General features: G+C 43.3%; 2 protein-coding genes and 1 pseudogene across 2 annotated transcripts; 2 read left to right on the top strand and 1 right to left on the bottom strand.

Moving 5' to 3' along the window:
- Positions 1–8,933: 8,933 nt before the first annotated feature.
- On the top strand, positions 8,934–21,285 carry LOC121834856. Its single transcript, XM_042288751.1, has 5 exons — positions 8,934–8,957; positions 10,068–10,125; positions 12,362–12,430; positions 17,376–17,438; positions 20,919–21,285. The coding sequence occupies exons 2-5, from the start codon at positions 10,080–10,082 to the stop codon at positions 21,062–21,064; spliced, it is 324 nt and encodes a 107-aa protein (XP_042144685.1). The 5' UTR covers positions 8,934–8,957; positions 10,068–10,079; the 3' UTR covers positions 21,065–21,285.
- Positions 21,286–47,416: 26,131 nt separating this feature from the next.
- LOC120848111 lies at positions 47,417–51,714 on the top strand. The gene is made up of 3 exons (XM_040220047.1): positions 47,417–47,484; positions 48,843–48,944; positions 50,883–51,714. The coding sequence occupies exons 2-3, from the start codon at positions 48,863–48,865 to the stop codon at positions 51,428–51,430; spliced, it is 630 nt and encodes a 209-aa protein (XP_040075981.1). The 5' UTR covers positions 47,417–47,484; positions 48,843–48,862; the 3' UTR covers positions 51,431–51,714.
- A 15,078-nt stretch (positions 51,715–66,792) lies between these two features.
- LOC120840239 lies at positions 66,793–68,833 on the bottom strand (annotated as a pseudogene).
- Positions 68,834–72,089: the final 3,256 nt, after the last annotated feature.

The following is a 72,089-nucleotide window of genomic DNA, read 5'->3' as shown; positions in this document are numbered from 1 at the left end:
GTCGTTCAATAATGCATCTCGGCTGCGCGAACTCTCGATCAGCAGGAGCAACTGCCAAAAGATAAAGCAACGAGCTCAGGATCACAGCCTTAAAAAATGTCACCATTAAAAGACAAGCTTTTTTTTCAAGTTTTCTTATAAAAGTCGTCAGGAAAGCAAAACCTCCCAAATTAACTGATTGTTTATGTTTTGTTTTTTTACCGACGTTGAGCTTGGTTAATTAATGAGTGAATTGAGCAACGGGACAGTGTACTTTCTTTCTTGTTCTATTAAAAATGCCAGCACGTTGGCGGGGTAGTGCTACTGTAAATATTTTTATTACATCAGGTAAGGCTCGAAAGTAGTCATACAAACAAATCAAATCTATAGGTGTAACTGGCAAAACTGTGAGTTTACAAAAATCATAGAGCACGAGGTCTCTTATTTTTGAATATTTTGAAGTCACCCCGTCTTATGTTGACCCTCGACCTTTCCGGGGTCGACTATCTGACCCTCACGCTCGTCTGAGTTTTAGACCCCTGCGTATACAAGGATCGAATGCAGTTAGTAATAGACGCATGCGAAACTGCTGTGCGGTCTGGCACCACTTTATGCGGGGCTTCCATCCGCCACCTTGCCTGGTTTTATTTTTCTTTACGTTTCGTTGTCTTGGCGACGTCGTCGCATTATTTTCTCAAGTTCAGACATCTCAGCAATGGCGAAATTTGTAGTTTTTGTGCGTTTATTGTTGAGAAAACTTTTAATTGCCGCTTGTGACATGAAGAAGGTGTCATTGGTTAATTAAATAAAACTTCTGGTTTCCTACTGTTTTGTCATCGCTGCTGAAGTGTGGGACCCCCAGTTCTAAACATTTACATCCCTAATGCAGAAATTTTCGATCCACGAAAAAAATCTAAACTCCATTTACAAACTGTGCTCAGTATTACGAGGGCAATTCAAGTTGTAAGGTCTAATTGTTGTTTCTTCGGATGGTAAGATCGTAGAGAGGTAAAAGGCTTCTTAAAATGTTCAAAATTTCATTGGAGAGTGAGCACACAGCAAAGCAAAATTGTTATAAAGACATCAAAGGGTTGTGACGGAGCCTCACATTACTTATGTTTCAGAGTCTAGAAAGGGCGCAGTTCACGTTCGGACAGCAGCGTGCTATTATTTGTATTGTGCAAATCCGTTGAATCAGTGACGGCTGCATCCCGCAGACAAGTTATCGACACAAACATTTCTTTACGCATTCGAAAAAAATAAAAAAAGCAAGCGACTGGAAAGGCAGCAGTCGTTACCTTCAATCATGACATTGCTCCGGCTTATCGGGCGACACTTACTCAAACGTATTTTCACAAAAGCAACGTTAGGTAGATTCCACGAGCTTTCTGCTCTCCTGGCCTTGCACCCAGCGACGTTTGGTTGTTTTCGACTATGAAAGACACTCTTCTTTGCTGAGAGTTGTTGAGTCGGTTCGCTGTCGCATCGGCAACGCAGCCAGCACCGTTCACGACTCAAGTAAAAAAAGATGGCGGTCGGCTGGCCCACCGCCTCAGCAGAACGTTAGGCTTACGACAGTGGGAAGCGATTTGCCATCCTGTTACTCTGCTATGCTTGCGACGTTGAACCAATTCATTTCGAAGGCCGCTCACAACGGTGAGCGATCGTGAATGCTGTAAACTACGCAGGCTAGTCATTTGTTTGCGAGCTGCGGGCTCACTAGTTGCCGTGGCCACTGCGAGCAGAAGATATGTTTTGGTTCGACGGCACACAACGTGGACGATGACGGAGGCTTATTGCGGAGAAGGCGCCGTGTAACCGAGCGTTCGGTTGCACGTCAAAAGATCCCCAGGTGGTCGAAATTAATCCTCAGTCCTCCGCTGGGGCGTGCCAGATGCCCGTCGTGTGTTTGGCACGTAAAACCCCCAAATGTGACTTTTTTCACACAACGTGGACGATCGTTCAAGTTCAAGATGACGGAGACACACCACATACCTTTACGGTCGTTCAGATACTTTTTACTCTATTTAGCTTCGCCGACCTTCGAAATTCTGATCGGTAGATGTAACGTCAGCCGCCTTGTCTGAATCAGCCATACGCATGGAAACACTAGCCGCCACGGCTTTGCACGCTACAGAATGTTTCGTATGTTTATTAAAAGATGGCGCTGCCGTACAAACGCAATGATCATCATCACTTACACGGTTCCGCCAGTTTGATGATTCGCTAACATACGTTAAATTTCAAGTACGGTTTCGCGGAACAGATCAGAGGCACCGTTCACGATTTCGGAGCCGTGTGCTCCAAGAACGACTCCCTAAAACTCCGTATGATAGTGCACCCGACCGGCACGAATGCATGAGCCAGACTCCTGCGCAAGCTGGATTTATGCCCTACGTCTCCTGGTAGAGTTCCAAACTGACGACTCCCTGCGTAGTGCAAGGTGATGTTGTAGAGGATAGTGGTGCCTATGAATAATAATAATAATAGTAATAATAGTTTATTGTTTTCGTTTTACAAAGTTCAGGTCCGTCAAAGCCCATGAGGCTTGACGGAGCGATTATAATGAAGGATACATTGTTACCCTCGAAACGTCCCTTTAATATCTTTGGGACCAATTTAAATTGTTATTCGCAAACTTTAAAAAAAAGGAGCCTGCCTATTTTCTTTAACCTGTAACAGAATATTTAGTAAAAAAAAACATAACCACAAGGAATAAAAGGGGACAGAACAACGTTTGAATACAATATTTTAGACGTTATTATTTTCTCTCTTTTGCTTTCTTTACCAACTATGCATCAACAGCTTGCATGCGAACTAGCTCTCATTTTTATGTCAAGAAATCATTTTTATCGGAAAAAACTTGAGGTGGATTTGCTGTGTCGACTGATGTGAGCACTGCATTCACCAGGTACATTCATCTACATCTACATCCCTTCATATCTGTATCGCTTCACTCGGCGCACCATCTGTTTCAGTTGAAAAATCTAATAAGCGTTTGAGTTGCTATTTCATACAACTATATCGTGAAATCGACGCACATGTCTCTGCACACACTTTCCGCCGAGAAGTGAAAAAAAAACGATCCAATCTACCAAATGATTTTATTGCATTCTAAAGATAAAGTTTTGTGCGCTGTTCAGATATCTTAGCAATTAAAGAAACCGACAGAAATCCGTTCTTCGCTTTCAATGTTGGGGGAAAGTAATTGGGACTGCAATCTCAAAAAAGAATGTTTATAGTCTTACACCCCTTTCCCGTATAATATATTGCAAAATATCAATTCTACGCGCGGCGCACGGACGTAGGATCGACGGTACCAACTTTCACGAGCGGCTTGATAGCCGAGTTGTACAACTTATTAAAATAGATGACGTACATTTTAGTGAATACACAAAAGAAGCAATAATAATCGGGTGTTCTTAGCCCTACTGCAGAACCTGTGTGTTTTATTTTTTAGCAGCGTTCGAGACGTACCTTAGCTGTTTAATAAGTTATATCGCACCGTTATAAAGCGCCTTGTAAAAGTTGGGGCCGTCAGTTTGACGTCAATGCGCTGTACCTGGAACTGAAATTTTGGGATGAATTTGGGACAAAATACTGTAATACCACTCCCTTTTTTGGAGTGTATTTCGGCAACCGTACCTACGCAGAGACTCGGTAGTTCCGCTTTGGTTGAATAGGACGTTTCCGGCATTGTTTCAAGGGCTTTATCTTCAGAGCAAATCTGGAGGGTCTGAAAAACACTTTTGTGCGAAAGTCATAAATAAATGAGGCTTTAAATTGTCCTCGTAGAATTGAATAGAACGTAACAAAGTTCAGACACGCAAAATTGTAGAATTGTGCAGTCATACTAAAGTAAATCTTGTTTGTGTGTAGGACCAGGCAACCAGCAGTAACGGATATACACAAAATGATGGAGATTTATATTTTCCAGCAAGTCATGTGTAAAAAAAGAAAAGAAGAAAGCTAAACTGCAATAAACAACTTGGAAGACTATCACAGTAGCTTAGAAAATAAGGCAAGAACAACGACATTACACTGTAATGGTGGTGCAGCTAACTTCTGCATGGATGCACAGCAGGCACGTAGCCAGAGGGGAGGCCCATGGGGCCCAAGGCCTCCCCCCCCTCCAAAAAAAAACCATTTTGTGTGGGTTTTCCTCTCCCCCCCCCTCCCCCTCATATAGTTTTTTGTCATAGGTACCCCCCCCCCCCCCCCCCCCAAAACAAAATCCTGAGTATGTGCCTGATGTACAGGGTAATGCATTATCAATGGCCTGGTGCCGTTCAGGCCGGGGTCGGATTGGTTTTCACGTTAACTAAGATCAGTTTTATACTAAAAATTATACGTGTCGGCCGCAATACTAGATTACTTTCAATGTTCAGTGGTAAACAAAACATAGGAGCTTGCTACCATACTAAACATTTATTTCCCTGTGAATATTTCTTGTGCGGGCGCACATTTGGACCAACACGTAGACTGCCATTGTAGAGGCCGTGACAGTTCGTAAGTTTAGGCTCATTATACGTTTGCATCTCACTAAAGGTTTCCATGCTGTGACGTTTCCTGATATACAGGGCTGTTTTTTTTTTTTGCTTTTTTTTTAATCGAATACAGATTTTTTTTTTTTAAAAAAGCCGTGAAAGCTACACAAATGTGGTATACGGAAATGAGCTATATATGGCCAAGAGGACATTAGGATTAAGAGAGAGTGCAACTAATAAATGACTAATTTACAACAATGCAATAATTAGATTTATTTAAACGTTTTGTGGCACACTTTTATATTCAATAAATAACGAAAATTGTGTTTAAGGCCGGCCCTGTTGTTTTTTTTTTCCCCATTGAGCACGCAGTTTGAGTTATTCATTGTCAAATTTTGTTCTGGAAATCTGTCGATACGAAAACCAAACGCGCGATGCCTGCCGGAAGGACAAGCCTCGTTTAACGCCGGAGTGTCACGTGTTAATGACGAATGTTTCGTCACGGCGGCACCGGAGCTGATTGCAGTCAGTGTGCACTGTGGCAGGAAAACTAAAGCGTTAACTAATCTTAATAATGTCCTTCAACACCATAGGAATATTCACAACTATTGTTCTACAGCCGGTGGGTATTGCTTTTGAAGGACCACTCACTTATGGAGATATGCATTTAGACACCCCAGAAACTCCATGGGACGTAGGACCGTCCCCCTAGGTTGTGTAAAATTTAGTACTACTCCATGTAATTTGTGTTCAGATTTATTGGTTACTGACTCTATTTGAGGTACAACAAACCACTTTAGTTGGAAAATAAACGACACGTTTCATTGTTTTTCAGGAAATACCTTTGGTTTGTTCAATGTAAGAAAAGCCAAGCTCGATATATAGGAGCAAGTGGAACAAGTGTACGAATACAGATGAATCTACATAAAAGTAGCATTCGTTCACTTCTCCCCCAGACGAGTTTCTCGTCTACTTAGTCTTATACGTCATAATGAAGTTTATAAAATTTAGGTTTACTACACTTCAAGGTGGCTTTTGAACAACCATGAGACTGGAAATATAAGGAATCCCCCCTAAATTATAACATTTATAAACGTCGTTTTTCTTTGATATATGATATGTACCTTCTAACGGTGCCACACTGTTGTTCCTTATTTTTTTATTTCTTATTTTGATTGATTGTTTAATAGGACACGAGCAAGTCCTTTAACAATTAATCAACATATTATGCCACAAGGTATTGTTGGCTCCACGCCAACCAAATGCCCCAAAAACTACTTTGTATAATAATGCGTATTTTGCTTCTACTTCTATCGTTTCGAACAATTATGCGACATATTTATTTAGTAGGTATTTGTCCCGGTGTCAGTGTTTTTTTTTTTTTTTAGGTTTCTTCGCGTGACATTTTATACCGGTGAAAGAAAACAAAGTTATTGATGTTTTTCACTGGACTGAAGAAGAACATGCCTGGTTCCGAAACGTTTCTTTTGTGAATCTAGGAACGCCACAGAAGACCTAAACCATCAAGGATAATATTCTTTGATGCCCCATTCACATCTAAACTGAAACTCGGGTGGAAGCTACGTGCTCGTTGAAACAGCCATGCGTCCATGTTTTCTCTTGGGATAACCCGCAGAGAGCAAGGTCAGGTGACAGAATGGAAGTGGTTCATTGGTCAAGCAAACGCGTATCTCCCGCCGCGCTTTCAGCTATTAGAAATGAACGCGATATACGCCATACCCCATTTTTTTCAGCAGAGACAACATATACTTGTGTCTGCAGAATTCGGCGTAATCACGGATATTAAATCTCCAGCATAAGTTCGCCCCTCTTCGTCTCCACCGAGGATTCGGTGATTAAAGTTCGGCATTTGATTTCATATACATTTTACAACAAGTGTTTTATTAGCCGTTTCGTTATCTCTGGTAATAAAAAAAAAAAAAACGCCCCGGCGACACAAACTCATCATTTTATTTTTCACGGAAAGTGTTTCGTTAACAGTTTCGTTATATGAGGTAATGAAAAACGCTCCAATTAGACCAAACCAATTTTAGTTTCACCACTGTGTCAATTTTTCTTTCTTTTCTTGTATATTTACCGGCGTCCTTTATCGTGGCGCTTCCTGCAAGTATTACTTTTCCTTGAGATTATATCGATTAAGATGTAACTTATTACTTTTTTTTTTCGTTCCAACATGGCTGGCAAAAGCACGTCTGCCAAGGGTTCGTGGTTAGTAGAAATGACTCAGGCATTTCTGTTCACATCCACTCGTGCACTGCCGCTTACTCTCGTGAAGATTTGGTGAGTTCCATTCACATCAAAATTTCTGATTCTTGCTCAAGTGTCCGTCCCTTCTGCCATTTAACTGCTGTTGTTTTTGTTTTTCTATCCTGTTCTACATGTCCGTGCATTCTTTGCTACCTCAATCCATACGTGTGTTTCACATTTTCGGCATAAAATGTCAGTAAATAATCAACTGTTTCTTTGTTTTCAAAAGACGGTACGAAAAGTAATTACGCGAGAATGTGAGAGCTACGAAACCAGTTTTGAACATGTGTCTCAGGTTTATCAAACAGAAAAATAAAACGCTGACCTGCATAATTGCAAGACACATTCCGAGCTCTAGGAAACGAGGATTTTTGGGGCAATGTAAGTTGTGCTTTTCCTCGAACGTGGTTGAAAACTGCTATTTCTACTTTAATAATTACGCCCGCGAACTCAACCAGAAATATCAGGCTACCTACGGTATCTTGCATTCATTGTGCCGGCCTTTCTTCCTCAACTTATAATGTACCTTCGCAGAGTTGCATGGTATCATTTATTCAACATTGTGGGAGCTTCAGTGTGACATTTGTTTACCCTGAATTATTTTTTTAATTAGTATAACAAACGCTTTAGTAAAGAGCAACAGCAACAAAAGCAGCCAGATATATATATGTTCATCATTCTTGTCAGTGATCCAAGATAAAGTGTTGTATGTGCCCCGATGGCGATACCGTCGGCGGCCACCAGGGGGCTCGCCTGGTACACCCAGCGCCACGGAACGCCACGCCGGAAAAGGCATGATGAAACGCAACGAACAAGGGGGACGCTGTCCCGAATAAGAAAAGCCTCAGCCACAGACCACAGGACGGGGTTATATGCGCGGAGGCCCGCCATGAACAGCCACGGGCCAAGCAATTACATGTTACTAATAGTCCTTTGCACCTAACATTAAATGCAATTTCTTATATTCGAAGTGTTGTTTTTCCTGGTTAGGTATGAAGCAAGGCAACTTCCTCGCACGGTTAACTCAATACTCGTGTGCGTCACTGTCCTTTACAGATGACCTCAAAAATGCAAGTTTATGGAATTCGTTCCCTGTCCTTCCTGGCGCTAGTTGGTAAAGCTGAGTTTGTTGATTTTGTTATTTTGCTAAGCTGACCAATTACACTGCATTTATATTCGAGTTTCTATGAACGATCGAGGTCATCTGTATTTTTAACAATAATCTTTTTGTCTAAACAATTTTCAGAATTTTAATTTTTTACCTAGGCTGTGGAGAGAGTCAAAAACGTTACGTATAATTGAATACAGTTCGCTAAAAAGGTCCAGGAGCACGTCCTTCACACCAGATTGGTAATTTAAGTAGTCAGTTCAACTGAGACTTCGTCCGCTTGTTGCTATTGGGGCCCTAAAATAATATTATTTTACCCGCTAAATTTAGCGGTAAAATGTGCGTGTTGTGACCCCGACACCAATTCAGTTTTCCCGCTAATTTTTTCCGGGGCATATTGACGTCACGCGACCTATACAACTACTCAATTTCCCCGCTAAATTTAGCGGCAAAATGTAAAGCCACTAGGCACACTAGTTTTTTATAAGGCACTTGAGGCATTATAGGACTGTGAAGGTAAAAGTCGCTGCTAATTTTTTTAAACCCAGATTTTCTTCTATATACTTGTCGGTACATTTCGCAGAACAACGGATATGAGCAATGTCTCCGACCTAGAATTTCGAGCTTACGCAATTCCATTCGTGCTTTCGTGTCGGCCCCATCTGTTTTCGCAGAAACCGCAGGCATGTGTCGTAGTTGCTATATGCGACTTTATTTGAGCAGTTAAATCTCCGCTATACTCTCTGACTCATTCGTTTTCGGCGATAATTAAAAGATTAAAGATGGTTTTTTTTTCACAGTAAGTTTTTTTTTTTTATTCACTGCTCCGTCCTCCCAGATTTTGAAAAACGCTGTAGCGACGCCAATCCATTTTTTTTCACCCTTGCGCCGATATTTCTTTGTTTTATCGGTATCGCAGTTCAATCACCACGGCGCCCGCTGCATTTCTTTATTTGTTTCAACCACTTGTAACGCATATAATCACTCTTAACAATTGGCGCTTGACTGCAAATGAACATGTGCAAAACGTTCGTGAGCAGTATAAATGTTTAAATGTTTAATGCCTTTATGTTCAATTACACTCCTTTACTGTAGTCTACTCTAGAGAATATTAGGTGAGTTCAACTCGTATCAATATTTTTTTTATTGTTGAGTCATGTCTTGTTTAAATGACTGGCCACCAAACTTCTGTTGTTGTTTCCTATTTTCTGCTTTGTATCATGGTATTCTTCGCTAGCTTAAGCCATACATGTGTTCCAAGTTTACCAGAAGAAAGCATTAGTAAATATTAAACAACTTTTTTCAAGATTCATAAACGACAGCTAAGAAATGTTATTTTCAAAATAATGATTCCATTATTAAACCAATTTTGAGCGCGTATTCATTGTTAAACGAACAAACAAACTAATAAGACGCAGTACTTGCGCAGAGGCAAGGCCGCACTGGAGCTCCCCACAAATAATAACTGTTTTTAGTATGGTGTAAGTTGTAAAACCTGAAAATGGGTGGAAACTGCACAACTTATATTTGAAAAATTACGCTCCACTTTCTTAACCACAAATTTCACGCCACCTATTGGCGGCTTGTATTCATATTTCGTTCAGAAAAGCACTGCTGCAATGGAAATGACATGCGTGCCTTTGCTCAGCCAGCAAGCAAAACCTTTAGCTTTAGAAACGCCAAAACAAAACAGAAAAAGAGTGAAACTTTCCGGCTAACTTCTGGACTTCTGGAAAGTTTTGTGTTCTGCAACCCTAAAGCTTACTACACTGGTAAGGATTGTCCGGGACACTTGTTGGGTGGCATACCCATCTCACTTTCAGCCAATAAAATGCATTTATTGTCCTGCTGTTTACAGAAATGAATGACCAAATTCTTAAACACACTACTCTCTGTTGTAGGGTTTTCAGCAACATTTCAAGGACCACAGTATAAACCAATGTTCTGGCATCTTTTCAACGTAAAATGTGCCTGTTGTGAAGTGTAGAGTTGCATTCTGTAAACCTCGTACCTAGTTTATTATGACACCTTTTTGGCGTGAAATGTTTCACCATTTACAATCCAATTCATGCATTGACATATAGACGCATTGTCAGTTATGTCTAAACGAGCCACTCAACGATTCGCTCCATAGCTTGGCAAGCAGAATTTGTGTTCATTCTTGACAATGACCCAAGAAAAAGGTGAACGCAATCCTTGTGCGTGTGGTTCACTCTTCCTCGCAGCTGGCTGCAAAAATGCAAGTTCTTGGAATTTGTATCCCGTTGATCTTTATGCTAGTCGGTAAGTCTAAGTATAATACATGTTTTCAAAACAATGAACAGTTAATTACGTCCACTATATTGTTTTATACCATAAGCGTATCACAATGCGTTTGTCTGAATATTTTATCAATGATCGGAGCTACATGCTTTTAAATTAGTAGTCTAAAACTTCTGATTATCCACCAAATTGATTTTATACCTAGGCCATGGAATGCGTCTTAAACCTAGCGGGTAATAGAAATATAGTTCGCGACGTAAACGTCACCACGACACCTTTTCACATCACTTTGCCAATTTACAAAGTTAATTTAACTGAAATTTTGCTTTCTTCCTTCCATTTATGCATTAGGTTGATACTACGATTAGTTTTACCTTTATATTCAGATTTTAAAAGTTATGGTTTACATGTAGTTCACTTATTCAATATTTTATTACCAGATTTATACTATTTCTATTCGGGAACAGTAAATTCTGAAACATATGGCTCCTTAACTTAGCCGACGGCGTTACAGCCGTATAAAATCCACTTTTTTTTATAAAAAAGCAATTGATAACTGATTTTAAGACTAAAACACATGTTGCGATTTTTTATTGACTATATATTTCATTGAAATCATTTCAATCGTAAAGCTGTCATTGGGTCGCATCCGATTTTTGCTTAATATCCTGCGTCTCTAAAATAGACAAGATGTTCTTAATTTACTCTTATCCGCAACATAAAAGCGACTTTATACATATCCCATATTTGACAATTGACCCTTATATCTTTTTTCTTTAAATTCCAAATCAGTTAAAAAATTAATCATACGTTTTTCTAGTTCAAAAACTGCTAGTCTTAAATTAGACTTAAATATAAACCCTCCCCGCCCCCTCCTTTAAAAAAAGTGGGAATACATAAAATAAAATTTGGGCAAGCCATTCTGTTTTAGGATAAACTCTAAGCAGCGAAGTGCGCTATGTGCTTAGCAACATAGATTTCATTCTTTTTTGTAATCAATGTTTAAAAGTAATGAGTATATTCCAAAATACCTAGTCTTAAAACTTGAAAACAAAATCACTTTTTCCATTGTGTTCATTTTCCCCTCCAGTCTTCGTCTCACCATCATGACAAAGTTACATCAACCCGAATAGCACGAGAAGCATTTAATGAAGAACTATCATGGCATTTTCCCCGTTCAATTTAGTGGTGAATCTATATTGAGGTGGCGTCAGTTTTCCCGCTAAACATAGCGCAAAAATTCACGTTGCGTGACCACGTGTCGGGGCTTCGTCACGTGACCACATCATCTGAGCTCAAGTCACGTGATATCGATTTCTACGAGGTTGTTCAGTGAGGTAATCGTTTTCACTGTAATCGTTTTCACTCAGCACAATCTGTGCTATCGGTCTTCGTTGGCAGGAACAAGCTTGTGTATTTTCCCAGGTGTTTTCATAATAAGAGTAATTTTATCAGATATTAAAGTTAAAATTCTTTAACAAACAAGCTGCTTATGAATTTCTGAATTAGTACCATTCTGATAAATTAAAAGCTGTGCAAGGGTTCACTTTTGGAAACAATAGTGAATAAAAGCTTCCTTGCGCAGAATTAAAAAAGGGGATCTTTTAAACCGGCAGATCGGACGCGTACCGTGAGCATGAAAATAAGTTAAATTGGATCATGTTTAAAGACTCAAATATGTTTTGTCCAGATGCTAATTATATGGCTGCCAATTAGCATTTGGTTTCACAAATTTGACATAACCAACAGATTACGTAACCGTAAGCTAGTCTGCATTGTACTTTGCTCACAAGCATTCCATGGTAAGAAAAAAATATTACAGTAGTAACAATTTTAAAAGTTACTAGTTAGAAATTAGAAATTTTTATGTCTATTTACATCTTAAGGCTATGTTAATTTGTAGAACTTTACGACCCTATCAAATTTCTGATTTCGTTTTTCGCGAAACATTCCTTATCGTAACATAAAGTGCGTTTTTATTTCAAATATAGTTTTGTGAGAATACGATGGTTCAGTTTTAGAACATTTATTTTGTTTCTTTCTTGCTTCTGAGTATATAAGTAGCACTAATTACATATTAATTTCTATTTCAACTAGTTTAACTAGTTCAAGAGCTACTGCAGCAATCCATACTCTTGGCTCTTCGTGTCAAATGATGTCTGCTTTTCGTCCACCTGTGGTGCCGGAAAAAGAAAAACTTGCAAGCTCCTAAATAATGTGCCCTGCCTAAACTTGTGTTTTCATTTATTCTCGGCAGCTTTTGCGACAGCAGCACCAAAAACATATAACACTGATGCGATGGATGACAGAGTTGACAAAGAAGCACGTAAGCATGGCTCATTCCTAACAGCTAAATGCCTGATAATGTTTTGCTTATTAACTACACTGAAATTGATATGCAATATAGTTTCAGCGCATAGGTTCCATTGTAGTTTCTTATAATGTATGCCCAACATTTTACGGGCACCAATAGCTTAAGACGCGCGGGGTGTGGTTCATCATGTTTATGGTTCTTGGTTTATGATTTTTTATCGACTAATTTTATATTTTCGTTGCTTGTCGAGCAATAATAGGGTGCTAGAGACTCGCGAGCACCTCCCAGGCAGCTCGAACCATTGGGCCAACATTGACAATGTCTTGGAAAAAAAGGGCCATAAATGGTTCATTGTGTCCTCTCTGTAACCAACATTGGGAATGTCTAGGGCAAATGAGGCCACGATTGGCCCCGCTTATCCTCTCTAGCACCAATATTGGGAGTCCATTGGAATTCCATTGGACAAATTAGAAACCACTTCTAATCTGGTGCCAATGAGCTTCCGAAGTCGCCCAATATTGGAGGGTCATTGGCGCCCAGCGGAAAAATTGGATACATCTTTCGGTTAGGTGTCAATAGGCTTCCAATGTTTTCCAATATCGTGCAGTCATTGGCACACAATAAGATAAATTGGACACCATTTTCAATAAAGTGCCAATGGGAATCCAATTTTGTCAAATATTGGGCAGTCATTGGCACCCGATTGGATAAATTGGACACAACTTCCAATGAAGTGCAAATAGGTTTCCAATGTTTTTCAATATTGTGCTATCATTGGCACCCCCTTGGATAAATTGTATACACCTTTCAATGAAGTGCCAATGGACGTCCAATGTTTTTCAATATTGTTCTATCATTGGCACCAAATTGGACAAATTGCACACCATTTATAATAAAGTTCTGATGGTCGTCCAATGTTGTCAAATATTGAGCCGTCATTGGCACCCCATAAAATAAATTGGGAATCACTTCCAACGAAGTGCCTTTTGGTTTCCAATGTTGTCTAATATTGGTAAGTCAATGGCACGCCATTAGATAAATTGAATCTCATTTGAAATAAAGTGCCAAATTGCTTTCAATCTTGTCCAATATTGCTTAGTCATTGGCACCACATTCGATAAATTGAAGTGCCAATGGGCTTCCAAGGTTTCTAATTTACCACTTCCAATGAAGTGCTAACATGACTACAATGTTGTCATATAATGGGTAGTTATTGGCACCTTACTGGATAAAACGAATACTACTTCCAATGAAGTGCCAATGAGCATCCAATTCTGTCAAATATTGGGAAATCATTGGCATCCCTTCGGATTAATTGAATACCATGCCATTCCCATGGAGTGCTAACGTGCTTGGAATGTTGTCCAATAATGGGCAGCTGTTTGTACCCCACTGGATAAATTGGATACCAAGGTATATTAGGTTTTCAATGTTGGAAGATATTGCAAAGTCATTGGCATTCCTTGTAACAAATAGCATAACGTTTTCAACAAAGTTTGTATTGGGGCCTAATCTCTCTCGCGATTGGAGAGTCATTTGCATACAATTTTATGATCTAGATACCCTATTCAATAAGCTATCAAAGGATTTTTATAATTGTACAAGATAGGTAATTCACCGTATGCACTGAATCACTCTGTTCTAATTGCCTTAAAATGTTTAACTATACTCGAATTTTGTTGAGTAACTTAGATGAAATATTTAAATATACTTATAAGTTTGCACAGTAATACAAATTCACAAAACAACCGGGATCTCAGTGCCCTTGTGGCCGTTCGATATTTACGACATCAAAAATTTTGTGAAAAACTTCAGTTAAATACCGTGTCAATACCGGACCAATTTAATATGCTGCATCGACGTTCCCCCGAAACATGTTCGGATCTCTAGCTTAAGCGCCAACCCGTTTGCTCTAACCTATGACAAAACTAGGTAGGACGTTCTGTACGCCTTCATATTTTGTCGAAGACTTGTGGCCTAAACGCGAAGGTAGTTGCGCCATAAGTAAATCCGAAACCCCGCTCTTCACCGCAGCGCACACTCGAATGTCTCTCGCGAGTTCCAATGAATCTTTCGAAATTTACCCCAGCAGTGAAAGACTGGTCATTTTTCCAAACCGATGAGTGCGAGCTGCTTTTTTTTAAAGTATTTGATGCCCATATGAGTGCATTCTAATTACTTGGCGCAGAAACTTATATTTTAGGATGTTTAGAATACGTGTTCAACATTTCTCAAAATATACACGCCTTATCCTATGCATTTTTACCGATCGCGTTATAACTATTGTGAATTTCACGGTGAATATAGCTATAACTGCCACGATGAGACAAAAATCTGTAACCACCTCAGCAACGGCCTGCAAAATTGGTATCTCCGGTTTGCTTGTGTCGGCGTGATTGCGTTATGCGTAAGTTTCTTATAATTTTATGTAAAATGTGCGTGGCTCAAATAGCAAAGAAACCTCTGACATGGTAGTAGGAAGGGCTAGCTTAAACTTGGAAAACGTAAACGTGAAAAAAGAGACAGAAAAAGAGACAGATATACCGCGTGACTCCCATCTATGGTTTAATACATTTTCCATTCGTGAGCTTAAACTATCTGCTTCATATATCTTCTTCATTATGAAATCCACATGCAACCTCAGTTTGAAATGACCCGCACTTCTACGGGCCATTTTTACATTCCATATTTAATGTGCGGCCCTTAAAATAAAGGATAAGAAAACGAAACAGACAGTAACGACTCACGAGGAGGGAGAAGTATTAAACCATAGTTCGTAATCCAGAGGCATCTATGTCGTTTTTTTCTTAATATTTTTTTACGTTTTCTTCTCCTAAGTTTATGCTGACCCTACCTTAGTAACATGCACCAACAAGCTGTACTCAGGCCCGTTACTCAGCTGCTTTAACTTAAACCGGAAGCAATGATTCCTCTCCGTAGCGAGCACAAATGTTCGACATCTGTATTTCATGGGAGCATTTCACCTTTTATAATTTCAAGTCATAGCTCCGTGAATGTGAAGAAGCAGACTAGATCGCTTGAACTTCTCTCGACGGTCTCCGATGCACACAGTCGAGCCCCGCCGAAAGGTGTGTTTGGTGCTGATATAAAGATGTGGCGCAACATGTAACAATTGCGATATGTCATATCGGTGGAGGAAAATCAGAGATAATCGTCGCGTAATCTAACTTCTTTATTTCTTTATATGTGTTGCGGGTGTTATCTGCTGAGGGGCCGAGAAAAAGGCATCGTGCCTGACTGCTACCTTGCCCCCCCCCCCTCCCCCCCCCCAAAAAAAAAGTTTAAGAGCTCAAAATTACATACATAGTATAGATAGTAAAAAATAACAATACATCACTTGTCTCGTCACGTAGAAGGAGCATCAATAATTCAAAATGCACACGCTCTCAAATGCATGGCAGTATAATCATGATGTAATATTCCTCAAAAAAGTATATATGTATATAAACAGCCCAATCTTAAACTTGATGTGGTGACACTGCCGATACACGAGGGGAACACAGAAATAGACACCAGCTCCTTCAAAAAGAAAAATATTGAACAAAGGCTACACAGAGCATATAACAATAATAAATACATTTATATCATTAAATTATATTAAGATTACATCATTTAAAAAAAACTAAAATGCGATATCACTGCAAACAACGGATCGCCTAAAGTCCTGTTTTAAGCTAGGAAATTACAATGTACTTTTAAGTTAACGCCGGAACTCTAAGACACACAATGCCCAAAATGCAGGGAATCTGCCGGAAACGCGTCTCTTGCCTCTGCTTATCTGCTTTCAATGACTTGTGGCTCGCACCCTCGATAACAGCGACGACAGATTTGGTAGCGCAAATTGACCTTCAACATCAGTGTCCGTCGTAAAAATTTCAAGCAGGGTGTTGTCATTTTTTTTACGAGAACGGAAACAAAACTTCATATTTCAAAAGGTAGCGTGCACCACAAAAATACGGGTTTGATAAAAATCGGAATTTATAGAAGGAGGAGTCGTTTTTGCGCCTGATTTTATAACTAACCTCGTTACTTAAGCCACCATCTGTAATTGTATGCATACTCTATGCAGGGTGCTGGGTTTTAATTCAAACGGTCCTTAAAAAAAGAAAGGATTGAGATTAAGACTGGCGCCGTCTTCATCAAGTACTTATCAGGCTCGGTGAACATTAAATGAGGGGATAATCGTCATGGTACGTTGGCTAATTAACTAGTATCCGTTAATGAACTTTTTAAACATTGGGTTTAGCGGTCATGTTGCGATAGAACTACTGGCGGCCACTACTGATAGGGACCAAGCCAATTAAGAAAAACGAAAAAGTAATACATTTTTAGAAATTATGTTATCTGTTTTACATTCCTAGCCCGACTTCGAAATTGTACACAAATAGAGCTCCGCAAGCCCTGCCCACTATGGCGCTAAGAAGAGCGACGTTGTTGTTTCAGTCACGTAGTCACATGTGTCGTCGGCGCAACCACCAAGAACGCCCTACCGAGATAGTGACGACATGACTGAAACCACTACGTCCCTCTTGCACGCATTATTATGAACAAGGCTTGCGGGGCTTTTTTTTACGCACAAGTTTTAAATCGGGCTAAAAATTTTAAATGTATCAATTAATATATTAAATCTATTACATTTTGTATTGATCTGTGCTCTAATAGTAATTGCTTATAATACTGCAATTGCAACATGACCCCTAAAACAAATACTTAAAAAGATTACTACCGGATATTAGTTAACTGGCCAAATTACCATGCTGGTTATCCCCTCGTGTTATGTCCTCTGAGCATTATCAATACACTCAAGACAACACTAATCACACTCTCGGCTCCTTTTTTTTATTTTTTCCAATTAAAATTAGACCGCTTGTATGTATTATGTACCTTAATGGTCCGTTCTGTCCAGACAAATATATCCTTTTTTTTTTTTGAACAGCGTCTTTGGAAGCAGTACCCGGAACCTACACCGGTAATGGAGTAGAAGGCCGAGCTGGAGAGGGTAAGGAACCATCCAACTTTTGAATGCCTAATATAAAATTGGTCACAAAATAAACAAAATTTAATAAGTACATTAGTTTCAGTACCCGTTCAGGATTATTTTAATCACTGAAAAGGTATGCTCTAAACTTGAGAGCGCAATTCCTGTTGCCTTTTTTATCTACCGCGCCACATAACATTTTTGAACCTTCAGAAATATGTGAACCATTTCTATATAGAACTTTTGTTAAAAGGAAAGTGAAATACTTCTTTCAAAAATTAAAGTAGAGGTTGATTCTAGCGTGTTTCTATCTCGTGAATCTTAAATATTACCTTCAGTTTCCTCTAAGACGTAACAAAACGCGAGAAAATACAAAAAACCTCAGACCAGTCGTGACGGAATAAAAGAATCTTTCAGCCATCCAAGCGCTTGTCGTTCGAAGGCCGCGCTGGCAATTGCAAGCCTGCCAGGTATATTCACCCCCACTGGTACGGACGTTACGTCTTTTGCTGCCCTTTTCAAAATAGCAAGAGTTCACGTGCATAGCTTTGACAGGCGCTGAAAATGCGCGAGAGCAGAAATTTCGAAAACACCTTTCGTGACGTCACATTCCGTTAAGAAGGGCCTTCAACATTTCTTTTGAAAGGCGTTTTCTGCAGCATCCATGCACCAAATTAAAAAATAATTTGAATATTTGAGATCCTGGAGGTCAAATGAAAATGATATAAATGCGTGTCCTCAAATACAAAACCGCTCCAGCATTCCCTTTCAACTTGCGCATATTTTGCCGCTCGTGCCATACCTAAGGTGTCTCAGTAGGGATATAGTCGTTACCTATTATTATAAGTGATAAAGAAGTTCACGGAGCGTTTTAGGTCATGTAGCGCAAAGTTAAACGTCGATTTAATTTTGCATTTAGATGAGTTACATTCATCGACGTACTATTTCTATAGTTATATTTCTTAATAGTGGCAAGAATGTCTTAATCTCTCTATTATGCAGCGGATACAACTTACACTTTAAAGAAAGTTCGGTCTAATCAGAAAGAAAAAAATTTCCTTTCCACTAATACGGCTTACAACAATGCATCCCTACACTTGACCCATTAGAATATGCTTCTCGCAGCCATAGCAACAATTAGAAACACTGCTGGTTTTAGAACTACAATTACTAACTTGTTAAAATTTATTTCGTAGTGATTTTGCTTTTTTGACTTTTTCTTCTTTTTACTTTAATAACTATATTACTTTGCTTCACGCTTCTCTGTGTGTCTTCAGTCCTGAGAAAAATTAAGTGAGATCAAATTAAATAGAAAACGTACGGCCGAAGAGTATCCGTATTTACTGGAACAACATAAGTAACCATACACATTTTCAAAGAATTTGTGCCAATACAATTGAGCTCTGGGAATAACATTAGATTCATTAGTTTTCTAAAACACGTGACCTGACTTTTCCGAAAACAATATTTTCACTACACTGCTTACGTGATTCAAGGTGTATTTATTATCTAGGTCAGCTTTACGAAGTCTAACACGTTCAGAAATAAATTGTTACATAAGAACGGCTAGCACAAACGCTATGAATTGAACGCTTCTCACTCGTTTATTTTAAAATACTGGTTATCTCAGCATGTGAGAAACAAGACAAAAGAACGAACAAAGTTGGTACAGAAAACTTGGAAAAAGCATCCTTAGAATTAAATATGATTATTACAGAAAATGCTGCCTGTTACACGAATGCTTACAAAACACACTTATTTTTTGTCTAATTTGATGTTAAGATCTGTTTTTTAAATAAACCAAACAACTTTATTTTTCCTTGCATTTACTTTTGTTTCTTGTTTTATCGTAGCACAATTTGGCTTTGCCGGTGGCTGTGACATTATCATACACATGATCATGCATTTGCGTGCCTATAAGCAACCCATTTTTTATTCAAACATACTGCTGCCTTCGCTCAGAAACGAGGCAAGCGTGTGTTGTCACATGTCGTAGGAGAGGCGGAAAAACATGTTTCGATATACACTATACCTTAGTATGATACAACGCAAAGGACATTGCGGGATAGAATGAAATGATACCATATTACGGTCAAGCACGTATTGACATTTAACGTAGGAAGATAGAACAGAATGACAGCATCGAGAAGAAACAACATACCCGTAGCAAGTCGAGATTAAATGCTCTATAAAATTGAAACTCTTGCAAATTTTAGTGTTTTTATAAACTGCGGCCTCTTTCGGCAGGTGGTTTTGTGTTTCAATGGTAATAGGTTACAAAATATTATATTGTGTGACGTTTCTTCTTTTTAACGCGATAGCGTTGAGGAGCTCGTAATACGAGCTCCTCAACGCTATCGCGTTAAAAAGAAATCCGGAGTCGGCGTCGGCGGGACTAAAAATCCCATAGTGCAAAGACAAGTCAAATTTGGGGTATTTACGTGCAAAACCATAGACGTGCATCTGGCACACCCCAGTGGAGGACTGCGTATTAATTTGAACCACCTGGGGATCTTTTGACGTAAAACCAAAAGCTGGGTTATTCGGCGCCTTCTCCGCAATAAGCCTCCGTCAGATTGCGGGCACCTCGGCCCGCGATTCGAACCCGCCATATGGGGATCTGTAGGCCAATGCTCCCGCCTTAGAGCCACCGAGGCGGCTCCCATAATGCAACGCGCGCAGCCACGTGCGACGTCACGTGTTACGTGACACGTGACGTGTCGCGTGTGACGTCATATGTGGCTCCGCGCGCTGTAATATTGGATTTTCGCGCAAACTTTTGCGGAAAGTATTTACATCAAAATTCAGCGAAAACTGTTTCCGACATATTTAGCGGAGCTAACTTTCGCAGGTTGTTATGGTAATGACGAAACAGCCACGTGTGACGTGAAGCGTCACGTGACATTACGTCACACGGGATGTCATGTGACGCCACGTGACACGTGACGCTACCGACTAGACCACGCACACACGCTTGCATGACTTGAGAACGAGCACGGGTTTATGTGTGAAGGCTTTGCAAACGGGCCCGATAACGCTGTCGTGTTCCACTCTTAAAGGCCGACGACCAGACCCGAGATTCTGCAAGACAGAATATCCTCCTCACTATGGGGGAGGAGAAAACAAGCAACGGTGGACAGGATAGAAAGGGGAGAGGGGGAAGCGGGGGAAAAGTGGAAAGCGCGAACTGGTCGTCCGTCTTTAAAGGCGGTGCTTTAATTTCCCTACGTTTTTGTTTTTAATTCCTTCAAAATTCATTTAAAGCGCGCAGACTCTACCAATACATATATTAATAAAAGGAAACCTGAAAGTGTTTATTAAACTATGAAAAGCTAATGAAACATATATGAAATCGGGATCTTCCATTGAAAAATATATATTTCCGAATATTTAGAAACGTACATTCAAAACTATTCTCCATAACGTTTTGTGTTAGATGTTTGTTTAATGGCGGAGATTCTTACATTCTGATATATTTTCTCCTCTGTATTCTCTTGGCAGGGAGTATGGATGCAGAGGCCGTTGTCGAAAAAATATTCCAATGGGCGAAGAGCATGAGCTTGGTACCCATACAAGTTCCGAAGAATGTGTACAATTATATTATGGAAAATATTCCTATCCTTGGCCGTTTCATCAAATCTGCTTAGGAAAATATCCACCGTATATTCAAGTCATTCGTAATATTAGCTTTGTCCAAAGCTACGTTTTGTTTTTTTTTTTTTTTTTTTTTGCCTGGGTTTTGGGGGATATTGTAATAAAAGTGTTTAATGTGGACTTTCAACCAGCTGTTCCGAATCTGCATTTTATTAAGTTATCAGTTTGTATTTTTTGCAATATCAATAAACAATAATTTTTTTGCGGCCTGGCACCTCTGTCAAATGGTTTGAGCGTAAATTATTCATTTTACATATGGATAATGCTTTTCTTTTCACTGGCTGTATGGTGTTTTCACGTTTGTTGACCATCTAGATGCTATTATTCAGACTATGTACTACACTTATATAAGTCATTTAAATATCTAGTCACGGTGTTTTAATTACACAGACGTAAGTTGAGCCTGCACTTTTTGTTTCGTTAGACCCCCAATAAACACTTCCCAGTACAAATTACCAACGTCCAACATCCTCAGGTTCTCCTAGAAGATGTGGAAGTCCATGCACGAAGCTTTAGCGCTTCTTCATTTGGAAAACTGAGGGAGCCTTTATGGACAAATGTTCTGGATGAGAAACTATCGACATGAGGCTGCAAAGGAAAGGAGCCTTCCCAGTTTGAGGCTCCTCTCCATCGTCGGCGCTTCGCGATGACTGGTGCCTGAAATGCGTCTTCAGTGGTCTGCTTACCACGTCCTAAAACAAGGTCCTTCAATGCCCCCTTGTTGGAATCATGGAAGAGTCACGTTGTCGCCGGCGGTGACCCTGGCAGTGTCCCACCAGCGCTGGTGAAAATGGCCTCGCAGTTCACGGAAGCCTTGAGTGCTAGAAATTGGAACTTGGAGACGGTAGCGACACTCGCTTTAAGTCGTACTTTTCTTTTTCCGCAATATTTCGCACCAACTACCGGGATTGCGACATCCTACAACATGACACTCCAACTTTTGTCACTTGTGACATTATTATTTGCCACTTCGGAACCACTTCTGATGTATGGGGGGGGGATAGGAAGCAAAACACCCCAATCCAAGACGCGTTCCAGGCACGGTAGCTGTACATAAGCTCGAAAAACATACTGGTTTCAAAATAACTACAAGTAGCTTTGTATTTCACTTGTGTGAGGTACTTCCAAGGGACGTGCGTGTCACAACAAGGGAATTATATCCGATACTTAACAAATGTTTACCATAAGTTACAGATCCCAATCTATTACTATTTATTTGTGGCACTCCAAGTATATTTTTGTATGCTGTTGACATTTTACAGCGCAGCTCTTAGGGGCCCGTTTCCAGCCTGAGCGGCGTCGGCGTCGCCGTTGGCGTCGCCGTCGGCGTCGCCGTCGGCGTCGGCGTCGCCGTAACCGCGCCCCTCCCTCTCCTCCTCCTCCCCCTCCTCCTCCTCCCCTCATTGTCTGGTATGGTTCGGGGGGGTCACGTGACCTCGGGGGGAGAGGGTCACATGACTTCAGCGGGGGGTCACGTGGCCTCGGGAGGGTCGCGTGACTACCCCCTCCCCTCCCCCCCCCCCCCGAGATCACGTGGCCCCCGCGAGGGGAAGAGGAGAACGCAGGGGAGCAGGGAGGATGAGCAGGGAGGATGAGCATGAGTATATTGGAAACGCAGTTTCCAATATACACCACGGTTTTTCCCCAATCAATAAAATTTCAACCCTCCAAAATATTTGTCCTCACTCTATATTTCAGAGCACAGCTTTCACGCGACCCTTTCCGGCTTGAGCGGCAAGGAGGAAAGCAGTACGAAGGTGGAGGAGGGGGGAGGAGAGACGAGGAGGCGGAGGCGAGGGGAGGGGAGGAGCTTGAAGGACGAGGAGGTGGTAAAAGAGAGGGAGGGGGAGCAGGAGCGGAGGAGGACTAGCAGGCATGATCACGAGGGAGGAGGAGGAATATACCCTCCACTCCTCCTCCTCAAGAGCTGCGCTTCAATTCGGCGTTACAGGAAGTTGTAAACGGCTTTCACTTTTTTTTAAAGTACTAAAGCTGCTATAATAGTTCGCATTTTAAAGGTGTGTGTATTTCGGTTCGGCTTTCCTGTCGATTGACGGTGTTCAATCAAAAATTAGTACGTAATATTCATTTCCTTCCGTTCGACCAGATGTGAGAGGGGTAATGTTGAAGTGCCTCCCCTAGCACAATCAAAACCAATTACAAACGGCCAGACCGGTTTTCAATAACAATCAACGTACGCACTGTGCTTGTTTGAAACCGAAACCAGAGCAGCATTGCATGGTTTGACGTCGGTCTCAACTGCGACTTGTCCTATATGCCACCTTGCATCAAAGAGGTGTATGCTTTCGGGATTATTCGTTTTATAATTGTTTTATTTAGGAATATATGGTTATGAGTGACCTAATACCCGTGCCACACGGGCAACTCTAATGCCATTTACAACGAATGACATTTGAATGATCGGCCAATCAGCGCGACACTCCGAGCGTGGGGCGTTCCACGCGCGACAGATCGCGAGCCGATTCGTCGATCACACGAATCTCAATCGTTGTAAATGGTATTCGAGTTGCCCTGTAGCATGGGTTTTAGTTCAAGCAGTGACGTAACTGGTACCTTTATCGACCACACCTTTCGCATTGCGGCATAAATACTATTTTGCATGCATGAATAATAAACGTATTGGCGCAACCCTTAGCTCATATATTTCTGAAGTAGCACGCCTAAAGTTTGCGAAACCTAGGAAAATTCGGAGATCTATTTTTACTTCCCGACAATATTAGGCCCAACTGAGGAGTATAGTGAATGCCATTTCATTGATTAGGCTAAAAACTTAAGACAACATTGGTATTTCAAATCGGTTCACTTGCACTCCGTTCGTGTACGATGCAGCTGGATGAGTGCTGAAAATAAGCCTCCCATCATACTCATTTTATAAAATCTAAAATCTCGCTTTTTTTGCTGAGGTTAGTTACCTTGCGACTTATGAAACTAGTGACCAAAGAATATTACATCTCGTAAAATGTAAATATAATTGAAGGTATGTGTAACGTTGTTCATCTAAGCGAGTTATAGCGTATCTGCCAAGAGTTTTCTGGGACAAATAAAAAAATATTAACCATGATGATGAGGAGAATTTCACAACGCTTCGTTAGTCTCCTTCAGGAATCGACAAGTATTGCGGCAGCCAGAGAAGGAATCGACAAATATGAGTGGGTTCGGTAACTTACAGGGGAAAAGGGAAAGCAATAAAAACGACCGTCTGCGTCTTTTGGTCTTCTTCCTTTTTTGTCTTTCCTTTTAATTCCGAGAGGACATTCCTCGAGATACCAGCAAGGCAATTTGAATTTATTTAGGCGCAGAGAAGTGCCAGTATTTCCAAAGGCGTCCGAGAAGCTCAGCTGAATTTTATAGCAACGAGTGTGTTATATCCACGTGGATGGTCGTACTGTAAATCATTCCACCAGCTGAGACAAATCAAGCTTAAAATTAAGTTGTATATGGTGAGAGGGTGGGAAGAGAGACTGGCTCAAAAGCACATTAAGGACATGGTGGAGCCGTTTTGACAATGCATCAAATATCCTGATGTAAGCTAGACGATACACAACGTAATAAACAATAAACAAATTCGTTACTGTTGCGCACTGACGTTATAAAACATAACAAGAATAAGTACAGCGACTTGACAATCGTCAAAAAAAAGTTTTGCGGGGGGCATAATCAGTGCGTGCAAAGCTAATGCAAGCCAGATCATCGCATTTTGCAGTGCGCTTACTGATGATGCTGCATGGGAGTCGAAATGTCTCAAATAAGTTTAAGCATACAGTATATTATGTCAAGTCAGTGTACTTCGCTGCAGGATTTCTTGTCTTTAACGCAGTGGATGGGTATCAAGCTTCCCCCCCCCCTTTTTTTTTTCAAGGGCAGATTTAAAAAAAAATATATCGTGCAGTTTTTAAAGCGCCGATGAATAAAAGCTTGGAAGGTGTACCTCTCGATGTGCTCTAGTGGCTTACACAGGATTGGCATAGTGAAGAGTTAGTGCAGGAAGCGGATGTAATTCGTTGGAGATCACATTTGTTCTGAATGTTCTGTTAAAAAACAAGGAGGTAAGAACATTTACTGAGCGTAATGCGTCCTGCCCAACACATAGTGGATATTCCTTTGATGACCAGCCATTGTGCCAGTTCTGCGGTCTCGAGACGTTGACCATGAAGGACCAGAAGACCTTCTTAGTAATTAACGCCTGCGCACCCCCTCCGTGATATCGCAGTAGCTAGGCCAGCGAGTGGAAAAGCGAACGTCGGCTGGACGCTGGGTTTTGCGCTGCCGACACGCTGGTTGGACGTCCTGTAGCTTTGGTTGTAAATAACGGCTGAACGCTGCCCGTGGGTGACGGCAACCTAATTAATCGAATTACAACTTCTATATTTAAAAGTCCACATAATACTCTGACTTTTAGAGTTTATAATATTAAGCTACGACGACTGAAAATGATTATGACAAATAATAGCTAAAATATCTTTCCACAATTATTTAACTTGATCTCCTTTAAAAAACCAACGTGACGTTCTGCAATCACCATACCTTCTTTTGAAACACCTTTTCGACGTCCACGCTTACGTCTAGCGCCTGGCAGGTGGTTTCTGAAAGAGAAAATAAAAGCAACACTACGCTTTTGGCCTCTCACCACAGTTTGGACTGCCACTTCTGTATTGAAGAAAATGTTCGAGAATAGGTGGCGGTGCACTAACTGAGGGTTTATTTGCTTTATTCAAAAAAGTAACTTTTAAGACAACGAAACAAGTAAATTCGATATAAAATGTGATTGATCTACTACGTGTCAGAAGCATGCCTCAGCAAAACTCACTAAATAGTGAACTCATTCACCTCACTCACCCTCACCAATCATGCGTGAGGTGAGGCCTAAGCGAGTTCATAAGCCTCGAAAACTCGCGAATCTGAAGTTGAGTGAGCGGCGTGACTTCGGTGAGTTTATGAATTCGATGAGTTCATGAGTTTAGCGAGTTCATGAGTTTAGTAAGTTCATAGTTTCAGTGAGTTCATGAGTTCACGAGTTCGGTAAGGGGCGTGAGTTTATGAGGTCGGTGAACGCACACTCTAAAAAAAAAGGTGTCGATTTAACTCTTTTTGGAGTGTAACTGGCTTGTCACAGAATCCACTCTTTTAAAGAGTAACTATAACTCTTCGGAGGCAAGTGTATGTTTAACTCTTCCATACAAGTGTTCATTTAACTCTTCTATAGAGAGTCACGCCAATACCTTTGAGAGAGTCAGGGCTACTCTTTTGATGTGTAAGTGTAAGTGTTACCTTCACTCCTTTGTGTAGAGTAACTATAACTCCATGAGAAGTGGTGCCTAAACTCTTTGATGAGAGTAAATTTCACTTTTTTGTGTAGAGTGACTATAACTCTATCAGAAGTGTTGCCAAAACTCCTTGTTGACGAGTGAAGGATACTCTCCAGGAAGAGTTACCTCCATTCCTTCGTGTAGGGTAACTACAACTCTATTACAATGTTGCCTGAACTCTGTATTCAAGAGTTACGCGTACTCGCCAGGAAGAGCTACCCTCACTCCATCGTGTAGAGTAGCCACAACTCTATTAGAAGTGTTGCCTAAACTCTGTATGCAAGAGTTAAACATGCTCTCCGGGAAGAGTTGAATCCACTCGTTTGTGGAGAGTAATGACAACTCCATTAGAAGTGTTGCCTGAACTCTATATTTAAGAGTTAAGCACGGTCTCCAGGAAGGGTAGTTTTAGCGTTATTGTGGAGTAAATACAACTCCATTTGAATTGTACCTTGAGTCCGTATTAAAGAGTTAACTCTGCTCTCTACCAAGAGTTAATGTCACATAGCAGCACACTTGAGCAGTTTGTATGACCCCTCCTTAGATAGTATACTTAACTCTTTAATACAGAGTTTAGGCAACACTTGAATGGGACTGTAATTACTCTACAGAAATAATTGTGTGCAGTAAGTACAGACCCATCTGATGTGTTGCCTAAACTCTGTATAAAAGAATTAGCACTCTCTTCAGGAAACCCTAAAATCTAAAAGCAGCTATGTAAATGTTCACAAGGAGATGGGTGCAAAGGAAATGTGGAACTGCAGCGGAAAAATGACAAAATATAAAGCATGAGCCTGCACAGAGGCTATAGGTTCTCATAAAAAGTCAGCACTGAAATAAAACAGTAGAATAGAGTTTAATAAACCAAAATTTTAATTTCAGCACATGGCAAAAAAGGCAAAACCGGCACACAAATTTCCTATGGCTAACAAGTTTTTTTTAACTTCGTGATCAAGTCTAAAGCCAAGACGGACTTTATTTGTACTTCAAACTAATGAAGTGCCCTATCACTACGAGTGACTGGCTTGTTTTTTGACGGTAAGAAATGTCGTCGACTCCGTGCGATGCAAGAACGAGCGCTGCACCAGCCCGTCACCTCAAAGGAGTGGTCCTCCAACACCACAGTTATGGCACTTGAGTCCTCTTCGTCAATTCTCGTCACCGGACAGGTCGATCGGCCGTGTCCCTCCTCCTGTGAAGAATGGATGCTTAAATGCAGAGTCAGCAATATTAAAAGAGAGGAAACAGCTCGCGAAGTGCTTTTAGTTAATACCAGTGCACTCATTTGCGAGACAATAGACCATTTTCGAAAATCCCAGGAGCCATTCATAGGATGCGCTCCAATAATTGGCTGGGGCTCGCTTTCTTGCCGATTGAATAAGGGTCCCAACCAAACACTAAGGCAGCACTGATTGCTAGCTCGCTCAGTCGCAAAAATCCAAAACCGTTCGTATCCCCTGCTATGAACACATAAGAGAAAGATAACCACATCCCTCGCTCTCTCTCTCTATTTGTTTCCTTTGTATGCAACAGCAGCCATAAGCGGTTGCATTCATTTATGGTATCCTCAAGTTTGCACCGCATCAGAAAAAGGGGGCAAGGAGAGGGGGCAGTTCTCTCCCCCTTCTCCCTGACTTTTGGAACAATTATAACAGGCAATATGGGAGTGAGGGACAGAGTTTAGCTCCCTTGCACATCACCCCTCCACCTTCCAAACTGTATTTATTTATTTATTTATTTATTGAGGTTACCTGCATCGCCTTGGAGGCATTATTGCAGGGAGAGGTTTACAAAGAACAGTTCAGCTGAAAGCACAGATGGAAACACATTTCCGTTAAGCATGTTCCATTCTAATGCAGTTCGAACAAAATATGATTTACAACAAGAGCTAATGGTTGCAACCTTGTATTGGTGGTCCACTCTTTCCGACACGTAGAAAGGACATCGAATGTAATTTTCTTTACTGATGCAAGTTTTATCATTATAAAGACAGTAGAAAAATTTTAGTCTTAGATTTTTTCGTCTGTACGACAGCGGCTGCCAGTGTAACTGTTGCTTTATGGCCGTGACGCTCGCTTTGAACCTATAAATATTTGAGACAAATCTAGCACCGCGATTTTGCACTCGTTCTAATTCATCCGATAGATGTGTAGCAAATCAGCTGGCCTCTGCCCATAGCGGTGCAAGACATAGCTTTATTATATAGACACTAGACTGAGGGGTAGGACGAATGCAATTTCTTAACGTTTGCATTTGTCCAAGTGGCATACAATATGTTAGGAACATTTTTATAGATAAATTAGTGTAAACAACGTATTGCGTTTCAGTGCTGACTGCCATCATATTATAGTTTATTTCACAACTTCAGAAAGGAAGCTAACGAATGCAAGTAACATCTAAGTTTGGGGAGACCAATCATTACATATTGTAACTACAGCTCTACAAGGGGATAATTCGCCATAAAGTACCATTGAACCTTAATAAAAAAAAGTTGCACCTACTAAAATTCACGAATTCTAAACAAAACAAAACAAGAAGAAAAAGAAATTTAAAAGTAAGCCATACCAAGAACATACAAATTAAGATTGGCGAGTATTAAAATAACTGATAAATATGCTACATGTCAAAACAGAACATGCATCGCGGCGAGCTCAAGTTCTACCACAACCGACACTACAAGAAAGTCAGCGAGCTGCTCATGTGTGCCAATTCATCGTGCTGCTGCGCAATAGATGTGGGCTCAATGTTTTTTATTGCATGCGGATGAACTGGTTGCACCACTCTGAATGCAGGGGCAGGCACACGCATTGAAAGGTCGAATTTAGAGCTCTTTTTTTTTCCACATAGTAGAAAGGTTAATCTATAAGTTGCTTAGCCCTACTCTGGCAGCATCACAGCGTCTCTCAATCCTTCATCTAAACTTAAAACATGTTTATTGCAACCTCGACATTTAAGTTCACACCTATGTTTCTACGTTGATTTGAAAGAAAAAAATAAACAGCTTTAAGGAATTGCGGTGTTTGCGGCGCAGAAATATGTAGTTATAAATGTACGCATATTGGGGGGGGGGGGGGGGGGGGGGGGGGGAAGGGGGGCCCTCTATATTATTTATTTATTCATTTATTTATTTATTTATTCAAGTTCCCTTAAAGGCCCTCGTTGAGGGCATTACATAAGGGGGGGTACATAACACGAGAGTAGAAAACAGTAACAACGACATATGCGGATACATGGGGTGCTGCAAAACAACGTGGCATCGCCACGAGCAACGGCAATACACAAATTAGACTAGTTATAAATCAAATCGCTGGCCTCCCCTTCAGCTCACCAGTGTCAAATGTACTTTTAAATTATCAGTCCAATAAATACCCTGTTATACAAACAAAATATGACAGTTCAACGGAACATGATGCTTGAATCAATAAATCACTCACGTAAAAAAAAAAAACTTGTCGAGTAAAGACGATTACTGGCAAATACGCTCGCATAGCGCAGTGACATAGCTGACACTCCACAACCACCCGACTAGCTGAATCTTGGCAAAGAAGGACTACTGAACGCCCCGTGCAATTCGGCTTTGGACATACTGGGAGGACTTTAATACAGCACACATCTACCTTCAAGAAGACAGCCATATTTTAACAGAAAAAATTAACCAAATGACTTCAAACACGAAAATACCCAATCAGAACGTCTCTCACAGACTATTGGAATAAAAAGCATTTACAAATAACGCTGTACAGGACCTTTCAGGCCGATCGCTGTGGACTACAAGCGGGACTCGTCGGAGACTCCCGGCCCAGAGTTAGACACGGTTCAAACGAATCGGATCATGACAAAACGTGTACACATGTCTCTGATGGTCAAGAAGAAGGAGAGGATCCTCTCATTGTCACTCACGTGCAAAAGAAAGTGGTCCGTCGTGTCTTCGGTCCGTCGAAGCTGGTGGTGACATGTATGGCCACAACAAAGGAAGATCACCGGTGTGTAGGCGCTGCCGAGAGAATATCCAAGGTCTTGACATTCCGCATGTTGAAGATCGCACTTGGCAATAAACCATCGTTCTTACCGGTTCCAGTTGGGGAAGCGTGGATAAAGGAGATGCCGAGCCGGTTCACCCGATAAAAAAAAATAATAATAAATGTCCGCTAAGCAATCAAATGAACCTAAACAACTTAAGAAACTGACACCACGGTGTCCTGATATAAGCATGTTCATCTTGCCATTCTTGAAAAGAGCTATCTCTGCCGGAAAAAAAACTCCATAAATTGCGAAGCGCCTCTGCCCCTTTCCAGTTCGCGGATGCGCGTGTTGGACATTAGGGAGTTTTCGTAGACCGCGTTGCCCCCTCCGCTAAGCGTTCCGCAACGAAGAAGTTGTTACTGCTCCTGCGCGCCGATAGCCTTGACTATGGAGTTCCCGCTATCGTAGCGGGTTGCGGAGGGCCTTGCGGGACGGCGAAAACGATATACGAAAACTCCCTATTGAGGGGACCGTCCCCACCGTCGTCCAGTCCCTACCTTATCGTTAGGCCTTGGTTCACGCGACTCCACTTTGTGTGAGTGTGTGTGTGTGTGCGCGCGCTTCGCGGGCTGGACTCCGTCACTCCTAAGCTGAAAGTGAAGAGGAAGCTAAGGTGTTCGGTGAGCCAATCGTACATTTGGCTTTAATCACATGATCACGCTCCCTCCCGTAACCACGCGCAGAGAGTGGCGCACGCGATAACTGGCATGGTGGGCTCGCCGGTCTTCCGACACTGTCAGCTAGGTATCAAGGGAGCCCTCCTCCTTCAAGGACGCGGACGCCGAGTCCCCTAGGCTCACAAGAGATTTGGAGGGATTAGTGATGGTGGGTGGGGAAAACGGGAGGGAAATTATTTTCTCAGCACCTTCTCTTGCCCTTTTCGAGGGAGAGATAGAGCTCTTGCTCCCTACGAGGGACCTTCGTAAGCAACCCGTTTCGAGGCCATCGGCGCGCCCCTCCACTACGCTCGTCCCTCTCTCGAATTCGTCGGTTTGTCTCAGCTGGTATTTGCTATCCGGGTAACCAAAAAAACAATATAGTAGAGATTGCTTACACATGATAACTCTAGAACAAGGGGACAAAAAGGAATTGACAGACACGAGCACTGAACTCAGCTTGAAGCCTCATGTCAAAATAAAAAAAAGATAATGATAAATCAAATGTTTCCCAACGAAAAGAAAAGGGGTGATATAAATTGCAAGAAGATTGTCGGCCACTTGGCGTTCCCTCAGAGCACCAGTGAAGCTAACTAGCTAATGCCTCAAAATAAACAAAACAGGAGAGCATGCGCTCAAAGAGACATGCACACAAACATGAGGAATGCGCCACATCGGTAGTCTAAAATATCAACGACATGTGGGCGATCGTACGGGTGTAGTATTATAGCCCCACGTGCAGAATCCTTGTACACGCTCGAACCGCCGTTGTTTCATGTCATAACCTAATATCTTCAGGGTCTACAAATGACGGCATGATTACCTTCCACGCGCTCGCGTGCACACTAGCTGTCTCTTAATTAAAAGCAGAATGCTCCGCCGTCACAGTGAGGACCAGGCCACATGATCTGGGAATTCGCGTCATGCGCTTCTGATAAAACTAGCCCTTTGAAGGCAGGGCAAAAGGGCGGGTGCCAGTCGTGGGGCATTTGATATCGGGTGCTTTCGTGCACCACCCGATCGCACATAGGGCATGAACTTTCTGTAAAGCGGTCTTCTTTAGGGAACTTGGCAGTCCACTGTGATAAATGTTCGTACGACCCTTTGCTGGATAAAACACAGATTCCGGGCAAGTAGGAACATAAAACAGAGGGGGAAAATTTCGAGGCGTTCAAAATCAGTGTAAAGGACGATGACAGTTGCATCAGTGCGTCGTCGCTCGTTTCATCAAATAAGAAATTCAGATTCATTTGTCTTGAGGTATAATAAAGTGTGTATCAGTGGCGTAGCCAGGGAATTTTTTTCATGGGTGTTTTTCTTTGCTTAAGCTGTTTGAAAGACACAAAGAAAAGAAGAGACTGGAAAAAGAAACTGCCCAAACACAATTTTGTTTGCTATTTTCCTTTTTCTTAGATGACAAAAGTCCAACCTTCTTTTCCACCATCTCGTTCATCCAGTATTTAAAAAAAGGAGAATTTAATGTTAAACGACGAAAGAGCGCAGTCAGAAAATATTATAATTGACTTCGAGCAAAAAAGTCTAAACAGGCTCACAAAAAATTACGGTGCGTGCACTTCAATGCGGAACACTCGGGTATCCAATGACTGAAAACTATGGAAAAGTGCCAGAGAATAGCGAAGTTTAGAATACGATTAAACACAAAAACTGCAATGCGCAGAGGGGTAATGAGTGAAGTGAATAGTGAAGCGTCACGCTCATTGCTCCTGCGCGGATCACATTTTTTCAGAAAATATTGTTGTATAGTCATGTTTTAGGCTATTTACGTTCTTCGTTGTTGTTTTACGAGAAAGTGTGAGAAAAATACCAGTTTCTATCATTTTTGTGGGGTCTAAACATTTAGTAGAAGCCGCCGTCGGTCGATTGGAAGAAGTGAGGCCTGGTTCACACTTACAGCTAATGCGCTGTTGCCGAACGGAATTGGCCGCGGCAATGCACAGGGGACGCTACGCCCGGCGGCCGAATTCTTGCAGATTCGCCCCCCGATGCGCAAGTGTGAACCAGGCCTGAGAGTACCCTTTCGGTGCTGATTTGCATATTTCGGTGAATGTTCAAAAGCGCAGCCCCTATTAGCGGCGAGATATTTTGGTGACGCCCTCGTATACGGTTTCCTCTCGTGACGTCATTACCTTACGGACAACAAGTTCGACGGTGTTTATAATTAGCATGGTGGAAGCTATTGCGCTCTGAAACCAACACTACCAACACCGTCAAAATTGAAGTTCTTTCATTACTCTTATTTCTGTCGATGAGAAAACCTTTGCTGACTTCATAGTCACCATTCGGCCAATCGTAGAAGGCCGACCACAGCGACGCTTTTGATCGCACACGTCGCCATCTTTCTGCCCTTGAAAAAACAAGTGTGATCGCGCAGGCACGCGCAACCAAAGCACTACCGAAGCCAGCGAGCTCGCGTTGAAGGCGGAGCGTCTGGTCTCAGCTTGGAACGGAGTAGCAAACGCCCCTGGGACGTTGAAGCCCTCAGGTGCTTCAACGTCCCAGTATTTGGAGTCTAGAAAACAAACGTTCCGATTCAGCACTGCTAACGAGCATGGTGGCCAGGATTGGCAGCAGGCGGGTTACATCACGATACAAAGCCTCTGGGCAAATGCAAGTTGCCTGTACCGCCGAGACGCGCTACGCGGTGCGGTGCCTCCACATCTGTGTCAAAACCAGTACTTCCCCTGCGCGGATCACATTTTTTCAGAAAATATCGTGGTATAGTCATGTTTTAGGCTATTTCCGTTTAAGTTTAAGAAAAAAATACTAGTTTCTATCATTTAGTGGGGTCTAAACATTTAGTGGAAGCCGCCGTCGGTCGATAGAAAGAAGTGAGAGTACCCTTTCGGTGCCGATTTGCATATTTCAGTGAATGTTCAAAAGCGCAGCCCCTATTAGAGGCGAGATGTTTTGGTGGCGCCCTCCTATGGTTTCCTCTCGTGACGTTATTACCTTACGAACAGCAAGCTCGACGGTGTTTATAATTAGCATGGTGGAAGCTATTGCGCTAAGCAGGCGGGTAAAGCTAAGCAGGCGGGTTACATTAGGATACAAAGCCTCTAGGCAAATGCTAGTTGCCTGTACCGCCAAGACGCGCTACGCGGTGCGGTCCCTCCACATCTGTGTCAAAACCAGTACTTCCCCAGGAAGTGTATTTAACAAAACGAATGCTCCGCACAGGCCGCCGATTTGATCGAAGTCGAGGCTTGCGACATAGAGACCGACGTCGTTGGCCACAACATCGCACTCGCCTAGGGCGGACGATGCTGCCTGACGAGAATGTGCCGACTCTAGCTGTTGGAGACGGTGATGACACGCTTGAAGTTGTAGGTCAATAATCATTCTTAAAAAAAAGAAGAAAAAAAAAAGAACGTCAAGAACGGCTTGGCTTTTGAACTCATTTTTAAAAAAGTTCCACGACTCACGTGCTCAACGCAAGCATGTAAACATTACCCACTTCGGCGATTAAAGAAGTCAACTAGATACGCTTTGAAACCAAGTGATTATGAGCATTACAAATATGCTTCAACAGTGCATATGCTGTCGCTTTTCTCTGTTGCTTTTTTTCTTTTTTTTTTTTTTTTTTTAACGATGGGGATGTTTGTGTGTGTGTGTTTTTTGCATTTTTGTGCCATATTGAAGCTAAATAAGCGCAGGCGAGTGAACCCTAAAAAAAAAAAACGAAGCAAAAAAACAAAAAAACAAAAAAAAACGCTAAGCTGTTTGTTATTTTGTCGTCCGGTTTTCTCCGCATTGTAGGGTTCGTAAAGTCAAATCATTGCTATTTTGGAATTTTGTTGTGCTGCCCTGAAATTGTCGTCGAGTCCTTGACACTCATAGGGTAGGGGAACTTTAGTTAAGCCGCCTGCCTTCCCCGAAGCGAGGCCAGCGTCTTTCGAGGTCAGGATTTCGCGGCTTTTATGACGTCGGGAGCTAAGCCATTCGCACCTGCGAGCCTGAAGAAAGGCTTCGGTTACAAACGTGGCCGAGTTTGGAGGGGGCTGTTCGAAGAGCCGGAGCCGGAGATGTGTTTTTCACGCAGTCCACGGACAGCCTCGTCTTTTTCGTTTTGCTTCGGTATGTTGTGGGCATACACCGCCCCTCGCCGTAGTGGATTGTCGAAACGAAACACACACACAAAAAATACTGACATTGGAAAAGCGGAAGGGGTAAAGGGGGACAACCATGAAACTTCGGCGGTGTTCCGACCCTTCACCACCCAACACCCCGTCCCCTGGCTACGCCGCTGGTGTGCAAATATGTTCGTGTTTTCCAAATAAAATTGAGCTGCCGGTAGCCGCTCTGAGTTTGCACTACTACTTCTTGCAGTTAGGTTGTTTGTTTTTTCTGGCGCTTCTAAGTATACGTTTGTTGCAGCTGACGTCACTTCCGGCTAAACTGTAGGTCAAAACCAACATTGTCGTCTACTATCAGTGCCTTGTCACCATGTTGGAGGCAAAAAATGTTCTTCTCCTGACACGAAGTGCAGTTCATAAACCCCTAGTTAGGGTACGAAGCTTTTCTATCAAGATCATAAGTCTACATAATAATCTAAAGCGAAAGTCCCATGCGTTTGGCCGCGACGCGAGGGCGATGCATAGACGCGGACATCGGCGGCCTCATTTGGTGGTCCCTATAAGCTCGTATCGCTGGCGACGCATATGCACAAAGGAGCAGCAAAAAACCACCTTAAATTCTGCACTTTTTTTTTAATTAGCAGAAAAAACATTTGAATTGCGCGTTGACAAAATTAAGTAAAGGTAGGCTGTATCAACTCACTTATTAAAATATCCTTGCCTATCTTCCCCCCCCCCCCCCCCAAAAAAAAAAGAAGCGGCTAGGGAAAAAAAAAAAAAACCTTCCCCGGAAAAAGAAAAACACAACAACAAAAATCTGCGCCGAGCAGCGTTGAAAATGCGCCGACCCCATAGCGGCGCCATCTGTTGACAGCCCGTGATATCGCGAGGAGAAACTAACTCTAGCTACAGTTACTCTAGAGTTCGAGTGAGGGTTAAGGGAGAGTATCATCGAAAGAAGCGGTCGCGAAAGAGTAACTTGGATGAAGATAGGGTTAAAGGAGGGTAACTTAGGGCAGTTACTCTCCCTTGACACCTTTTTTTTTTTTTAGAGTGCACTGCGCAAGCTGACATGAGTGGATAACAGCAAAGTGTCATCTGCGTATTGAAAAACTGAGCATCTTGATGTTAATTTAGCGAGATCGTTGACGTAGATATTAAACAACAGGGGGGACAAAGCTGACCCTTGCGGTACACCTGACTTGAGAAATACCTTAGAACTTTTTTCGTTGCAAACCATTACCTGCTGCGATCTGTCTGTCAAAAAGTTTTGAAGCAACAAAAAGAAAGGACCTCGAAATCCGTAGTTGTAAAGTTTGTTTAAGAGTATTTGGTGGCTGATGGAATCAAATGCTTTGGATACGTCGAGAAAATGGGCACATGTAAATTGATTATTGTCGAACGACGTGTGCAAGATATCAGACATGTCCTCAAGTAAGAATTGAGTGCTGCGGCCGGCAATAAAACCGTATTGGTTGGGCGATATAAGGTTGTATTTATCGAGAAAGTCGTTCATCGATTTTAAAATATGTTTCTCCAGAACCAACGCCACACACGGAAGAATAGAAATGGGACGATAGTTTTTTACATCGTCGCGTGCGCCATTCTTATAAAGGGGCCTTACGATTGCGCTTTTAAAATTTAGGGGGAAAACTAAAGTGAGAATGATTCCATTTAGTATGTGGAGAATAACATTTTTTAAAACGTGAAAATTGCGCCGCAAATCGCTCAGTTTTATATTATCGACGCCAGGGGTTTTGTGAGGCCGGAAGCTAAATAGCAGCGTACGTAGATCTTTTTCCGTCATGTTTGGGAGATAGGCACTGTTTAAACAAGATTTTTCCTTGATTGTCTGCCGTAATTTGTCCATGGCAAGATACACCGGAAACGGAAGCAAAGGAGTGATTGAAACTATTCGCCACAAGGGTCATATTTGAGTGAAAGTTTTTCTTAATAACTTCGTCAATGGTGCGTCGTGTATTGCCACCTTTCACTTCATTGACCAGGGACTAAGTTTTTGCGGTATCACAACGCGCGTCAACGAACTTACTGTGGTAGTGCTTTCGCTTTGCAGAGCGTATGAAAGCAGTTACGCGGTTTCTTTGGCTTATGTATTGTAGTTTTACTTGCGGATTGTTAGGTGACCGGCGGAGACGTGCCCATAGGATATCTTTTAGTTTAATGGCTGAGAGAACATCTGCTGTTAGCCAAACATGTTGCTGTCTTCGTTTCTTAGTCGTAATGACTTTCGTACTCTGTTCTGTGCAATAGTCGAACGCGTCAAGTAACTCCGAGTAAGCAGTTTGACTGTCGCTAGTGCTTATTAAGCCATTCCAATCGTATGATGGAATTAATCTGTCAAACGTGTGACTGTCAGTGATTTTAATCTGCCTTGGACGTTCCTTGTTTTGTTGTGATAGAATGCCGCCGTTTATTTGGCACGCCACAAAATAATGGTCGGCTAGCTTTTGTGAGATGACAGACACCCCAGAACTTCTGACGTTGATGTGATCGATGCAAGAAAAAACAAGTTTGTTGTTTAGAGATTCTTCCCTTGTGGGTGCTTGAATGAGAGGAGCGAGACCGTGGTTAGAAAGAAGTGTCAAATAGTCACAAACGCTCGATCTTGTGGAGTTCAGTATGTCAATGTTAAAATCCCCCACGAGACAAATTTTATCATTCGGGCCAATGTCAGTGAGGCTTACATTAAGCTCATCGAGGAATTTTAGGACGTTGCATGATGGAGGCCTGTACAATGCCACAAGGGATACAGAGATGTGGCTATTACAAATTTTTATACTTAAGTACTCAGCTTGTGTGAAAGATAACTTCAACTCAGTGCAATACCACTTGTCTTGAACGTAGATTGCTATGCCGCCTCCTCGACGTGAGTCACGTGTGTTAAAGAATGATTGATACCCAGACAATGTAAAGGGTCCCTGAGATATATTATGTACATTTATCTCAGTTAAGACAAAAACATCTACAATGTGCTTTATACCTTGAGTAATAACATGAAACTCGTCCCAGTATTTCCTGATGCTTCGAATATTAACATGTACAATTGTGAGGGTGCTGTTTCCTGATGGAAAAAAATTTATAAGTGAAGACAGATCGGAGAAGTGTTGGTAGTCGGCCATAAAAGTCAACTGGAAAGGTCAGAGATTAAAGCGGCCAATGATTAGACAATCTGATCGAGGTCTCCAGCTTTGGAGACTCGGATGGGAGTAAAGCCTTCCCCTTTCTTTGCAAAGATGGTGCCATTTTTGACCCACACAAAACTATAGCCTTTTTCTTTGCCTCTTGTCCTGGCTAGCCAGAAAAGCTCTTTGTTTGCTTTGGTGAGATTTTCATTAAAATATACTTTTTGTGAGCCATCTGCGGGAGAGAGCAAGCTTAGTCTCTTTCGGGCACTCATCCACTTTTGTTTGATGTCAGTAGAGGCAAACTGAACCGGAATAGGTGGGATGGATTCAGGCTTGCCATGGAGCCGGTGGACCTTATGTATCTCAGTATCCAGGTAACCTGGTATGTCAAGTTTTACTGCGATGGTCTTCACAATAGCACCTATGTCTTCGTTTGGGGAGCAAGGAATTCCATGGATTTCTATATTTGACTGCCGACTCTCCTGTTCTTTATCATTCAAGTTAGATTGTAGCTGCTGTATTGCCAGTGCCTGCTCAGACAGTGTCAACTGCAGCGAGGAGACCTCTGACCTCAGGAGCTTGACCTCGTTGTCTTTTGAGTTGACAAGAGCAAGAATAGAGTCATATTTTTTTGAGAAGAATGTAATGGAATCCTGTACTCCTCCCACTGTCTCTTTCAAGGCCTCAACTGTTGGTCTCATTAATAACAGGTCCTCAATGTTTGTAGGCAGATCACTAAGCCTGTCCACACTTTCTTTCAGATGATGCAGAAGGTCAAGTTTTTTGTTAACGGCATCGAGGTGAACCGAGATGGAGCTAGAGCCATCCTGAGATATTGACTCTGATTCGATGTCAGAGAAACTGGACTGTGATTTTGATTTTCTGCATTTTCTGCACACCCATTTCTTGCGTTTGTCCTTGCCCATTGTCTTGAAAGTACTCTCCGCAATGTGAGAGCACTGCTTGCCAAGATGGCATTGATCACGACATTCAGAACATGTCATGATTCTCAAGTCGGTAGGAAGAGGGCCAAGACAGGCACTACAATTAGGAGACATTATGGTTGGAGTACGACGTGAAATAATCCGGGATGGGAGGATGGCACGGGGTAAGTTAGAATGATTCAATAACAGATTTCGCAGTTCACAGACACCGTAGGGTAATACTGTGGCTATTAAACAAATTGAGATCAAAATAAATAGATCCAGGCTCACCGAAAAAAGAAAAGCGGCTGTTTTTGGCCTGCGGCGGGCCGTGAACGAGTATGGTACGCTCTGGCACAGGTCACCGAAGATACCGCGAAAACTGTAGCGCAGAGGCACCACAGTACCCTGTACTCTGAAACAGGGCACTAAGGACACCGTTAAAACTGTAGCTCACACACACCACAGCCCAGGGACATGGTGACACCGATGATCTTGTAGGGATATCAGAAGGAGACCTGGCGTAGCAGACACGCCACAGAATATGAAACTTGAAGGACACCGATGGTGATGGTTGAAACAACTGAGCGAAGGTCTCGCACTTTTTGCGTTGACGGAAGCACTTCATTAGCCCAGTGGTCGAGGGATAAGCATGGTGGTGACCGGTACCACTTTGGCGATGTCAGATTAAGACGACCAAGAGCCACACATGAGGGCCTCACCTTGGACTGGTGAACAAATCGTTGCCTTGGACACCACTCCGTAAGCGAAATAAAAATCGTCGGTCTTAATTATCTGGTTATAAATCATCAGAGCGATGAAAACGAACGTTTGCCCCTCTGACTTTTTCTTCTTCTGTAATAATAATAATAATAATAATAATAATAATAATATTAATAATAATAATAATAATAATAAATTTATTTGTACATTATGGGTGTAGTGATGAAGCAAGGCCGGTTCGTCAAAGCCTTCAAGCGCTTGTGTGACTGAACCATGGTAGCACTGGTGACAAAATATTCTAAAAAAAAAAACGAAAAGAAAACAGTGGAGGATTTTAGCAAAATGACGTCAGTTGTCACGATAAAAAAAGAACAATCACAAAAACTGAAAGTCACACTGGAGTCACGTGAAAGTCACACGAATGTCACATGAAAGTCACAGGAAGGTTACACCCACAAGCCGAAAGCTTTTGTCATGGACGCGTGTGTTATTAAAAAAAAATAAAAAAAAAATATTTTAAGATGCAGAACAGCATCGACAATTCAATTAGCTTCGAAAGTAAGAATAAAATGGCTGAGGGGAAAAAAAAACGCTTATTAACCCAGAATGAAACTACGCCACTTCCCCCCCCCCCCCCCTTTCCCTCCTCTTTCTCGCGATAGACAAAAATTATTTATGTATCTTTTTCATTCCAATATACATGGCGTAGAGCTTTTTTAAGTTTCTTTTTGGACGTGATGTCTGAAAAATGAGGCGGGAGAGAGTTAAATATATGCGGAACATAAAATGAACGAATGTTTTACCATACCGAGTGTAGCAACTGGGAACAAGGTATCGTGAAACCTTGCGCAACTGCCGTGAGACCGGGTGATGCGTTTTAAATTCAGCATTCCAGTTGTGATTGAGTACCACTGTTTCCAAGAACAAAGATCGAAAATCGGGCATTAAAAGCATTTGAAAAAAATTTAAATTGGAGGCCGTAAGATTATACCATACATTTCTTAGAATTCCCTTCAAGATGCTGTTCACCTTTGTTTGCCACAAGTTCGAGCATTGGCCAAAAATAGTTATACCATAGCGTAATTTGCTGCAAGCTAAAGAATAGGCAATATGCTTGCGAACACCAAGAGGCATAAATGTTTTGATATGATAAAGCAAACAGGAAACACTCCTTAGTTGTGAACATATTTTTGTAAGATGAGAGTTCCATGATAGGTCTGAATCAGAGTATTCCAAGGTATTTTACGGTGTCTGAATAAGGAATTTGATCACAATGGCAGAGGATACATTCTGATGTGTGTAAGAAAAAAGGAACATTTAAATAAATAACTTTTAGAGGATTGTGAAAGCAGACGAGTTTCGTCTTAGAGATGTTTATATCAAGTAGATTGCGATTAAACCATTCCATTAGTTGATTTGAAGGACGTTGGAGCATCTCTATTGATTTTGGATAAGAGAGGTGACGCGTAAGTAACAAAGTGTCATCAGCGTACTGGTATAGAATGCAGTCGGAAACAGCAGTGCACATATCATTGACATAGATATTGAACAATAGTGGTGAAAGGATAGACCCTTGTGGGACCCCAGATTTCAAAAATATTTTAGAGCTATGCACGCCGTTCACCGAAACCATTTGTGAGTGGTCAGATAAGAAGCTCTCTAATATCAACAAGAAAGGACCACGGAAACCTATAGCTGAAAGCTTTTTGAGTAAAATGGAGTGACCAACTGTATCAAATGCCTTTGATACGTCAAGAAAGCACGCGCATGTACATAAGTTGTGTTCAAAGCCATAATTTATGTCGTCCGAAAGAGCATCCAGGAGAGGTTGTGTGCCTCGGCCGGCAATAAAGCCATACTGATTTGGAGACATTAAGTTGTGTTTGTCTATAAAGGAAGACATGGTGATAAAAATAAATTTCTCTAATATTTTAGCTAGACATGGCAAAATGGAAATAGGCCGATAGTTTTCAACCTTACTACGACATCCTCCCTTCAAGATAGGTGTAACAACCGCGATTTTTAGATCATCAGGTATACAACCGGTTTCAATTATAGTGTTCAATAATAATAATAATAATAATAATAATAATAATAATAACATTATTAAAAATATTTAACAATATTTATAATCAATCAAACAATCAATCAATCAATGTTTATTAAAGTGTCCAGGAACAACCAATCGGTCTTAGTGCTGGCACACTAAAAAAATGAGCAAAAACACACACATACAAACACGCATACACACGAGTGCAGAAGGAGAACGTAGTTCTCCAGTCTGAGAATAAAAATATTAACAAGTATGAAAATCACTCAGATCAACAAGGGAAATCAAAAGCACAAAATAGAGACATCACCAGGTGTGGGAGCAAAAAGTAAATACTACATCAACGCTTCAACTGATCAGCCCTTTTCCTACAAGAGGAAGATTTGAACAGCATTTCCGAACTTGCTTCCGCATGAGTTAAAAACATCAATTGTGTCAGAGTAGCGATTATAACACTCCGCCGATCTTTGGATCGGGTTTAAGTGGCTAAAATGTCGAGCTATATAAAAAGATGATTGGAGCTGTGTAGGCACACGTGGAACTCTGAGTCTCACCTCGGACAGAAGGCTGGGAGAGTTAATCGAGCCGTGCAGGGTCTTAAACAAAAACAACAAATCTGCCTTCACCCGACGCTGCTGTAGACTCAACAAATTGACAAGTTGCGAGTTACACACACCGTTCAGACGAGGATCACCTTTCTCAAGGTAACGATATTTAAATATAGAAATAAATTTGTTTTGGACTCGCTCGACAGATAAACTGTTAGTTTTTGAAATGCTGTTCCAAACAACCGAGGCGTACTCTAGCTGGGATCTAACTAAGGAACAATACAGCGTAAAAAAAGCGGGCGGGCTTTTGAACTCCTTCGCTATGCGAGAGACGGCACCTAACCTGCGCAAGGCCGATTGAACCACTTTGATAACGTGAGTGTCAAATCTCAGGGATGAATCAAAGACAACTCCAAGGTCCCTCAGTTCACTTACACGTGACAGCAGTTCGCCATGATAACTATATGAAAAGAATACATCATGGGTCTTGTGAGAATATGTCATTATTTTTGTTTTAGAATGATTCAAAAGGAGGTCATTTTCTAAACACCAGCGACCGAAGGAATATGCGTCATTCTGAAGCGCGATGCAATCCTCTAAGGTCGATATTTTTTTGTAAAGTTTTATATCATCAGTGTACTGCAAAAATGAAGAATTTAATATAATTCGAGAGACATCATTTACAAAACAGGATAACTGGGCGAGTTGGTATGGATTCATAATGGAACAGCGCGAATTTTTGCAAGGACAGAGGAACGAACTGGACAGGACGAGCGCTGACTAACAACTGAAAGGTTTATTCTCAAGTAACGGCGTACAGGACTGCGCCTGTACGCCGTTACTTGAAAAAGCCGTTGTTTTGTATAAACACAGGGACCAAAAAGCTCGAGAGATTGTTGAAGCTCATAGAATAAAAAAGGAGGGGTCAGCCTGCGTGAGTCAGGCTTCCTTGAATTTGCTGGACAATGAGGTCGAATTTTTAGATCGGGGATGACGCACATAACATTGTGTAACTGATAGCACCCAATTTTGTGAGGCGCATGCGCATTTCCATCGTGATTAGAGAGTCGTGTTGTCGTATGTTTTTCTTCGTGGTTTCCTGAGAATAAACCTTTTAGTTTTTAGTCAGCGCTCGTCCTGTCCAGTTCCTTCCTCTGTCCTTGCAAAAATTCGCGCTGTTCCATTATGAATCATTTACAAAAATATTAAAAAGGAGGGGGCCTAAGACAGATCCCTGGGGCACTCCAGAGCTTGCCTTGTGCAAGGACGAGGTAGTATTGTTGACGCGGACGTAGGCTTGCCTATCAGACAAATAGCTTTTTAACAAGTTGTATACCGAACCACATACTCCGTACGAGGAAAGCTTGTATAAGAGAATGTTGTGGTTGACTACGTCGAATGCCTTACTCAGGTCGAAATAAAAAACGTCAAGCTAATTTCTATTGCAAACTACTTCAGAGGCAGCAGACATAAAAGATATGAGATTGGTGGATGTCGATCTGCCGGACATGAAACCATGCTGATTAGGAATGACCACACTACGAAACTTGAAGGAGGGTTTATGGATTACCATTTCAAAGAGTTTGGAAAAAGAAGAGAGAAGAGAAATCGGTCTGTAATTAAGAACATCTCCATTATTTCCAGATTTCAGGACCGGAACAACCAGTGCCAGTTTCCAGTCGTCAGGGAATATCCCTGACGTCAAGGAGTTATTGAAAATTGTGCACAGTATAGGCGCAAGTAATTCATGATAAGCCTTAACAATTGCAGCGGGTATCCCATCATGACCTGCAGACAATGTGGGTTTCATTTTCCTAATACATAGCCTAACACATTCCTCATCGACAACCACAGAATCTAATGAGTCACCAAAAACGTCAGAGTGAGGCCAAATAGTCGAGGAGCAGTTATTATTATTAATGTAAACTGACGCAAAGTGATCCGCAAACAACTCAGACATGCCCTTCGCACTGTTGCTATGCTGATTCAAGACGATTTCGGACTCAATATTCTTACCCAAGCGCGATTTAGCGTACCTCCAAAATTTCTTGGGATTTTTAACAAGATCTGATTCTACCGAGTCAGAATGCGCCTGGCGATCACGGTTTAAAATTTTCTTACATCGCTTTCTGGAAATTTTAAATTCAACTTCCCGCTTTGGAAGACCACTTTTCTTAAACCTCCTGTGCAAAAAATCTTTCCGTTTTAAAAGCGTTCTGAGTTCAAAAGAGAACCAGATAGGGAAGCGAGACTTTTTAGACGCTTTAAGAGGGATATATATGTCCATAGCTTTCTGAACAACAGTTGTGAGGAGATATACTAGGCCGTTGATATCAGACGACTCCAAGATAGAAGCCCAGTCAACACCCGAAAGATGGTGATACATTCCAGTGTAGTCCCCCGCTGAATACTTATATGATGTGTGTGGGGAAGGACCATTAGAGGGACTGAGGACCGCAGGATCAAAAACAGAAAGAACTGCATCCAGAGCAGGGTGATAGCTATCCTCAGGAGCCGTAGAAAGTTCACTTCGAGCCACACGTATACCATTCGTGTTTAAAAAGCATAAATCTAAAGCATTACCTTGATCGTTTAGAATGATATTAATAAATAAATAAATAAAACAATAATAATAAAACACTTTTTTTATGACACTTAATGGGTGAGCGCTCGGAGCGTCTGCTTTGAACTTGACAGACGCTGGCTAGAACAGCGCGCCAGCGATCTCTCCGCTTCGACGGATACGTAAAACCCTTATGTATCCGTATAGTTTTGTGCCTTTGAGGCACAAAATTATAGGATCAATAACGAAGCAGTGCCTAAGCAAGACGCGTAGCGCCAGTGTCAAGTTCTACGTGACGTGGCGCTTTCGGAAAGGGACTTCAAAAAAGTGAAAGCCGTTTACAACTCCCTGTAACGCAGAATTGGAGCGCAGCTTTTGAGGAGGAGGAGGGAAGGGTACTGAGGGGAGGGTAGACCCCTCCTCCTCCTTCTCCTCCTCCTTCTTCTCCCCTCATTCTTTAATATGCTCCCCGGGGGGATCACCTGACCTCGGGGGGAGGGGGTCATGTGACCTGGGGGGTCACGTGACTTCGGGGAGGGGGAGAGGTGGGTCACGTGACCTCGGGGAGGGGGCCACGTGACCTCGGAGGGTCACGTGACCTGGGGGGGTCACGTGACCTTTGGGGGCCACGTGGGGGTCACCTTGGGGGGTCACGTGACCTCGGGGTGACGTTGGGAGGGGTCACGTCACCTTGGCAGGGGTCGCGTGACCTTGGTAGGGGTCACGTGACCTTGGGGGTCACATGACCTGGGGGTCACGTGACCTTGGGGTGACCTTGGTTACGCCGACGGCGACGCCGACGCCGCTCAAGCCGGAACGGGCGCCTAAGAGCTGCGCTCTAAAACAAGCATGTCTTCCGTAGTGAAGTATGGGAAGCCGGGCCCGCGACAGGGCTGCCATTTGTCGCATATCAGGGAACCATCTGGTGGCGCCGCTTGCAACCGAGGCGAGGACAGGATTACCTGGCAGCGTACGACGCGCGAGGCGTCCACACAAGTATACAAGTGTTTTTTATCAAATATGAATTAAGACAAAAAGTCCGTAAAAGCTGCATAAATGCCGTATGTGAGTTATTAGGCCAGGCGTTTATTATGGTCAAGAGAGAATCCAACTAAAAGATGACTAATTAACGAAAATTCACTAACTCCTTTCCTAATTAGACATATTTAGGCAAATGTTTATATTGCAGAAATGAAGGCGATCAAAGTTGAAAGCCAGCCCAGTTTTCAAAAATCCTGAATTGAGCACGCAGTTGAAGTTATTCATTGTCAATGTTCGTTCTGGAAATATCTCGATACCAAAAAGAAGAAACGCGCGATGTCCGCCAGAAGGATAACCCTCATTTGACCCGGGAAGGACAATTCTCGTTTGACCTAGCCGCATCATAAACGAAAGCGGAAATACAAAATTTCTAATAAATCGAAAGATGCGTAGTGTCACATTGTAAAACAATTTAAACATTCGCACATAAAATAAAATTAAATAAAATGACCTAATCTAAACTTGCGAAAGCTCATTGAAGCCATTAGTTAGGTGGACTCAATTGCGAAAGTAGACTCCTGCGAAATAAGGGTAATGGAGGAGGCTAGCCGAAGCATGGGCATACTTATGAAACCCCAAGGCAAGGGTAAACAACCACAAAGAAATAGAAAAAGGGACAACGCAATGACGTTTCAAAACATGGCTGCCTCCAACACTCGGAAGCGTCTGAATATCAGCCTCTGTGACACAATTGCACGTCCCTTTAATGCGACCTTCAGTAAAACTCGCAAAAGCAGGCTCAAATATAAAGTTTCGGGCTAGAAACATTGTAATACACCGAGCAAGAGAATTGACGCAAACACGAAATCGTCGTTGATTTTATACTTTACTTATATAAGACATTGAAGGTCATCAACCTTCGCCACTCAAGTAGAAGTTACTAATGAGCCATGCCCAGTGCACGACACGTTTGAGGATGTATTGATACTTACAAAAATAAAACAATAAATATCGTCGATTGCTTCTAGGTGTTACCAGCATCGCGCTATGTCCGACCTTCATATCTCAGTGATCCTGGTTGCAATTACTTCTTGAGAACGGATATTAATTTCCGGCACAAGAATATTATCAAAACATTTACTTGTCAGCAGTACATGCGGTGGCAGATATGCTGCCGTACGGAATAGGATGCGAGGGCTGTAATATAAGATTACCAGAAGGGGCCTAAGGATGTTGATAAAAAAAAAAAAAAACTCTTTCGGGTATTTCCCTTTGCGGCGTTTACTATAAGAAGAGCTCGAGGCGGCGCGTCTTCTCGCAATTTCTCACGTTGCTGCGATTTGCTGCAATCACGATCAAGATTGTTCCAGCTTGATCAGGTGAGAATGTTCACATAGTTGTGGCCCAATACAGCATGTTTTTGTTTCTAAGTATAAGTACTTGAATAAGTTGTTCTAATCAAGGTAATTCGAGGTTATCCTATTTTGTGCTTGCTTCTTCTTTTGGGAAGGGCGATTCTGAATAATGTTTTTGGTCTGATATGAAGAACGTCTTACGAGTTTTGTTTGAAAGTTCCGAATACGTGGTATGTATTTGTAAATTTAATGGAAATGTTTAAGTTCCTATACCGGCTGTTTCAGCGAAAACTTACAAAATTTCCTACAATTAGTGTATTGGAGATAAAATATTAATTTTCTTAGGACCGTAATATTCGTGGTGTCGGACTTTAAAAAATTTAAGATACGTACTAATTTGTTCGCTAATGACTAATTAATTTTTTGATTAGTGAAAATAGACATATGCGTTCAATTAGGAACTTGCTGAGCGTCATCGAAAATCACTAAATGAGTAATTTGAAGGAAGAATTTGAGCAGGGAGTAGTAGTGCTCTAAAGTTACTACTGGTGGAGCAGATACAAGGCTGGCGGCTGCTGCGAAAAGGCGCCCGTGCAATTTTTCCGACTCTTCTCAGAGTCCCAGTCTTCTACATGCTCCACAAGTGGTAACTATGACGCACTACTACGCTTCACACGTGCTAAACGACATTCTGAAAATTACTAATTTAGTGGTTTTCGATGACGCTCATCAAGTTGTTATTTAAAACCATATGTCAAATATCTCTAATTAAAAGTTCGTTTGTAATTTTTGCTTAACTAGTTAACTAATAAGTAAGTATCACACGTTTTCTGACGTCCATCGCTACGAATAACGCATACCCGAAACAAACATATTTTACCTAGAATACACACATTTAAGGATTTTTTGTCAGTCTTCGCTGAAACATCCGATATATTGTTTGTTTGATAAGAAGATAAGACAAGGAAAGATCTGCCAGTCACTATTGTGTCACTTTGAAGAGGATCTTTTTCCAGGTCCTTCTTACTAGCCTACGGCTACAATAGTTTCTTTGCTCCAACTATTTATTTTTATACTGGATAAAAAAGCAGAAAAGACACCTTTATTTATCCCCAATGGACCTTACATTGGTTGCCCCTTATGACGAAAACCTTTCACACTTCAGAAAATTACACACACAAAAAAAAACATAATGTTTTAAATGTTCGGAAAATATGATTTATTATATTCCTTGTTTTATATCAATAAAAATATTCTCTCGCAACCGAACCAGATTTGAACATTATATAACAGACAGAATAAAACCGTAACCATGTACTTATGTTTCGAGCTCATAGAAGCATGAACGCAACACAAATTCGAGCTCTTGTATTATCTTGCAGGTCGAAGTATCTCCTACATCATGCCTTGTATTGCTGCCTCATCTGCGGTACTCTTAATGCTTCCGTATGTGATACTTGGAAACATCATTGACAGTTCCAGAGGTATGTACAAACGCTTCCATATCTAGGGTTTTAATTTTTTTTGTGTGTTTATTGCATTGAACGCTAAAATCGTTGCTTGAGAAACGTTGGTACCACAATTGAAAGAAATGACTACTACTTTGAGTAGGACCGTGAAGATAAACTTCTAAGAACTACGTAGGGTCTTCAATTATTTACCATTTTGGCTTGGAGAGAAGTAGGAGCTGAATGGCATAATAATCTGGGGACTAAATATTGATGCCGACAATCATACTTAATTATTTTAGCGTCGGAAATCTAGACGCCACGGAAAATTTGTGAAACGCATATTCACTAAAAGAGTATTAGTGCAGTTTACAGCAGAACCCTGGGTATTAAGGATCACCTGCTGGAATTACAGCAAGGCAGATCAAAGCGAAACATTCTTGCCTCTAGCAACGTGAGCCGAAAATATGGTAGCGGATAGAAAATGCTCGAGGAGCGTATACCGAAAATAAAGGTTTAATCGACAAACTTGTGCCAGAAACAAAAGAAAGAACGCGCGTCGAGAAAGCGGCGTCAGCGCTCGTCTTATCAACTGCAATCGGTACCTCGAGTATTAGGCATAGAATGGTCGGGAGAGAACTAGGGCGAGACTGACATGGCAAGATCCTACTGGCCTCCTTATCTTTTACCCTCAGCGTACAAGTGGAACTCGAATCCTCTAGAGGTGAGGAGAAGCGTTCCACCTCGGTCATGCACGCGACAGTATGTGGCACACAAATTCAATTATTTCCAAGTAAATTATGTTTCACTGGGAACAATGTGCTAGATTGGCTCAACGTAGAGAGTGAGTGAAATTCTGGATAAAGTGCTATATATAAAATGCCTCGATGTCTACAATAAGGCCTAGATATTTTTGAAGGCTCATATCTTGGCGGAATTACTCGAATACCGTTCTAGTGAAGAAGAGAAGTGTGGTTCTTCCAGGCACGATACGTATAGAAATAGTGTAATTATGTGCATTTAGAAAAAAAAAGCAAAAGTATTTTGAAGAAACTTTGTACGGTAGGTGATAATTTGGGGCTGGATATTGACAGCTTCGAATTTCGAAGGGCAGAACAGGTCACGATTTTGTCTAAAAGAGATTATTGAGAGTCGTTATGTATGTAGAATATTTATTTTCAAATTTATAACTAGGTTTACTTACGTTTGGCAGCTGCAGAAATAATAAAAAAACGAAAACAAACGTGATCGCGGAATAGTAGAGCGTGTTGAATCATAAACTCTCCCCGACCGAATTGTTTAATTTAAAACGTGCTTTGGAGTGTTAGTTTCAATTAACGCAAATTCTTATAACGCAGATAATTGTAACTCCCAGTAGTGTCGTACAAAATTAACCAGTATCAAAATGCGTGGAAGTGTTTGGTTTTGAACTTGAGTACTTGCGGTTGTGAATCCGGTGGCGAACGAACTGGCGCTGGAAGCCCAAGAGAGAAAAGCGAGCTCGAAATGTTTTCTCAAGGCACAAGCACGATAAGATAGTGAGCAAAAAGCAAACAGTAAAAAATATGCGATAAATAAAAATAAAAAAGCAACGAGGCACGAAATAGCATGGTCAAAACTGGGGCATGCGACCGGAAGTGACGTAAACTTTGCACTCCACACCCTGTCGATCACTGGTTTTTGCAGAGCTTCCTTTTCACACATGCCACGCACGATGACGTTCACTATTTCGAGGCACAGAATGCGAACCACGTTCATCCGTGAAACATTACTGTAAGGTAACGAACAATACATACTGTGTTACCGCTGCCCGTGTCGCGAGAGCGCGGGAACGGGCGAATTCTTTTTAGTGTTTTTTATCTTAAATTCTTAAAGATTTAACTGCCAAAATTTGCTTAATCTGCTAAAATCAATAACACCTCTAACACCTCTGAACCATAGAAAGCAGACTTCATTCTTATATTTGAATTGCAGGTGACTGCGACACCCTGGACCGAGACTTGGAGTTGAAGCTAAACCAGCTTTTCAGTCTTCTTCCGAAAGCTTACAGCGATACTCAATTTGGCGGTACCAAGATTGGAAACGATCTGCTTACCATAGGCAACGCTACCATCACCCACCTGAATCGACTTGAACCGTCCAGCAAATACCAAGTCTTCTGCACAAAAGACGAGAGGAGAATCATTGCAAACCTTCGTTCCGATGTCCTTGAGATTTCCTATCCCTGGAAGGTCTGCTCTGGAGACCAAGGCCGTATTTCCACGGTGAGCCCGATGGTGGGCCTAGAAGTTGTATTTCTTGTCAGGGAGACAGACCAAGGTACAGCATTGATGGTATCGAGAGTGACGCCTTTATTACTGGAAGGGATCTTAGTGCATTTCTTTGGTGCAGGGATGTTACCGGCCGCAATCGTTAGTATGGCTGTTAACTTATTCCCGGGACCTTTCAGGTACTACTGGGTGATGGTCATGCCAGAGTTCGTAAAGAGAGCTCTTATGGATACCCTCGCTCAGATGCAGTAGGTTCTCATTGTAAGCCACCGAGAGCAGAAATATAGATATATGCTGCAAATTCTAAGATTAGTGGAAGTTTGAAACGTTGTACGTCCCCTCGCGAAACAGAGATTCCTATGTTGTATTCAAGGCTGTTTCTCTCATAAGGGGTAATTTCTTTTGTAATTGTTGGCGCGTGGATAAAGGCGTCATATATTAGAAGTTTTATACCCGGCTATGCAGCATTTGTCAAAATATATTTATTGAAACACTGGCTTTTTTGTCAAAATAAATTGATTTTTTTTGCTACAAGATTTTGTCGCACTGAGTTAATATACAATACTAAATATCTCATACACTACGACGAGGAATGTGTGGAATATTTGGAGAACATTGTTGTTGGAAATACTGCACAAAATCAATAACATATTTTCTGCTATTAGTGAAGCAAGAGACATTGTCTGAGTAAAAGAAAGGCCGGACTTAATTGGTACCACGGTCATCAGATGGGCAAATACACATTTAGAAAATTGTAATTTTCGTTTTCCAAATTTACGAAATGGCCCGTGACCGCAGGCGCAGGTTTAAGGGGTTTGTTTTACAGTGCGCCACCACTCATTGTCACCGAACTGATCGCTCCTGCAGCATCTAACCCTCCAAGGCCATCAGCTGGTGCGTGCTACGTGCAGGACAGAGCTCGCCTTTTTTAAATTCATGCTACACCCACGCGAAAACGCGAGCACGCCAGAACAAACCTGTCTTCTTATAACAGGGTCTCCACAACTACAACTACGTTTTCTTACGCGTCGGAGGTGCCCGTTAGTCTCCGACGCAAGCTGGCGTGCGTCGGGATACGCACGCCCAATCAGCCGCCTGAATATACCTTCGTGTAAGCCATCAAAACCTGCTCCTCGACCACGAGCAACAGTGTTAAGACTGTCCGTTGAGACGACTCCAGCCCCAAAGAAGGGGCTATGCGGAAAGGGCCATATTCACTGAAGAAGAAGATACAGCGTGAAATCAAAAATACATTCAGTTGCGATCGAGATTCAGGGCTGGCCGTAGTCCCTTCTCCTGCAGCCACTCAGTTCGTTTGCTTACTGAAAGTATTGATGCCAAAACGTGCCGCAATAAACTTCATAAAAAACAGTTCATAGAGGTGTGTTGGATTTCGATGATTCCGGTGAGGTTTGTGCTGGGTTTATACATATTTATAAATAAAGAAATGCGTTGTAGATCGAAGTTTACACCATGTGAAAGGGAGGATAACTTTGACCTGTGTTTGCTACACAGGAGAGGCAACAGATAAGGAAGCACATCTCGGTGTATGGATAAAAACGTATTACTTGCGGAGGGTGGAACACAAAGCAAGCACGAACTCGAACCTGAACCGTAACACGATCTGAAATTCTTTCAGGAGATAATGCTTGTCGATCACCATAACCGTAACGAAAGTAATAGATCTCACTTTGTTTTATTTATTCCACCTTGTAAGACTTCCCTCGCTTTTACCCGCCTCGGATATGACAAAACGGTGGTTTAACAGCACGTAGTCATTTATCATCTGTTATTGCCGACGCCCAGATCCAGAAAGCCTCACGCATACTTCGGCGCGGGCAATTTATCAGTAGTGGAGCGCCGCTGTCGTGGCCGATAACGCCTTGCAACCTTCGAGGTTGGAATCACGAGATATGCACTTACAAGGACTCTCAATCGGTTTCAATTGAGTTTCTCATGTATTTTAGTAAAATACGTCAGAACCTCAATTGAAACTTATTGATAATTAGTGTAAGGGCGATTTAACATGCAGACAACCTAGATGAACACTGTGGATCACAATGTCGCCCGTTATCTTAAGGACCCTTTAGAGGCATTACATCTCCATTTGTCATTATCATGACCTGAGCAAGAACAGGTAAAAATTAACCTATACCAGATGCGGTAAATGGGTTAGGCACAGTTTTTACTAATACGAAAAGGAAACCTGGGGGTGGGACCTTGAGCTGCAACGGAGGCACTTTCATCCTGCCATTAATTTCCGGTAATCAGGTTCCCGTTCTATAGAGGGTCAATTTAAACTAGGATTTGGCATTGATTGCAATTTTTAACCCAAATATTTGGAACCCCTTAATCGATTAATTCATCGATTAATATGTTTTTTTTTCATTCCCACCCGTAATAGTTAAAAAATCAAAATTAAAAATGTCGCCTTCGCTGAGATTGTGATAATGACGCAATGTACCATTTCAGATTTTAAATCCAACTTCCTGTGTAGTTGAAAACCGTCAAACGTCACCCACACTCACAAATGAATACTACAGCCGGAGAGGCTAAGAGGTTCGTTGACAGTCTCCGAAAATAGCAACTTCTCTCTTTGTTCACAGTAGTCTCGGCTTCGCTAAAAACACAGTCACGCAGCATCGAATTCGCTGGGACACGTATAACCTTCTCAACTTGTTTGGAATTACAGTCGCGCCATACAGTTTTGTTTAGGTTAAAATTCCTCCTAAAGTTTGCCTTCATACATGCGTGCTCGTCCACGTGCGCGTGGTGAAAGCGTTGAGTTTTACAGCGGAGCTGTTAAGGGCTAGGTTCCCTAGGATCGTGTCCGGTACCAAACCGATGTCGACACAAACCTACACAAACCTCTAAACAGCTACCGCCATCTATAAGCAACGGCCGTACCCAGACAACCAGTCTGGTTGCCGCCGTCGCTCATAGATGGCGGCAACCTTTCCAGCTATCATAGAAGAATGGATAGTTGGGCGAGTTGGTGGTACTTCATCGTAGGAAACAGCGCAAAAAACTTCGTCCTCGTCTGTTCTGCACGCTGTTTCCTACGCTCTTATCGGTTTCGGTTTGGACTCACGATGGGTCGGCCGCGTGCCCTTTCGTCGGGGATAGAAGTCCGGATGCGGAAAGAGCGGCGATGTACGCAGCAACAGCTCCGCTGCACTTTCTTCTTCACCAGAGTGGAAAGGCTGAAGTTCTTTTTACTTTTTGTTTGTTCGTCAAAATGTAGCTGATTAGCAGATTAAAAAGTAGTCGCGATTAAAGCATTTATTAATTAATGTGTAGCTTGTTTGATCAAGTGCCCAACCCTAATTTTAACTATCACAATAGTAGGCAACCAAGCTTCGGGATAATTCGTAATTAATACTATAGGTTCTATTGAGTCAATCGTGTGCTATGACTATTTTGTTTACAGCTTTCTTCAGCGTACGGTCTTAGACATTATACGTTCTTATAATCTTGAGGTGTTAGGTCAATTACGTTAAGCTTATGTCCTCCCAACTACCGGCGTTTTTTACGTGCAATATAAACGATCATATAAATGCACCATCTGTAAGAAATCTGGCTTTAAATCTCAATCTAAATTGAGCAACTCCTCAGGAATAAGTTTTAAAGCTGTAAAGTCTATCGTAAGCTTCGAAATCTATTTTGTGGTTAACTATCAAATATGGCTAAGCTCTTCTTTGTTAAATAATGTTGCGTTTTTAATATTGACAGGGTGTTATTTGCATGTTCAACCTGTGAGACGGGGTAACAACAATCAAACTAGTTTGTGTGATTGAAATACATTGAAGGGATAGGCACACATATACGCAACGAACAAGTAAAAGAAACGAACAGTAGTCGGCCCGTAAGAAAAAGTGAACACGACACCCTTATGTACAACGAGCTCGCTGCTATCTCGGCTGTAGTCGGAGGCCACTAGTCGGGATAATGAATATCAGCCTTGAGAACTTCTCAAAGCTTCGATGATAAGGAATGCCAATTGCAGAGCCACATGCAGACTTTTGCCTATCTCAAATGCTCTACTCGAGATACTGCATTTGAATCACTTCTGAAAATAATTTGTTACTTGCAGATACCTTTGATCGTGAGTATTTGCAGCTCAATCTTACTTCCATTTCTCGATATCTGCACACATTATCTAAAACACTATTTTAAATATCTGAAAAAAATTTTGGCGGAATATATTACGGGATTAGTAACCTACATACTCCAGCAGCGCAAAGTTGAACCGATCTCAAACTTGAAGCGGAAACGACCGAACAATGAACGAGAAACGAACGCAGAACCGAAGATCCAGACTCAAAATGCAAATGAAGCAATAAATTAAAAAAAATGAGAAAATTACACAAAAAATACTCACTTTTGCTTTTGAATTCTTTTATGTTTGACCTTGCTACGGACAAAATCGCGAGAGCCCGGCCCTTTGATTAGAATAGCGATTGGAGTATGATTGGAAACAAGCTGCGAGCACGATGAGCTCTCGAAACAGAAACACTGAGTCCTCCCAAAGTTGCACGCCTTTTTGAAGTGGTTCCTAGAGTTGAGAACGAAGAAAGGATACAGAAATTGATAACGTCGAGGAAGACAGTAGTGCATCTTTGTGTCCATCTGTGACTTTTTTAAAGTTTGGCCATTTCTCAACGCGACGGTTGGACGGTTGGGGCACCGGACTTGCATAAGGTGCGGCATCTCCTCCATTCATGTTATTCTGTCCTTATTTGGCGTATAATATAAATCTTGATTAAAATCCACTGGGAATATAGTGACTAGCGGCGCTTTTTAAAGCGATGCTTCAGAAGCGAACTTTATAAAACCACATAAGAATGATTATTAGCGAAGTGACCATAGGTAGAGTTTCCACTGTTGGCTCATTTTTCTTAAATATATTTTAGCAGGCACAAGTGGCGTATACTCCTTCTACTGGAGGTGCATAAGATAGCACAGTGATTTCATTTTGTTTGCTTCTGTTGCGTTGAAATAAAACATTCTAGTATCACAGGACTCGATGAAAATTAGGGAATGCGGAATTATCTTCGGAAGTAATTGAATCACATTTGCGAAGGATTAGTACTCTATTCAAGACATTTTGCCAGGAATGTAACTTGAGTAGCATTCTAAATACTTTACGAAGCAGGTACTTCGTAACTTAACTTAAATACTTTTTTCAAGTCTCTTGACTAACACTGTTCACACGTGACCTCATGCACAAATATATGGAGTCGACGCCGTCCCCATGTCGGAGGAACGGAGAGCTAATAAAATAAAAGCGCGTCCAGCCAAAGCATCCGAGGGTCAGTGGGCCTTTTTAAGAATTTATAAAGCAACTGCTGAGCGATCATGGACAAGAATAGCGTTGTCGATACGTTGAAGGGTATCAGGTTCTTATGGTACTTGAAAGTTTATGCGCCAAACCATACAACGGATGTTACTCTGTTACCAAGAAATATAATCAACGAAGGACATCAACAGAAATAACAAACTGTTCATGCGACTGTTTACAAGAGCCGCGGCGCAACCTACAGGCCACGATACTTTTTAAGATCTAAAACTTTGTTTCTAACACTTTATGTCATGTGTAGCGCGTTCTTACGTAAAAAAAAATAGAATCAAAGAACATCGCGAATGAATCGACAATACAAGAGCCTAGAAGTTGAAAATATGTGAGACACCTTGGAGAAAATTCAGGCGAGCACATTTTCACATATTTGTAACTGTTAGTCGCCCTGAACCGTTGGGGCTCGCCGTCTTATTCTTACTATTAGGGCAACTTGATACCAGTTATAAAAAAACAAAAGTCAGGCCCTGATTAAACATGTTATTGAGAGGAACGAGTGTTTAAAAATAGAAAACATTGCTCTTGGTTCACGATAAGGAAAGAGGGACATTTAAGACAAACGGACAAGACAGGCTTTCGACTTTCAACAAAACGTTTACTGGCTCGACTTCGCCTCCTGAAGCTCAACGAGGGGCGTCGGGGAGGTAGAGAGGGAGGATGGTGGGTGAGAGAAGCGCGAGCCCGCTCGCAGCTGAGCGTGCATAGCAGAAGGGGGGGTCTGCTGAGTGTCAATCGACACGTCGCCGTTACACGCAGCCCCGAGTGCGGGCGGAGCCCTCTTGGGGAAAGAAGGGAGGAGGGGGGGGGGGGGGGGGGGCGACGGAAAAGAGAAGGAGAAGGTGTGCCGGCGGTGCCGGCGGTGCTCTCTTGGGGAAGGAAGGGAAAGGGGGGGGGGGGAAGGCGCTGAAAAGAAAAGAGAAGAAGATACGCGAATTTAGACTTTTTATGTCTTTGGAGGAGCCCTCTCGCCCCGCAGGAAGCGAATCTCTCGATCAGAAAGAGAAAGGGATGGGCTGGACAGGTTTGAGACTGAAGATTTGATATGTAGGGACTCAAGGATTTCCCTGCCGAATCGAGATTTGTGCCCGCCGAGAATCTTGGTTTTCGAGAACTCGGGGGTGCACGAGGGGCAGTCTTTTTTGGCGTGAACCACAACTGGATGGAAGGAGTCCGGAGAAGGAGACAAGATCTCCTTGGCGTGCTCCCGGAGACGGTCATTCACGCACCGCCCCGTCTGGCCGATGTACTCGGCCCCGCACACAAGTGGAATACTATACACCTTTTCCCTTGTGCAGGGCCGGAAGCACTGCGCGTGTTTTTTTGTGCATGTGGGTGGGGGCTCTGGGTTGGTTACTCGCCTGCACATGCCTCCCAATTTAAATTTACATGTGAAAAGAACTCTGGTGCCGAATCGACGTGCAAGCGCGCGGAGTCGGTGTGCCGTGTTGTGGGAGTACGGGATGCACGCAGGGCGGGCAGACCGGGTCCCGGAGGGAGCCTCCTTTGGGCGGCCCCTCGACTGCAGGATGAGTTTCTTGCTGATGTTATCTAAAAGGTCCACCGGGTAACCCGCCCTCCTGAGCCTAGTGGCCTGCAACGACAGGCTCCCTCTGATATTATGATCGCAGGACTTTTTGCACGAGGAGGAAAGGAGAGACTGGACAATTCCGGACTTAACGGTTTTTGAATGATGGCTAGAGAAGGGAAGGACAGGTTTCTGGGAACGCTGTTGAAAAGACCAGCAAAGACCGTGAGACGAGTGGGTCAGTCGAAGATCGAGAAATTGAAGACCCTCCTGAGTAGGGTCCTCCCTTTTGAAGGTGAGGCCACTGGCGTGAGTTTTGAATGCCTGAAGAATGGGAACATCTGAGTTTGAGACAGGATGAAGAACCAGATAGTCGTCAACGTACCGAAAGATTCTACATTCATTACCCGAGCGAGCAAGATGCTCCTGCACCGCGCGATCCACAAAAAAGAGATAAATCTCGCTGAGGATCGGCGCGAGGCAGGAACCGATACACACACCCGATTTCTGGATGAAAACCCTTCCCTCGTGCTCAACCAGAGTGGATTCCAGGTAGAGCCGGAGGAGATCGAGGAAGCCACCGACCGGGATTCCTGACGCGTTTTGAAACGTCGTGAGTCCATGTAGGTCAATTGCCTCAGAAACAGAGCTTAGAAGGATTTTGAGGTCGAGATTATAATACATGTCCTCGACATCCAGCGAGAACATGTACTGGTCCTGATTTGAATGCAAGGGTCGAATGAAATCAATCACCTCAAGGGAGCCCCTAACGCGGAAGGGGTGGGGAAGATCGATAGAGGAAAGGTGCTTTTGTAGGAAGAGGGCGAGAGGTTTCTGCCAGCATCCCCCCTCAGAGATTATGCTTCGAAGGGGCAATGAATGTAGAATCTTTCGGTACGCTCGGGTAATGAATGTAGAATCTTTCGGTACGTTGACGACTATCTGGTTCTTCATCCTGTCTCAAACTCAGATGTTCCCATTCTTCAGGCATTCAAAACTCACGCCAGTGGCCTCACCTTCAAAAGGGAGGACCCTACTCAGGAGGGTCTTCAATTTCTCGATTTTCGACTGACCCACTCGTCTCACGGTCTTTGCTGGTCTTTTCAACAGCGTTCCCTGAAACCTGCCCTTCCCTTCTCTAGCCATCATTCAAAAACCGTTAAGTCCGGAATTGTCCAGTCTCTCCTTTCCTCCTCGTGCAAAAAGTCCTGCGATCATAATATCAGAGGGAGCCTGTCGTTGCAGGCCACTAGGCTCAGGAGGGCGGGTTACCCGGTGGACCTTTTAGATAACATCAGCAAGAAACTCATCCTGCAGTCGAGGGGCCGCCCAAAGGAGGCTCCCTCCGGGACCTGGTCTGCCCGCCCTGCGTGCATCCCGTACTCCCACAACACGGCACACCGACTCCGCGCGCTTGCACGTCGATTCGGCACCAGAGTTCTTTTCACATGTAAATTTAAATTGGGAGGCATGTGCAGGCGAGTAACCAACCCAGAGCCCCCACCCACATGCACAAAAAAACACGCGCAGTGCTTCCGGCCCTGCACAAGGGAAAAGGTGTATAGTATTCCACTTGTGTGCGGGGCCGAGTACATCGGCCAGACGGGGCGGTGCGTGAATGACCGTCTCCGGGAGCACGCCAAGGAGATCTTGTCTCCTTCTCCGGACTCCTTCCATCCAGTTGTGGTTCACGCCAAAAAAGACTGCCCCTCGTGCACCCCCGAGTTCTCGAAAACCAAGATTCTCGGCGGGCACAAATCTCGATTCGGCAGGGAAATCCTTGAGTCCCTACATATCAAATCTTCAGTCTCAAACCTGTCCAGCCCATCCCTTTCTCTTTCTGGTCGAGAGATTCGCTTCCTGCGGGGCGAGAGGGCTCCTCCAAAGACATAAAAAGTCTAAATTCGCGTATCTTCTTCTCTTTTCTTTTCAGCGCCTTCCCCCCCCCCCCCTTTCCCTTCCTTCCCCAAGAGAGCACCGCCGGCACCGCCGGCACACCTTCTCCTTCTCTTTTCCGTCGCCCCCCCCCCCCTCCTCCTCCCTTCTTTCCCCAAGAGGGCTCCGCCCGCACTCGGGGCTGCGTGTAACGGCGACGTGTCGATTGACACTCAGCAGACCCCCCCTTCTGCTATGCACGCTCAGCTGCGAGCGGGCTCGCGCTTCTCTCACCCACCATCCTCCCTCTCTACCTCTCCGACGCCCCTCGTTGAGCTTCAGGAGGCGAAGTCGAGCCAGTAAACGTTTTGTTGAAAGTCGAAAGCCTGTCTTGTCCGTTTGTCTTAAATGTCCCTCTTTCCTTATCGTGAATTAATAACCAACACGCTCAACCATCTACATTGCTCTTGGCACCCGGTGATATTCTAATACGCCTATTTATTGTTCTCTGTTTGACAATCACTGTTTTAAGGAACGCTTAATTAGTAACCCAAATATAAACAACACGGCCTGGAGCTGAGCCGGTTAATTTGACATGCTTCCTTGAATACGAACTGCTGGTATTCAAGGAAGCACAAACAACACAGCGAAAAAGCAACAAAATATTTACATAAATCTAGCAGCCTTCTTGACCATAGGTTAACACCCCTTATGTTCGGTTCGAGATCTCACCAGATTTAAACAAAAATATAATCGAGCTGGTGTTCTGAAATAGCGAATTCAAAATGCGCCTCTCCGCATTCAGAAGGAATGATATCCTCCATTGCGTTTAGAATAATGAGTACCAACAATATACATCTGTATACATCGCACACTGCGTGGCATTGAGGAGCTTCAAACTATACTACTTAAGTGGAAGACTAAGGAGCACTTTTCATTCTACTAAAAAATTTAATTACGTACTTCAAATTTCAAAACAAAAACAAAAAAAGACGGCCGGTTGTTTTTTTCTACTAGCAGTGCCTCGCTATGTACAGTACAAACTTCTAATCGCAGTGCGCTCGGTAGCAATTACTTTTTGAGAACGGATGTTGAGTTCCGGTGTTGGAGTAACAACAAGACATTGGCTTTTAAGCAGTACATGCGTTTCCAGATATGCCGCCGCATGGGACAAGGTGAATGGCCTGTATTATAAGATTGCCGCAAACGCTCGGACCTAAATACGTTGATAAGAAGAACACTCCATTTAATATTTTATGTTGTGTGTCGTCCACTATAAAGGAATCGGGAGGCGACGCGTCTTCTGAAAGTTGCCAATGTAGCTGCAATCGCCTGCATCCAAGAAGAAGCGTTTTTCAGCAGAGCAGGTGATAGTGTTTCAATTCATAGATATTGTAAAAAAAAAAAAATTTTTTTGTGGGGCTGTGTGTCAAGATGTTTATATGTTTCTTGCTTGTGCTCAAAAAATATTTTCTAGTTTTTTTGCCACTCTTAACAACCTATAGTTTTTGTTTAAACGTTTCTTTCGTGAAAAAGGTATCAGTGCCGGTTTTATTGTTTGGTAAAAAAAACTTTAGTTAATCTCACTGTAATGTAAATTACCTCTTCAGCCACGGCGAATTAAATGCTTGTGCAGTTCATAAATTTAGGTGAAATTCAACCTTAAAAAAATTTGCTTGAAATGAGACTCAAATATTGCCTTTCTTTCCATCACGGGTAATAAAATGTTTTTGAAAAACGCCACCAGTATAACTTTGCACATCACGTTTGACGAAGCTAATATCACATGAATGTTATTGTTGTAGCCGCGGTAGATGAGGTAGGAGGGAGAGCAACTAACGCGACATGTTTGTTCAGCAGCGTGACTTTATGAAGAATATCTAACTGAGCGCTTCCAGCGCTATTATATAGATAAAGGCTTCTCGCGATAATGATGTTATGCACGCGTGGATAGGACACCGCATTCCTTACCCTTAATTACGTTACACAATATTTACGGTTTGTAGCAATCAGGGGGCTCCTTAGTACGAGCACTGGACCGCAGAACTTCTGGCAGTTTAGATGACGCAGAGGCTCGATGCAGTGACTGCATTGCAGAACTTGGGAGCGGACTGGCATTTCACTGATCAGAAGGGGCCTCTCCAAATGTCCCAGGCTGTGATGCTGCTGGGTTTGGGGGTTTCACTGTTGCCAGGGAGACCTCGCGGTAAATTCCTCCGGCATGGAAACTGCAGTTGAACTTGGCACCACACAAGCAAACGCACTAGGAAGAGTTTCGGCATATTCAAAAGAGCACGGACGTAAATTGTCTGCTTGCAAAAACCTGCTTTCTAGTCCCACGCGAACAATGTAGGTGGAAACACTGCACCACTCTTCGTTGTCGCCGGCAACCACTTGGCGTCACCAGGACGAAGACCTTGTACACTCTAAGAAAAAAGGGGAGGAAAAGGGAGGAACTTTCGTTTTTCCTCCCTGTGACCCGTGAAGGGGGAGGAAATTGATGCTGTTCCTCCCTTTTGCTGAATTTAGCTGGCGCGCCCTCTACCGGAGATGGGAAAGGGGAGAAAATTTCCTCCATCTCCGTGATTACTGCTATTCGCAAGTGAGCATTGATGACGTGCGCGGTGATGAAATGATGTTCTGCAACGTGTTCGAGCGTTTACCGGTGCGAGGATTGCTATTGAATTATGAACTACGTTTGTTTTCGACTCTGAGTGATGCAACCCGGATAAGATGTATTTTCCGCGGCTACTTCAATATTGCTCACCGCTCGGTGACGCTTACGCGTTGCCGGACACCATTCCATCGCCGCTTTAGAAAATTGTGCCTGGCCATTCTGCACTTGGTGCGATACGACACTGTCGACGTGGGGAATTTGCGCTGCGGGCTTTGCGGGAAGCACTGTGGCGGAAAGCTCTCGAGAGATCTCGGAACCAGCGACAACACCAGTTCCAGCGCCTCCGCGCTGCCTTGACTGCGTGCAGCATCGGCGACGTGGTGTTCGTAAAGTTCAGTGTTACGTAAAATTACATGGTGTTCAGCTCGGCAATTATTTCCCGGACCCTTCGCAGTCGTGTCAGATCGCCATGCAGCTGAAGGAGTGCACAGTGAAAATGTTAACAGCTGGTGATGTGCGCGAACGCTGCGATCTGCTCAACGCTAAGCCTCTTCGCGCACTTCAACGCCGACGGACGAACGACTCTTCAAATAATCGCCCAAGTTGTCGCCGTGCGCATCAGTAGGTCATGGATCGCTTCCCGCGATAACATTGATAAAAGGTGCAGTTTCCACTGGACGATTGACGGAAGCTCCGTGATCGGATTTGGCTACGAACTCGTACTCGTAGCCTCCGTAGTCCGTACCCAGCAGAAAAGCGCGCTTGACCAGGCAGCTGCGGCTTGGCTTAATTTGAAATAAACTGGTTGATAACGTTTGCACATTGGCGTACCAAAAACCGTGGGGGCAAGGGGGCTTGCCCCCCCCCCCCCTCCCCCCCAGTTCTCAGAGTGGGGAGGCAAGGCATAAGTCTTGCCCCCCTCCCCTCCCCCCCCCCCCCCCCACCCCCCCCCCCCTGAAACAGCCGTCACTGGGCAGGGCAAACACCGGCCGGCGGCGCGGGCGCCCAAGGGATACCAAGGGCACCGCCCTCCGGGGGAAGGGGAGGCGGGAGAGGTGAGTCTGGTTTCCCCCCTCCACTCAAGAACAAGTTAGTACGCCACTGCGTTTTTATTTTCAATATCTCTGTAAGTAAGCGGAATGTTACGTCTCTGGCAAATTGAATCAAGATGATCGTGCGAGATGTGCACTCGGCAACATTTACGAAACACAGAACTAAAATCGGTTCGAACAGGTAGTTACGCGAGAGCCAGCTTAGCTGTCGCTCAGCTAGTCGCGCGACAAGGCAAACCGCATGAAAGCGACGGGAGCAAGCGACCAAGACGATGCGCGACATTTCCTAGAAAGAAGTGTCTAGAGTTCCGTCCAAACGGAACGATAGCCGCCACCAAAGTTCCGTCCATGTTGGGTCTCGCATAAAACAAATGATCAAAACGGTTTCGAAGCGGTGGCATAGCATAGTGGAGCTGTGTCTCCTCTGCACGCAGCGGGCCCGGGTTCAAACCGCACTGTAAACCTGTTTTTTTTTTTTCTTGAACATTTGCCAATATTTACATTTTTTTTTACAATTATCACTGGAAAAAAAGAAAAACACATGTTGACGAAATTTTGTTGAACTAAATGGTATGGGCGGCGTGTTCGGTGGGCCAAGTGGGTTTATAGGTTTGTAATTAACAGTCGCAGACTGTCGCCGCAAAGCGGCGTGAACGCAGGCGGGGTTGTGAGTTAACGCTCTCCCCAGTGATAGTTGCGCCTTCCGAAAAGAGTGATCCAAATGGCACGAGCTCTCCGCGAACGATAGTGGCGACTATTGTTCCGTCTGGAGGAAACTCTACTCACACCGGTTCAAAAAATACCAACACCGAGCAACGCGACAGGCAGCAAAGAAATCTCCGTCGCTCGTTTCGTCACTTGCTAAATCACTTACATGCAGTTGGGCTTTAAAGGCTGAACCGCATGTATGCGATTTGGCAAGCGAAGAGACGAGAGACGGCCCAATCAACGACGTCATCGACAAGCGACTGAAATTTTTCACTGTCGCTTGTTGCGTCACTTGGTTTTTGGATTTCTAGAAAACGTCGCTCATCGCCTTGGTCGCTTGCTGCCGTTGCTTTAATGCGGTTTGCATTGTCACACAACTGACCAAGCAACAGTGAGGCGGCTTGCCATCATTTGTCTCATCGCTCGTCAAATTGCTTAATGCGAGCAATTCAGCGAGCAACGAGACAAGCGACGGCAACCCGCTTCGCTGTCGCTCGGTAAGTCGCGCAATGATACAAACCGCATGGAAGCAACGGCAGCAAGCGACCAAGAGGAGTAATCAACCAAGACGGTGAGGTACGTTTTCTAGAAATCCAAAATCCGAGCAACACGACGGGCAGAGGTCGGCATTTTAGGTCGCCCTCCCTGACCCTCACAGCCACACTTACCTAAGCCCCTCACTCACCCTCACAGCTACACTCACCTTCAGCCCCTCACTCACCCTTTTCCTCACAGTTGCACTCGCCTTCAGCCCTTCACTGAACCTCACACACTCATGGCCCTCACCACCCTCACGGCCCTCACACTCATGAATTTTTCTGGTTCAGAAACTCACCCACCCTCACCTCGCCTGTGAAGATGAGGGTCAGTGAGGGCTCTCATGAGTGAGGTTTGCCGAGGGATGGCGACGGAAGACAGTGAGACATCACCGTCGCTTGTCGCAGACTCTCGTCGCTCGCTAAACCGCTTACATGCTGTTCAGCTTTAAATCTTCCGTCGCCGACTCTCGTCTCGGAGCTTGCTACTTCGCTTGCATGCGGTTCAGCCTTTACATGCAGTTTATACTTCATGGTAGAACTGGCATTTGGTGTTGCATAATTAGAAAGATTTTTTTTCTTTCTTCTTTTGAAGCCGTGATTTAGCTTGCATAACCGCAATCTTATTGCGTCTGCCGCTTGCATACCTATCGATGGATCACGGCCCTTTCATGTGCCATACCTTCTTGGCAATATCAAATCCAGCTGGGTCGTAATCAGTGCCACAGTTATGGTGTCTGGGTCACCCTATACTAGCATGCCTATTTGTGTGGCATGGTGCTGGCTGGAACGGTTGCGTGTTGCCACAGTGTGTGGGGCATGCTGCACCATGCGATACTGGAGGATGGCAAGTCACACCACATCGCCCGTCCCAAGCCACAACAGAGCACGCCAGAAATTTGATTCACAATGTCGTGCTCAGTTTTGCAGTCCATTAGCATTGTTCAGCAGGAATGTCATCTGCCATTTCCTTAGCCTACTTTTTTCTGCAGATTGTGATGACTGGATGTATGTACTCTTTGTGCAGGAGTGTGAGCATTTTTGATAAACAGTGTGGTGGCAACTATTTAATAAATGTGGTACATGAGTCAATAATAAATAAACTTTTAGTTGCTGAAATCAGCAATAAAATTCTTTATGTATGAAAGCCTGGAACATAGAGATAGAACACACATGAGCAGGTAGGGTCAAAGGTGGCATTGCCCAACAAAGACTGCATCAGAAAAAAAGAAAAATGGCGCATGGAGTAGAAAATCTTACAGTTAATTGTGTAATTTAAACAAACAAACCATACGCACACAAAACACAGGACACAACTGGTATGATACGAAATAATATCCTATAACAAAACCTAGTGCAGAACCCCAGCAACAGAAACACAAGCTCATTGAAATGGTTCTAACCAACCTTGGAACCTAATACAGAACATATAAATACATGCAACATAAAAAAAGGCCAAATCACATAGCACAGACAATACTTGCATAAGACTGAAATGCCAGGATTGCACTCAAAACACTACAAAAACAAAAAAAAACAGCGAAAAAAAAAGGGACGTTGAGTTATTATAAATGCCATTACACAAACAAGCGGAGACCGTGCAGTTTTTGGCAAAACTAATCCAGTAGTGCGTGATGGGGCACCACCTCACAAAAGTCTCTGCAACGGTAAAGATCAAGTGCATAAAAGTTAAACAACTGATCTGGCATTATTGCCACACTCTCATTAAGTTCCCTAACAATGTAGGAGCACCTGTGCTCGCTACAATGAAGTGTAGCAAGACGCTGGCATAGCAGCAGTAAGGAACTACCGAAAACAAGAAGCTTCTCAATCTTAAGAAACTGTGGAATGTCGTGTTGCATTTTGTGAACGAACACGTCACTTAGACGATACTGGCAATTGTCAAAGCTCGCGGTTTTCACAGCAGAAACTTCTGTCTCCAGCGTCACCTTGGCAACAGCAGCTTGCTGCTCTTCTGGCAGCTCTTCTACCTTGATCGGCCTTGCTCCAGTTGTCTCAAGTGGCGAGTCAAACAGACTTCCCGACAGCTCATAAGCCTGGAGAAGCTGGTGCCGGGTCGCAAGCGTCAGACAAATGTTCCGAAAGTTCTTTACTTTGGAGGCGAGACTCTTGAAGTATGAGTGCTTCGCCTCGAATCGCATGCCCCAGAAGCGGCGAGGTGGTCCGAACTTCTGGATGTATTTCGAGTAATGCAGCAAGTAGTGAAGCTTCGGCGTCACTACTGCATTTGGGTATTGCGCCGTGTAGAGTTCCAGGAACTCTTCGACTTTCACTTGAAGGTAAGGAATGCAGTCCTTGGGGATTTTCTCTGCAAGGATGATGTCGACAACATGTCGGTATGCCAAATACACCCTCCAGTGTGGATTGTCTTCAGGGATGGAGTCTCCGTAGAACTGAGGCAGCAGTCGGAACAGGCACAACCTCTGGCTAGCTGTACCTCTCAGGCTTGCCTTACCGGTGAGGAAGGTGTCCCTGACTGCATTGGGTGCAGACTTCCTGTCATGAAAGCCATACTTGAAAGCAGCAACTCTGTCGAGATCCTGCTTGCGCAGTATTCTGTCTTGAATCAATCCACCGAGGACATGACGAAGGACGCATCCAATGCCCCCCTCAAGAATGTCATGCATTGCATCAGGGGGCAGTTGGTCAGTGACGTCGAAGTTGCTGAGTCCCTCCAGAGGGGAGACATTTGAGACCCCATAAAGGGGGCCATTTACTAATGGGTCGAGTGCGAAAGCTTCAAGGTGGCTTTTGTGCATTTGGCTGGTCCTTTCAACACAGTCACTAGTCGCATGGAGCTGCCTAAGTTGTTTGTGCCGCGCTAAGCAAAACCGGGAGATACGGCCATTACTGAAGCAGCACTGAAGCCCTGCAAGACGATGCATAGACAGATTGTCTCCAGTGAACGCCACTGTCACCACGTTAAAATGTAAGCTCCTGGCATCCATGCCATGCTTGTGAAGCAAGTTCAAGTCCCCCACCAGGGGAGCGAGCACTTTATCTAAGCCATGCCGCATGGCAACACAGTACTCCACAAGAAGTATAAGGTGGATAGCACCAAGCTTTGACCGGTACCGAGGGTGCAGATTCAAAACTGAAAAGTACACAGCTAGAACCTTGTGTCGTCCAGCAGCACTGCCGAGGGGGTTGGTGATCTCAAGCTCGTCTGTATAAAAGAGCAGGAATATGGTGTGGCTGTCATCTTGGGCGAGCTGGCGATGATGACCGAGAAAGTCACCATCGGCGAAGTCGGAAAGCACGTCTGATGGTGTTGCGGGAGGCTGCATTAAACATTCCAGCATGTCTTCATTTTGCACGAAACTTGTCAGAAGCTTTTTAACTGGGATATAGCAGACAGAGTCGTTACAGCTGCCCGCCTGAAGCGGCACCTCGGTCACTTCGGTATGTGGGAAATGTTCTGCAACATACTTTTTTCTCAAGTGTGTGCTACCCAGCCCGGAGAATATGTTTTCAACAATGTCTGCAGCACTTGCACGTGAACCGAGGTTTTCGATGACGGACGATGCCACATTCTCCTCCATTAGAAATTTCAGAGTGTTCTGGTTGTGGCCGTCAAGAATCTGATGCACCAAAGACCTCATCACCGTGAATATCTCGTCTGCCGTCGTAAAGACCAACTTCAGCTTCTCTGTGATTTTAAGATAAAAAAGTACAAGCTGCTCCCGGATATCACTGATGAAATCACCGCTGCCCGAGGGGCCCTCGTTGTCGACGAGCGCTTCTTCCGATGAAGTTGAGGCGGTGGGGATCGAGGCATCTTGTTCGATGTCCCCAGCGTGTTCGTTTCTTGTAGCGCACCTCCCTGGAGCCGGGGTTATTCCCGCAATCGCTCTGTGCGTGCGGTACACGTGCTTCTGGTAGGCACTGTAACGCCGAAACGTCGCCGCACAGTTTTCTATACCACATATCACGCGGAAGTCAGGTTCACAGCTGTGGACCCTCATATGGTTTACCACTCGTCGTATTGATGTCCCTGTGAAGGCGCATCTTGGGCAGTGAACAATACGCATCACAATTAGTTGGGTCGTTGGGTCGTAACAAAAAGTAGACAAACAACAGCGCCTCCCAGCGCGTCAGCAACGCCAGAAACACCGACGAGCCACCCCACTGAGCAAGGAGGACCACTGTTGAGCGCCTTCTGCTCCGGATTGGATTCGGTAATCGAGGCAGTCAGTGGAGGTACAGTCACTGTCGTGGAGGCAACGTTGAGTGGAGGCGACCAGTGAGGCGACCGGTGGAGCAAAGCGCTCGAATAAAATAATTTAGAAATGCAAAAGCATATTTCTTTTACTTTTGAAGTAAATTAATACGACTAAATAACTAGTTTTAAAATTGTTTACCTTATTGCCTATTTTTCAATTTTTGGGCTACACTTTTCTTCACTTTCGGCTTATTTCAGATCATACCATCTGGCCACAATACGCCGCGCAACTTCGTTTGAGGTTTTCGGGCGTGCTCGTTCGCGGCTCGTTTACGTTACTCGGTGTGCGATCTGTTTCTTTTTTGTGTGAAAATGTTTAGGTGTGTGGGCTTCTTCGAGAAGTTCTGTCGTCCAATTATGATTCCACCGGACTTCACTTTCGACAGTATCAAAGATGCCTTTTTGATCAAGTTTCCAGAACTTGAAGGAACGGACAGGGTCCTCATCCAGGTATGTCTGAAGAGTGGTGGCAATCAATTGGTCAAACGACGTTTTAGCGAACGTCGACTTTTCATAGAAAAACACTTTAGCGAATAGTCACAGAGTAGGCACGGGTGGGTGGGCCAAATTGGTTAACATTTCTGTAATGAGCCGCCGCAGACCCGCCGCAAAGCGCGCGCGCGAAAAAGGGGGGGGGCTAACACTCGCCTCCGTAATTCGCTAAAACGTAGGTTCACTCCGATGGCGCTGTTCGCTAAAACGACATTCACTCATGTTATGGGAACCTAGAGATGGAAACAAGAGCGCATGGGGACGTCAGAACGCCAATCTCTGGTTCTAACGTGATAAGTGGGTAGACCTAAAGCTAGCTGCCTTTGTCTCCACTGCACCCGTCGAACGCGTTCGGATGCGAAAACCAAACGCCGGCGTTCTGCGTTCTAGGGCGTTCGGCGAGTGCAGAGGAGACAACTTCAGGTGTACCCACTCATAATTCCAACCAGAGTTGGTTGTTCTGACGCCCCCGCGCGCTCTCGTCTACTCCTCCCCCTCGGTTCCTCGGCGCGTACGCACGACGCCGTGCACCTTGACTGGAAGTGACTATACGCACGAAACGGACACTGTACGCTATACACACGACGCGCAGACTTTCGCCGCGAAACGGCAACAATCTGAGTCTTAGGATGGTATGTTTAAACATATTAACCCACCTAACCAACTCGTTGCATAAAAAAAAATATATATATATTTATTTACTTATTTATTTATTGTGTAGTTTAGCGACATACTGTGATAATTGTAAAGCAGGATGCTAACATCACCAAATGTTTGACAAAAAAAGAATATTCCCACAGTTTTCCAGATTTGATCCTGGGTCCATGCGTGGGAAGCGTCCATCCCTATCACAAGGCGATGCTCCAGCTGTAGCAGTCCATTTTGACAATTCATTATGTGCAAGACCAAAGAAGTTTTGTGTCGTGTGTGTGGCTATTTCCGATCAAGGTGCACGACGTCGCTCGAATAGCATTACTCATGTTGGAAACTGGCATTGTTTATTTCTGTCATTTTATTCCATTTAATGCGAGAGCATCAACTGTCCCATTCAGCGAGCCGACGTCATTTGCCAAACGGCGGCTAAATTCCCCTCTGCCAGTAGCCGCGGTCTGAAGCCTCCTAGCTTTGGAGCCGCACAAAACGCCACGCAAAACGGCAACGAAATTAAGCCGAAACCTGAGGGATGCGGCCTCCGCACGTCAGTTTCAAGGGGCGCCACCCTATGCTGCTGCGTACCCGTGCCGCCATTGTGCCGGTAAAAGGAATCGCCTGGGGGTGGGGCCAGCCCCGTCGGGGAGGCTTCAGAGTGGCGGGACGGCCATGTCAGCGCGGCACGGCCACTTCACGATGCCGCGCGCAAGAACAACATTCATGCTTTCACATTCACAACTCATAAGAAATGCTTAGGTATACCTTGAGCCTTTTTTGCTTACAACTGTGCAACTAATGTAAGTGCATGTCCTATAGCAGGCAAACGTCCAGTGGACCACATCATGATGTAGCTAGTCTGATGCAAATACATGTACATTAAAATCAATCAATCAATCAGTCAACCAAAACCTCTATTCACTTATACAACTAATGCTCCCACAAAAATATCAACAACCGGAAGCATCAGGTAGCAACTTTCTTAGAATGTGTATTTAATGGTGGATTTCACTGGCCGTTTTGGAGCGCGCCGGGATCAGTTGACCAGACCGGGAATGGAGCGCACGATCCGAACGGGGTCACGACGCCTACGGATCCTCAGTGGAATATGACCACTGCTTCGGGATCGGGAGATGCCTTCCCGTCATTCAACTGCCCGGGAATCCCCTTTTCGCGGCCGCTACGGTAGTTTCGAAGACATTTTTGCGATCGTGGCGCTAACACGTGTTTGACGCACGAGTTGCAGGAATCTTGGGAGCTTCTAGCAAAGATTGCCGGAATGCTCATAGTGCGGCAAAACCTTATCTTCTTTTTCCTGCAAAACAAACCGGCTGTCGAGCCAAGGGGTAAGCAAGCAGCCATTACGAATTGGCTGCTTGCTTACCCACAAATGGCTGTCGATGCCCCTTGGCTCGACAGCCATTACAGCTGTCGAACCAAGGGGCATCTCGCCTGATCTCACCCAGAAATTCTTCTGGGGCGAGATCAGGCGAGATGCCCCACGAGAAAGGAAGTCACGTGTGTGCGCCGAGGGCTGGCCCAGCTGGTTTCCGGCTGAATCCGACGAAATCGTTGGAAGCGACTTTTCTCGCATCCAGATCGAGATCTGGAGCGGGACCTAGTCCAAATTGACCAGTGGAAAATGTCCGTCTCGATCACAATCTCCCAGTGAAATAGGCTCGTTCTATAAAAGTCGATCCCGGCGCGCTCCAAAACGAAAATAACGAAAATTTCAAGTCTCAACTCCTAGTGCGCAAAAATAAAGGCAGGGGCTATTCTGCCGGCAGTAGGCAGAATAACTTTTCCGTTAATCTACTGCCTGTCGCTTCCAATTGGTTGCCTGAAACCATGTAGCAAAT

This window comes from Ixodes scapularis, unplaced genomic scaffold, assembly GCF_016920785.2.
Source record: "Ixodes scapularis isolate PalLabHiFi unplaced genomic scaffold, ASM1692078v2 PGA_scaffold10__122_contigs__length_95168666, whole genome shotgun sequence".
Taxonomy (NCBI): Eukaryota; Metazoa; Arthropoda; class Arachnida; order Ixodida; family Ixodidae; genus Ixodes; species Ixodes scapularis.
Note: the sequence above shows the minus strand (reverse complement) of the source record. Positions and strands in the feature narration are given on the sequence as shown.

Bases quoted from the DNA above. Each gene is read 5' to 3' on its own strand.
- LOC121834856 (XM_042288751.1), top strand. From the start codon at position 10,080: ATGCAAGTTCTTGGAATTTGTATCCCGTTGATCTTTATGCTAGTCG. The intron at 10,126-12,361 runs GTAAGTCTAAGT...TATTCTCGGCAG, and splicing joins GTTGATCTTTATGCTAGTCG to CTTTTGCGACAGCAGCACCA. The intron at 17,439-20,918 runs GTAAGGAACCAT...TTCTCTTGGCAG, and splicing joins AGAAGGCCGAGCTGGAGAGG to GGAGTATGGATGCAGAGGCC.
- LOC120848111 (XM_040220047.1), top strand. From the start codon at position 48,863: ATGCCTTGTATTGCTGCCTCATCTGCGGTACTCTTAATGCTTCCGTAT. The intron at 48,945-50,882 runs GTATGTACAAAC...TTTGAATTGCAG, and splicing joins CATCATTGACAGTTCCAGAG to GTGACTGCGACACCCTGGAC.